Source organism: Pseudopipra pipra, chromosome 1 (genome assembly GCF_036250125.1).
Source record: "Pseudopipra pipra isolate bDixPip1 chromosome 1, bDixPip1.hap1, whole genome shotgun sequence".
NCBI classification, from domain to species: domain Eukaryota; kingdom Metazoa; phylum Chordata; class Aves; order Passeriformes; family Pipridae; genus Pseudopipra; species Pseudopipra pipra.
The window spans coordinates 119,568,846-119,620,367 of record NC_087549.1 but is presented as its reverse complement, the minus strand read 5'-3'; the positions used below and the strand labels follow the sequence as shown (position 1 = coordinate 119,620,367).

General features: G+C 39.8%; 1 protein-coding gene and 2 long non-coding RNA genes across 10 annotated transcripts; 2 read left to right on the top strand and 1 right to left on the bottom strand.

The window, feature by feature from the left end:
* Positions 1 to 2,885: 2,885 nt before the first annotated feature.
* DAZL (deleted in azoospermia like) lies at positions 2,886 to 18,474 on the bottom strand. 8 transcript variants are annotated; one of them, XR_010434808.1, is made up of 15 exons: positions 17,768 to 17,980; positions 16,148 to 16,282; positions 15,737 to 15,828; positions 14,369 to 14,420; positions 13,166 to 13,232; positions 12,702 to 12,841; positions 11,308 to 11,388; positions 10,459 to 10,515; positions 9,290 to 9,391; positions 8,445 to 8,543; positions 7,289 to 7,856; positions 6,606 to 6,789; positions 5,640 to 5,741; positions 4,016 to 4,189; positions 2,886 to 3,301 (listed from the first exon to the last, which is right to left on the bottom strand). XR_010434808.1 is itself a non-coding variant. In XM_064673611.1 (11 exons), exons 1-11 carry the CDS (start codon positions 18,342 to 18,344, stop codon positions 7,803 to 7,805), a joined length of 885 nt encoding a protein of 294 aa, XP_064529681.1. In that variant the 5' UTR covers positions 18,345 to 18,474; the 3' UTR covers positions 7,003 to 7,802. The 8 variants fall into 8 exon arrangements, 4 of the variants coding, with proteins under 4 accessions (XP_064529681.1, XP_064529650.1, XP_064529666.1 ...); XR_010434810.1 differs by having other exon boundaries at positions 4,047 to 4,189; XR_010434805.1 differs by having other exon boundaries at positions 2,886 to 4,189.
* Positions 18,475 to 18,622: 148 nt separating this feature from the next.
* Positions 18,623 to 34,340, top strand: LOC135423418 (uncharacterized). The gene is made up of 4 exons (XR_010434816.1): positions 18,623 to 18,688; positions 28,636 to 28,778; positions 30,398 to 32,335; positions 34,290 to 34,340. It is a non-coding gene; the product is annotated as an uncharacterized LOC135423418 (long non-coding RNA).
* Positions 34,341 to 34,632: 292 nt separating this feature from the next.
* On the top strand, positions 34,633 to 38,614 carry LOC135423424 (uncharacterized). The gene is made up of 2 exons (XR_010434817.1): positions 34,633 to 37,814; positions 38,390 to 38,614. It is a non-coding gene; the product is annotated as an uncharacterized LOC135423424 (long non-coding RNA).
* Positions 38,615 to 51,522: the final 12,908 nt, after the last annotated feature.

Sequence of the window (51,522 nt, the reverse complement as noted above, 5' to 3'; positions counted from 1 at the left end):
AGTGTCAGTTCCAGGATTATCTTTTATTTCAATCTACTGACTCAACAGCTCAAGACTTCTGAACCTCTTCCAGATATTCCTGCACGGAATTAACTGCCTAAAACGCTGTTTTTAAAAGCTGAACAACCAAGTTACATGTAGTAGGAGAAGTAAAAAAATCCCCTTTCAAGCTTTCTTCACCCCAGTAGCCATGTTTGGTACTGCGTCAGTGTAAGAAAGCAAGCTTTGGTGTGAGCTATCACACAGCACAGCAGCTCCCCATCTTCTAGCAGACTGGTGTTCTGAACTTACTGAGTTCCCCAGAAACCACAGCAGAACAAAGCTCATCAGCCCAGACTTCACAGTCTATTAACAGGCAACATAGCACTAAAATATAATTTCTGAAACTCCACCACTATTGATTCTATCTTACTTTGAAAAATCTGCTTTTAAAACCTGTTAACTTTGCGCTTTTAATTAATTAAACTACCCAAGATCACCTAATAAAACAAGTAATTTCAGAGTCTGTCTGTCTTCTAAGTCAGGGGATATCTAGTGCAACAGTGAGATAAGCACAACTGACAATTCAGGTTTTATAAATACTGTAACATTCAAAGAAAAAGACCAGACTTATTTCACTGTCAAAAACAGATGAAGTCTAGCACTTACAAGAAGCATCTTATCAATAAAGATCTGTGTCCTGGTTTGGGCTGAAGTAGTTATTTTCTTTGCAGTGGCTACCATGGGGATATGTTTTGGATTTGTGCTGAACACAATGTTGATAATATAGAGATGTTTTTGTTATTGGTGAGCAGGGCTTACACAGAGCCAAGGCCTTTTATGCTTCTCATACTGCCATGCCAGCAGAGAGACTGAGGGTGCATGTGAGGTTGGAAGGAGACACAGCTGTGACCCCAACTGACCAAGGGCATATTCCATACCATTTGACATCATGCTCAGTATAAAAAGTGGAGAGGGAAGGAGGAGGAAGGGGGGAACATTTGGAGTGATGGTGTTTGTCTGCCCAATAACCATTATGCACTGGAGATGGCTGAACAGCTGCCTGCCCACGGGGAGCAGTGAATTCCTTCCTTGTTCTGTTTTGCCTGTGTGCATGGCTTTTGCTTTTCTTTATCTCAATCCACGAGTTTTCTAGCTGAGACCCTAATTCTCTCCCCAATCCTGCTGGTGGGACAGCAAGTGGCTGCACAGTACTTGATTGTTGGCTGGGGTTAAACCAAAACATCCTATTGCTGCAACCCATTTCCTTAGAAGAAATTCAGTAAACGAGCTGCTTAACTATGTATAAAGATATCTATTCTAGTGCAAGTAGAATCAGGAGTACCAAGCAAGCAATCTCGTTTAGCTGGGTAAAAAAAAATCATCAAGATGGCTGGGCCCAGAAAATGTTGGTGAATGGAGTTACGTCCAGCTGGTCAGCTAGTGGGGCTCCTGAGAGCTCAGTATTGAGGCCAGTCCAGTCTAATATCTTTACCAATGATCTAGATGAGATCAGTGCACCCTCAGTGGGTTGCAAAAGACATGAAGTTGGGCAGAAGCGCTGACCTGCTGGAGGGCAGGAAGGCCCTGCAGACGGATCTGGAAAGGCTGGACTGATGGTCCAGTTTTAGGAGGTTCAACAAGGCCAAGTGCTGGATCCTGCAACTGGGTCACAAGAAACTGCATGAAACACTACAGGCTTAAGGAAGAGTGGATGGAAAGCTGCATGGCAGAAAAAGACCATCTGGGCCACCCATCATGCTGGGCACCTCAGCCCCAAGCTGTCATCAGAGTTCAGAGAGCCCATGGAGCCTATAGCTGCAGGGACACTGGGGCTGCAGAGGACATGCCAACGGGGAAGTTGGTCCTCAGCTAGAATTGAGAGCCTCCTTCAGGACTCAACCCCCTCTGGGCTCACACCCCCACTCCACCCCCCCAAAGGTAAGTGAAAAATCCTAACAACAGTGGTAATTCACCAATGGCCATGACTCCAGAGGGCCAGTCACCCCACACTGCCAAACACTTATTCAACATCTCTTGTCTTTCTTTACAGTGCCAGACTAGAGTCAAGCTCAACAGGCTCCTTTCCCCACTGATTCCAAGCCCTTTCCTTTGGCTGTGGTTTTGCTGGATAGTAGATAGGTACAGTGCATGCATGTCACCAATTAATGATGAAGCACTTGGCTAGGTATCAAACATACTTGTGTGTGCCCCTTTTCCAGGTTAAGGTAGCCCATCCACCCTGGTCAAAATTGGTAAAATCTTGTCCAAAACTGATGGTACGTATTATGTGACACGTCATGATACAACCCCAAACTGACATTATGTGACAATGCCTGCAATTCCCCTAGATAGTACTGACATCATCACAATGGTCACTGGCATGGTTCCCACTGTGCAGCAGGTTATAACTGGCAGTTTGGCATCTATCCAATTCACTATGGAGGGGGCTATGGCCAACCATCACCTGCATCAGGGTCTGGTACTGACATGTCTGACCTGGCTCTACACCCCCTGGGTTGCAACCAGTGTGGAGCCTGATGGCAGCAGCTCACAGAGGTCAACTCTGGCTTGCCTGACCAGCATAAGCCCATCCTGTGGGGGTCGCATCAGTTTTAGCAGCACTATCCTCCAAGCTGTTCACTCAACTCAGCTTTTCCATCCCATGGGTCAGGGCGTGGTGGCTTGTGACATGATCACCATTTGTTTCACCTGAGATATTATCAAGTGGGCAGCAAATGCCAAATGCCCCTGATAGGGAAGGAGCAGCTGTAATTCCCACACAGCAAAGATCAACTCAGTTACCCCTAAGGGCATCCACTGTGACCACAGGAAGATACAACCTCTGTGCCTCAGCCCAGTTAGCAATCATAGTCCCTTCTTAACAGAGTAGTAGATTACTCCTACCCTTTTCCTGTGCTTTATTGAATTTCTTTGCCTTGACACTTAGAGCACTGGGCAGAAATCACATTGCATCAGCACCTGCCCCAGGCCTTTGTGATGCTTTAACAGTTGGATTCCCCTGCTCCGCATCAGTTCTTAGCTGGCTGCTAGGCTGCAGCTGAGGCAGGGCTGAACATGAGCCAGCAGTGTTCCCAGGTGGGAAGAGCATCCTGGTTTCTATCACAAAGATAAGGGAAGCAACTGTGTCCCCGTACTGGGCTCTGGTGAGGCCACATATTGATACTGTGTTGTTTTGGATTCCTCACGACAAGAAAAACAATGAGTCACCACAGCATGTCTAGAGAAGGGCAAGGAAGCAGGTGAGGGTCTCGAGCACAAGTCTGATGAGGAGCAGCTGAGAGAGCTGGAGTTCTTTAGCCTGGAGAAAAGGAGGCTCAGGAAGATCTTATTGCTCTCTACAACCACCTGAAACGAGGCTGGGGGTCAGTCTCTTCTCCAAAGTAACAAGCAACAGGACAAGAAATGGCCTCAGGTTGTGCCAGGGGAGATTTAGTTTTGATATTCGCAAAAATTTCTTCACACACAAGAGTTTTCAAGCATTGGAACAGGAGGCCCAGAAAAGTGATGGAGTCACTCTCCCTGGAGCTATTTAGAAGATATGTAGATATGGCACTTAAGGGATTGTTTATGGTAGATGTGGCAGTGTTAGGTTAATGCTGGTTGAACTCAATGATCTTAAAGGTCTTTTCCAACCAAAATGATTCAAATTTAGGTAATGTCCTCTGACCAATGCATATTTCTATTACCTACCTCACTGTTCCCCTGAAAGAAAAAGACTGAAGTGTGTGCTCATAACACATTTCTAAATGATTACTCCACCATGTGTACTGAGGCTCCCCTTGGCATATGTTAAAAAAGGCATCATTTATCTTATTATGACATACAGAAGCCATTAATCCCATTTTAATAATTTAACTGCTGCCTACATCCAGTTTAAAGTCAGCTGACATGGCAAGAACTGGATGGCTGCAGTTGTGCTACAGGCCAAAACACTGGGTTGTTTGCCCCCTTTCCTCCCAAGGGAAGCAATTCTGCCTCTCTGGTGAGACCCCAACTGGAGTACTGCATTCACCTGGAATACCAACCACAGGAAAGACATAGACCTGCTGGGTCAGGTCCAAAGGAGGGCCATGAGGGCTGGAGCACCTCTCCCATGAAGACAACCTGAGAGCACTGCGATTGTTCAGCCTGGAGAAGACAAGACTCCAGGGAGACCTTACTGTGGCCTTCCAACACTAAAGGGAACCTGTAAGAAAGATTGAGACATTTTAATAGGCCCTGTTTCGATAGGACAAGTAATGGTTTTAAACTAAGAAGGTAGATGTATATTGGACAGAAGGAAGAAATGTTCTTCCATGAGGTCAGCGAGACACCTGAACAAGTTGCCCAGGAGTGGTGGATGCCCCATCCCTAGACACATTTATGGTCAGGTTGGACAGAGTTCTGAACAACCTGATCTAGTAATATATCCGTGCTCATTACAGAGGGGTTCACTAGATGGCCTTTAGAGGTCCCTTCCAACTCAAGCCATTCTATGAAATGAACTATGTATGAATCTGCAGTTTTAAGCACAAATTCTTCCCCAGGGAAAGAAGACGTCTATTGAAATTGGTGGGTTTATCTGTTTTCATTGTTCTAGGAAGACCTTAAAAGAAGCATAAGCATTTGTTGAACGCTCACTCAGTGTAATAAAGGAACAAGCACAAATTAAGGGGGGAAAAGCACTTGGTTAGGTTTGTTCTAGCCAAAAAAAGAAAGCAGACTCCTTAAGACAATCATAGAACAGCTGGGGTTGGAAAAGACCTTTAAAGGTCATCTAGTCCACACACCAAATAGTTCAAATACAATGAAATTTGAACACCTGACCTAAAGAACTACCTACAAGAACAGGTTAAGTTAAAAGCTTAGAGGGCACGATTACATGCACCCCAAACACAGCAGGTTTACTGCAGACACATAGGCACTGTCTTACAAGCAGTACCTCTAATACCCCCACTACATGAGAAATATATTAACTACTATAAAGCATGCATCTAATAACTATAAAGCATGCATCTTTATTTGACTACATATTCAGAAGCTCTGAGATTCCATACGGTAATTGTTTTAGGACTAGCAGCATGAATAGCCTTATTTTCAGCTCTGACACTGTATTTTACAGCAGTATGTTTTTAAATATAAATCCTGCCCTCATTACTGTACTTGCTACAGTCTCCCAACCTTAAGGTAAACGAGCAGAAAACTCCCTTTCATGTTTGTCTTGAGCACCAAGTACATATAAGTTCATATTACTGGAAAAAAACTCCCTTTGAATTTATTCACAGAAGTTAAAGCCAGAAGAATCACTGGGGCAATACAAAGGCCTAGTTTGTATAAACTCAGCTGGGGCCTTCTTTTTTAAAACAAGGTAAAGTATGTGTACTTGTGTCCCCTGGAGAAGCCTGAATTTTAGGAGTAGGAATAAAAAAGTACGAAGCAAATATCCATCTGGTTGTAAAGCTACTTTAGGATTTTCTTGAGATGCCATATTTCATCTGAAGAAGCCTCATTGTCTTGATAGCCTGGATCACTTTTTTAAAAAAATTTTACTTTGTTAGCAACATTGAAAGTGGCAGACACTAAAGCTCTTAAAATATTCATCTATCCTAAAACACTGGTCTACCAAGTCATTCCTGCAAGGAATACAGACTGTATACCTGTTAGAGGACTTTTAGGAAAAACCATTTTCCTTGTAGCAATCGAGGATCAGATCACCTTCATGTTAAGACACGATTCATCTTGGTTTAGCACACAAATACCTAGAAGGAAAAAAATATTTCCATTTTGACAGGGAATTAGTGTCTGTGCCAGATAATCATTCTAATGGAGATCAAAGAATGCCATCTGTCTGGCTGTCTCATTCCAAGAATAATTCTGTCAGGGGGCAAAGCTTGTAAAGAAAGTATGAAAAGGCCAACAAGCAGCAAACTGGGGCACTTCAGCCAAGAACCGTAATACAAACCAAGTGTCATAGCTCTAGAACAGAAAAATACAATGCTTGCATTTACTTGGTATCTTGTCTAAACAACTGCTTCTTTTGACAAAGAGTTATCTTAATATTTAAAGGAGACTCAATGCTTTTGAGTCTCAGAGAACATACATACTGTGCACAAGCCAAGGCAGATCCACCAAGCCTCACTACTGCCTGCTGGCTCACAATTAACGCAGTCCACTTGATTTGAGAATACAAGAGGTACAAATTTGCAAGAAGCCTCAACCATGCACCCATTTTAGAAATGCCTTCAGCCACACACACGTTAAATAGATGTTTCAACTTTCAGAATGCAACACAAAAGAGACTTACCTACTGGTTTTGTGCTATGTTTACAGGGTACTTCAAAAAAACATTATAAATGCATGTTCTCAGTTATAGCTTGTTAGTTTTACTTGGCATATGCTCCAAAAGATACAATTCCAAGATGGGAATTTAAAAAAAAAAAAATTCAGTTCCCTAAGGCTGTGGCTAACAAAACCAGCACAACATGATGTAATGGAAGAGAAAATAAATGGCACTTGTAAGGCCTTGGCTATGCATTTCCCTGTGATAAACCTCAGCATTCCTGTAAGAATAGTTCGTATCTAGCACCACCATTTCACACACACTGAACCATCAACTCACTCACCAGATGGTCCTGGGAGTAAAACTTGGTCAAATAAAAAGAAAATGTGCACTCTGTGTAGGTATCTTGAAGTTTATGTCTTCTTTTGGTGTTGAGATTCTTCAATGAGAGCTACACATACACATTTCTCTGTTTTCTTATAGCTCCAGCATAAAGCTTTAAATACAGCCCAGGGCAACCAAATCAACTAGAACATCAAGTCAAAATGACATCTGCATTTGCAAAGAAACAATTATCTTTACCAGTAAACTGACACTGTCCCCCATCCCTCCTTAATTAAATTTATCCAGAACACTCCTGAGAAGCAGTCCTTGGACATTCATAGTAACTGGAATTCTTGTACAGGGTATTAAGGTTTTAATAGCTTTACCAAATTATTAGTTAGATTTGTCACTAGAAATTTAGGTAGCCAAGGCAAAATAAAAATTTATTTCATTGTTTCAGAATACACAACTAAAATATACATGATTATTAAAATAGTCTTACAAATAGTCTTTGATTAACAGTTTGCATCACACAACAAAAGCATATTTTAAATGCAGTATTTTCTCAGAATTTTAACATACAGATATTTTTAGGATTTTTTAATTAAAAAAATCATACTCTACTGAGTAGCCAATACAGATAATTACATTCTTGCATTTTAAGTTACATACAGAAATGTCAGGATTCTCTTCATTACTTACCCAAAACCAATAGTGATGCTCAAGACTGCAGGTACATGAAGTGTCAGTAATGAACATAATCACATTGATTATGTTGTCTAAAGGCAACTAGGACTTAAGAAGGGCTTCAGCTCAGTTACATCTTCTTTTGCCCTGATTTAAGAACTCAGTTTTAAAATACAATCTCTTGGGTAAATAACTATTTCCATTTTTAAACTGCAAAAATTAACTGGTCAGGGTGAGTCAAATTGTGGTTAAAGCAAACCTGTGTAATATGCAAAGTGTACGTTAAAACTCAGAAGAAAATCCACATGCAGCAAACAAACTGGGGAAGCATGCAAACAATGTAACTGAAGTTTGTCAACTCTTACAACTTTAAACTTCAAATTACCCAAGCAGGAACTGTATCAAAACAGGTCGAACATGAACATGAACACAAACTTAACTTGAAGCAACTATGAGAAATATTATGCTGAATGTATTGCTGAACTGTAGTAACATCGACTTAATTTAGATACTCCGAAGTCTTCATTCATCAAACACTTTTGAATCCTGTCCTTCCTTTTCGGAAGTGATAGACTTTGCTCTCCTGGGATCAGATAGAAGACAGGACAAGGGGGGAAAAAAAAATAATCAGATAATCAGAATAAGGTAACTGAAGTTTCATGAAAACTATATTGAGATACTCTGTAGTTTATTCCCCCTCTACAAAACTGATAAATACAGCCTCTGTATTCCCGTTTCAGAAGACCAGCTACCAACCTAAACTACAATTTATTGCTTAAAGCAGAGACAAAGCACAACTAGCCACCATCTACAGTGGGCAGGTAACTAACAAGACTATCAAGGCTTGTAAAGCAACATCCTCTGTCCAAACTACATAGTAACCCACTGCTTTCAGCCATTTGTCACTGAGAAATGACTACCCAGACTTATGCTCTTAATTGTCCATTAGCAATGTTCAGCAATTCATGCCATCTTGATTAAAGCCACTGAATCCAATTTCAGCACTTCTTTCCAGCATTAAGCAACTGAGAGCCAAACATGTACAAGGAAGGAAAAAAATTCAAATGGCATTCCAGATATTAATTAATCCCTTCATCTTTATTGTATCCTGTAGGCGAACAAATCGAAGGGCAGCTGTATTTTAAGATTTCTTTTTGCTTTCACTACATACCTTTATGTTGTCGTCTTGTGACAGAGAGTCATTCCTCAGCTGGTTCTCAGGATTAGACAGACAGGACACTACTGTTTGCATGCCCCTGTCCACAGACTTCTGAAAAACAGTTACAGGTGCATCAGTACTGATTTTCTTAGTTAGGGTACTACTACCTAGCAATGCTGGTGTGTTATAGGGTTCACTTGGCATTCAGGATTGTTCTCAAATGCCTTATGTTCCCTGAAGTATTTGTCATTTTTTCCTCTTCCCTAACTTTTAATACTGGTAACTCATTATCCCCCCTTAGTGTTACATTCTCTCCCCTCAGTGGAATAGGCTGGCTGGCAGCTGGAAAACGAAGTCTGTTTTAGAAAACTGAATTCAGAGCCAACTATTGGCTATCCTGGGGTCAGCTTCCACAAAACAGTGAAAAAGGGAGTAACCACTACCAACAGATGCTTGAAGCTTAAAATAAATCTAAACCAGCAGGTAGTGCTATCTAATATGCTTTTTTAGTACCTGTAATTTTCCCTAAAATTATTACAGATTAAAGTAAAGGTGACAGGTAAAGTTCTGTCACTTAAAAACATTAGTATACTTAATCAAGTAGACCACACATTTTATACAGCCCTCAGCATTGCAGACAAGTACTAACAGTTTAAAGGAAACATAAGACTTCTGAAGTTGTACACATCAATCAGATACCCAGGACTGAGCAACTGGCTAAAAGTGGCAGCTATAACCTAAATTCCTAGGATACCTGTCAGAGGCCCTTGACCCAAGCCACGTAATCTTAATGTGCAAATTTCTGGGAATAGGATTTATGGTAATGAACATCCAAGTTTTGAGACAAAAGACCTTACCTTTTGTGGGCTGTTAGCAGGCAAGTGCATGGGCTCAGGAACAGCACATTCCGTCTGTAGAAATCCCGGATCCTCAGCGTGATGGTTTACCGATGCATAAACCTGTACAGTTTTGTAAGTATTGCAATACTTCAGTAACACTGCATGCACAGTTATATTCTCACTGATCCTCATCTATCTATCTGTATATATCTTCAAACTTTTGCCAGAAGTGTCCTGAGTGGGGAAAATGCTGTATCCTGATCTGTTTTATTAAGGCAGTTACTAATGGTACTTTCAGTTGCTTAACAGAGACAGTTCAAGAAGAGCTGTCGCTCACATAATCAAGCTTAAAACATCTAATAATGAAAGCCCTATGCAGTCCTTCTCTAAAGACTCTTTGACCTGCTACCATTTAATTGTTAAGTGACATACTGTGGCTGTATCATACTCATGAATGTTATTGCACAAAAATTACTTCAAGCCAACAGGGTAGTCAGTATTTCAGTGACTTCTGAAAACTTTCAGAAAAAGAGAGTATCATTCAGAATAAAATTATGTATTACAGTTTTTAAACACTTAATTGAAACTGCACTCAATAACCACAAGATTATACCTAAAGAACATAAAAATGCCCCAAGAAGCAACTTTAAGTTCCAACACTGCTAAAGAAATACACAGTATTTTTCCTCTCTCCATAGATGTCACTTGTATAAAGTCATAGAGCGCAAGTAATTTCTTAGAAGCCAGCAGCACCATCTACAGTTTGTAGCAGCCTGGGAAACTATTTTTTAAAGTTGTTGAAAGGAGCCAAAAATAAATCAGTATTCGCAAAGAACGTTGAAACTTTTTAAATTTAAAAAAAACAGTGTCCATCAGGTCATCACTTATTTTTCCTTTGACTTTTCCTGAAAAGACCAATTCCACTCATGTTAAAATTCCAGAGTTCTGTGACCAGAATGTATAAAGTAATGCCATAAAACAGGTAGGTCTGTTCCGTCTGGTAACTCAAAAGGGCACCACTTCAGTAGAAATCTTAAACAATTACATGCTCTTGTCAGCAAGATTTTTATAGATCTGATTACATACAGATCCAGACAACAAATACTTTGATTTTTTTAAGTATCAAACAGTAAAAACCACGTGCTAATTGAGAAGACGGTTTCAGAAGTTTAACTTTGTAGACTCACCAGACCAGGAGGCATAACATAACTTCTTTGCTCCCCAGCAACCCACTGTGGTTGACCCTTAAACAAATATTGGACAAGAACCAGCTTTAATCCATTAATTTCCAACACAGACAAGTAACTGCTCTGCAAGAGCCACCATTTATACAATTTCATGTTTGGATTTTTCACTAAACAACAGTCTATACCTTTAAGTCCAATAAAATTGCTTATGTTATTCAACTGTCTCCTTCCTCTTCTCATTCCAAATTAAAAAAAAAAAAAAAAAGGATTTCTAAATATTAGGGAAAAATAAGGGAAATCACAGCAGCCACACTGAAAACAATCTCAAACCTCTAGCTGCTTCCAGTTACTAAACTTTAGTGACAGGACTTACGCACACATCTCACTTGAAGTGAGTTCAAAACCCACTATCAGTAAGTGCCTTCTCTGATGTTTTTAGAGTGCCAGAGTGCATCCCCCTTATATACACCCCACATTTGTATAGTCTGCTAAGACTCTTAAGTTACCTAACACGAGCTACCCTTGCTATAGCATGTATAAACACAAAGCTCCTTCCCACAAGAAAAAGTACTACTAATCCATGTACTTTTTTCCTAATTTGGAAATTGTTTTATCACTGTGTATTTAAGGAAACAAAAACTATATTCTATTAAAAAAAACCAAAGCATATACTAAGGTATTCCACAGTTTCCATCTTATTAGAATAAAAATATCACTAGGTTTTAATATCTGCAAAGGAAGAGCTGAAGAAAAACAGAATTCACAGTAAGATCAGACTTCAGTTAACATTTCATTACTGTTCTTTCAGGTATCAAATAGCCTTTCTGCTGCTACTAAAGCTTTACATACCTGATAGTTATAAGCCGGTTGATATCCTATGGGAACTTGCTGCTTTAGCAGTACAGTTGGTGATGAACTGTATGGATATGGCTGCAAATAAAGCTTTGTTTTTAAAACTGCAAGTTTGAAGCAAGATAAAAGTACTTTTATTTGTAGAGGTATTAGCTAGAAGCACGTTTTCAGAAGTATGTGGCTATACTGTTACTTCAGTTCCTGTTCAGACTAGGCTCATACTTAAAAGAGACCCTTACAGATTTCCCATGGGGCTTGGCTTCAGCACTTCAGGCACTAATAATTTCTAGTCAGTGGGATTCTAAAGTGTCTTATACATCTAAAAATCCCATTATCTCCTTGTAGCTGATCTTTTAAGTCATTTCAGAAGAATAAGTTATGCCATAAACTTTCCGTAGCAGACCTGAAGCAGACTAACTACTATAGAATAACGGATACAGCCTGAAGATCAGTTTCTAGGAGCCAAAGGAAAGCTAAATACTCCAGTTCAGATATTTTGCAGTATTTCTTCCCTGTAACTACTCTGACACAACATTAACCTGGAACCTTTCTTCAGAAAATAGTTAAAGGCACATTCCAGCACTTAAGTGAGTATTTTTCTTCCTACGCTATTCTACTTTCCCAATAAACTTAGGAGGATCAGCAAGAATACTGTTATCAAGCTCTCTGCCTTATTTCTGTGAGTCACTGCAGTCTGCTCTTCTTCACTTGCTTAAAATATAGAAAGCAGAATCAGTTGGTAATTAATACTGCCCTGTTGCATTGCCACAACACGCAGGCTAATGCAGTAAGAGTCTAATCTGGTCTGTTCACAGTACAGGACTCACTCTACCTACACCTTATCCAAAGTATCAATACAGTGATGCCCTGCAGGCAATACTGTACTGGCCACGGCTACGAGCAGCAGATGCAGTAAAACAGCATCTGCTGTTCTTAAGATACAACAGCAGTTTAAATCCAAGAATCTGCTTGGCCAGGAGGAGACAAGAGTACCAGAGACAACTTCTGGCTCCATACTTGTTTACAAAAATACATTTTGAAGCTTGTAGTTTATTCTGAGGCAGGACAGCAATACATTAAAAATCTGGACAGATTTGATTTGTTAAGTACATCAACAAGAAACAAGATCACTTAAGAACTGTTAAATAATTCAATCTTAGCTCCACCTTCAACAGTTCTCATTCTTAGAAGGTATTTTCCTCTTTATAAAGAGGTCGCAACACAAGCAGTTTTTCAAGGTTGCTGGCATTCTTTTGAAGTGGTTTGAAGTCGTGTGCTTCTTACTCAGGAAGATAATACGAAAACAAGGAGGTAAATCAGATTGCAATCTGATCTGACTGCACCTTCAAAAATATTTAATGATTCAAAATCAGTGACATGAACAGCCTTACCTGAACATACGGTGTTACTGGGCTCATTATAGGTGGAGGCTGAAAATACGTCTCTGTATTCTGACTACCCCATACACTATGGAACTGTGGTGGAGAAGGACCAAGGACAAACGGTCTGGGATGTATGGAAGAAGCTTGTTCTGAAGCAAAGAAAAGATAGTATTAAGGCCTTTTCACATGTATTTCATTAGGAATCTGAAATTAAGCTGAAAAAAATCTTGACTTTTGACTTTTAAATTTAACTCAATATTAACTGTATTATATTGTGCTACCAACCCAAGTTTTATTATCACAGCTGTACATCATTTATACAAGTGAGGTCATAGAAGTTAGAACCAATGTTTAATTGTAACATACATACTGCATCAGATAAAGAGTATCTGCAAGAATATTGATGTATAATTAAGAAAAAAACCTGTTAATACATATTTGTTATATGAACAATTTCATTTAGATATACTTACTCAGGTTTTGTTGCTTCCTAATCGCTGGCCCCAGTTTCAGCTTTTTGCCATGGAAGTTGATTTGCGTCTGAAAGACAGTTAATTCTCTGTAATGAATCAGTGAGGTGACTGGTTTGTGGGATTTTAAGGAGACTGGACTCTGCTTCTACACCACAGTACCATCAACTCACAAATGGGTGCAATTCTCCTCTCCTTAACACTGTATGTCTTTTATCTTTAATTTCCTGCAGTGCCCTCAGCGCTCTCATTTGCCTACTCACTGCCTCCACACTTGTTTCCTATCACTTGCCTTAACAGCAACATGCGCTACTAGTAGCTTGCAACCACATATTAGTGACTGTCAGCCCTGTGGTTTTATACATACAAGTTTTAATTATTCTGGCCTCAGTGAGAATATTAATACAGAGTGACCACAGCCTAGGTTCCCTTGAAACTCTATTTACATTGCCACTTCCCTTCGTTCCCACCAACTTCCTGACAGGCTTCATGTAACATGTTAGAAACTGTCCACCTATACTAAAGGAAATGACTGCTTCAGAGAGGGAAGTATTTCAATACATTTATTTTCACAGTTACTGTACTCAGTTTGGGGAGAAAGAGGGAAAACAAAAAGCTCTGTCCATGGTTTGAGACCTACTGAAGTCCATCAGAACCAAGTAGCTGATTTGGCTGTAAGCACTGAGATTTAAAATTTCTCTGACAATGAACTGTAAGAGCAGAAGGGCTGTAACACTTCTACCCCTCATCTCCTGTGTTAACTACAGGAAAATTCATAACACGTGAACAGCCGCAGCACAGTCCAAGAAGCTTAAAAAATACTTGCACTCCAAGTAGCACCAAAATGCACAAATACTGCAAGAGAAACATACTGCAACTGCTGAGATGTCAAGTAAAAAACTGTCTTCCATGATAATGTTATCTCCAATAATAAAAGGTCTGTGTATCTGACATAAGGACAAAGATTCTATGACAATCATCCACTACAAAAAGCAAGCATCCAAACACACCAAGGCTAACGCTGATTTTGTTTCTTACTTAAGTAAATACATAAAGATACTACCACCAGCAGACAGTTTATCAAGTTTACTTTCTCGGCTGCCCTAGACTTTCCTAGTTCTAACTTACTCTACGTAAGTTGGCTTCCCTTGAACCTGTCTCTAGCCTTCATAAATCAACTTCAAATAATTTAGCAAAAGAGCTTACTTCTACTATTTTTTGAACATCCACATTCTCCAGGAAAGATACAAATCCATATCTAAAAAGGAAAAACAGGCTATTCAGTGATCAGAGTTTGATTTGATTGTCAGAACAAGACCAGTTAACAACATAGATGCCAGGTATGTTATATTGCACATCAAGTAGGACATTAGTTTATGATTCAGCCTGAGAAAGTATTTACTGCTAACTAGCAACATCTGCTACTGGGCCAGGTGAAAGAAACTGAATGACAGATTCTAGATTAATATGAAATAGAAATAAAGATTATTTTTCCATTTCAACTTCTTAAAATGAGTACTGCTGTTGGTATTAATAACTCAGAAAGATAAAAAAATTAAGATCTGAACTATCATCAAATTTTGTATTTACTATAGGGGTCTGGACAAAAGCAGGAATTACAGGAACAGTGACACCACTGGGGGAAGCAATCCTTGAAGAGATTTTTCTCTTTATTTCACTGCCTCCCTAGTTTACTATATTAAAAATTGTGTCCAGTTAATCAAGTCAGTCAATTCATTATCAATATTCAGAACATGCACCGGTTAATTGCACATCACGATTCACTGTAAGGACTAGCAATGGATATGAGCAAATAACTCATTTCCAGCTCACGCATTACTACATATGCCAAAAAAAATGTGACTTCTTTGAATCTATGCATAGAATCTTAGAAAAAATTGGGCTGGAGAAAACCCCAGAGAGTGCAGTCTCCTCCTTGAAGCAGAGATAACCTCAAAACTGCGATAGCTTCCCCAGAATTCAATAGGCTAAGGTCCAACATTTCCTTATTTAAGTGTTTCACCACAATAATCCAGATTTTTTTCTATATACCCAATGGGAATTTCCCTTGTTTGAACTTTGTTCACATACTCAGTTTCACTCTTTACCCAAGTGAGTTTGGGTTGTTTTACTCTAGAACTTATCACCAAGTGTCAGAAGAGTGCAGTCCCATTGCTCTGAATAAACCATCTTGATTCTCTTAACCATCCTGAACTCTCTCTCTCTAGATTTTTAACTACTCTCACCATCAGAAAAGCTCTGCAGAAGAATTGGCTGCATAAGCATGACAAGTTTAAAGCTTTGCTTCCACTGGTTAAGGGACAATAACCCTCTTTTCCTTGAACGGATAGACTGAAGCCACAAAAATCAGGCTGTTCTTTGTAAGATTACACAGACTTAGTCAAGGGCAATACAGATTTACCGGTTTAACAGTGTTAATTCACCAAAACAGAAAACTACAGCTAGCACTACGGCTTAAGCATGTAAAGTGTGTTGCTAAGTATCTGCTCATATAACCTATGACAGAATTATGCATAAGCAGCAATTTAAAACAACCACTCATGTTGTACTCACCCTTTCGAAACACCAGTTCTGTCAGTGATTACTTTCACCTCTTTCACAGCACCGTATTGTTCAAAGACAGTCCGAATTTCTGCCTCTTTCATCTAAAAGAAAATGAAGTCTTGAACTTCTTCAAACACATCCAACTGCTTAGAACTGACTTAAAGCAAACAGTACCATCTTTTTAAGCCCATCTCCTACTAGCTTAAGAACTAAAGGTTTGTTTTGGCACACCTGTTCCAAAATTCTCCCATGGCTTTTCAATACCTTAAGACTGGCAAAATGCACACATGAAAAAAAACCCAAACAAACTCCACCACCACTATGCAAAAAAACCCTCCACAAAACCGGAGTTAAATTTCCATTTTCTTCCCACTGAAGTACATATCTTAAACAATTAAAAGTATATGAATATATAAATACCCTTAAATCAATTCCACCAACGAAGACTGTGTTTGGCATGATTTTTCCTTCCGGTAAAACATAACCTTGACTGACTGCTGATGAATAGGTGTTACTCTCTGAGGCACTTGCACATTGGGTCTCCACATTTACAGACTGAAAAATATCAACAAAAATACTTATTACAGTCAATCTATCAGACTTTAAGATACCAGAATGCCTGCAGCTTCCTGTAGATATCACATAGACATCAACGACAAAAATGTAGCAAAAAGTGAGAAGACCACTTCTTTGGCTGCCTACCCAGCTAAAGGGCATTTGAACTGCAACCTCAAACTGACGTAACTGTTGGCTTCTTTCTAGATCTGTTCCAGCAAACCACGACAGAAGTAGTATTCACTTTGCTGTGCAAATTCTCTGGCAGCCTGGAACGGGAAACAGCTCTCAGCAGAAGTACCCACCCAGCAAGAAGCAGAACCAGCACAAGGAAGCAGGCTGGTGCACAGATACTGCTGGTACACCTGTCATACACACCCTTGGCTGCCGTGGAAGAGGAGCATTCGTGTCTCACTACCGATGCAGAACAGAACCTTCAAGGATAATACACTTATTTAACCCTTTTACACATTAAATAGCTGAAAAAAAGAATGAACAGGCTACTTAGACATTCTGACAATTTGGTAAGCATCAAAAATAAGCTTTAATAGTTGTTAATACAAGTGTTTCTTAGAACTCGAAAGAGATGAAAAATGCACAGGGGTGAGAGCCTCACAGTATGAATACAAGAAACACAATCTTCCTTTAAAGCTAATTTTCAAGACTTCAGTACTCTGATGCAGAACTTTTGCCAATTCAAAAATAAATTTCAGCTTACTGGAATTAACAAATCTTTTTCCTTTTCTCATCACAAGGTAAAATTAGTCACTTTGCTCTCTCCGTTATTCCAGCAAGCATGAAGTTTAAGTTGATGCCTGGAAATTGGACTAACGTCCTCATTACAGTAGTCTTTTGGCAAAAGAAAAGGTGAAAATCGACTATTGTTGGGGCCAGGTGGCTGCTCAAATGGGTTGCAAACATCGCTCAATTTAACGCTCATCTAGGAGCGAAAACCTTTTCTTCTGGCCACAAATGCACAAGCTCCCAGTTTCTCAGGCTTCCCGCCGGCCTCAACACGCTCTTTGTTTAAAGTAAGCATTACACTTCCTGCCCTTTTTTTTTTTTTAACATTTAAACCCTATGATTCCCGTCCCGCTGCGCAGTTTCCATGACAGCGCTCCCACCGCAGCCTTCCCGATGGGCACTAAGTGGAGCCCTCAGCCCAGCACTACAAGCTAACAGCTGATACTAAAGAGGCTTAAAAAAAAAAAAAAAAAAGAACACTTTACTCGTATACAGTTTGAAGCGTCTACGCTTCAGTCGCAAGTCACGGTTTTCAAATTAAAAAAACCCCCAAAACACTAAGAACGAATAGGAAGTGAGCTGTCGGAGCGCGCTCCGACGGCAGCTGCTCCCGCTCCCCTCACGGCGCCCGCAGCGCACTGGGCGAGGGCGGAGTTTGTTTCTGGCGGGTGAGGGAAGCCGAAACGAGGAACCTCGGGCGAGCGGGGCCCGTGGTGCCGCCGCCATTTTACGCCCTCGCACCTCAGATACCCAGCGCCGACGTGGCGCGGGAAAGGAGGTTTCGCACTCCTCAGATCCTCTCTGAGGACAATGGAAGCTGTTCAGAAGCCCCCGACAAGGGTTCCCGCCGACCCTAAGCGCGGCGGGGTACGCCGCCGGGGACAGGCGAAGCGCCGTGCGTAGGGCAGCAGCACCGCGGCAGCGAGCACCTGAGTCCATAAGGCGGCGCTGCCGCCATAAAATGGCCGCTCATGGGTGTGAAGACCTGTCCGTCGCCAAGCCCTCGCCAGACCGTAAGGCCGACCCCCAGCTTCCCTCGCACAACTCCGTGGCTTTTCACTCGCGGCATTCCCTCCATAACCTTAACCCCTCATCTCGTTAGATTTTAAAACCTTCAAGGTGTTTTAAATGCTAGTAGCCCTCAGGGGCTCCTCCCCATCACAGCGCTATAAGGCAACATAACCCCGCCTGATTACTCTCTCTGTAAAAAATTTCTTCCCGGCGGCTCCGCGTTCATGCGCCTCGCATCACCTCCCAGCACCCCAGTCCCCTCTGTCCCGGGACGGCGCCCCTTTCTCTTCCCTCCACCTACCATCATTCACCAAAGCCGAGGCTGCTCCCACACACCAAGAAATGAGGCTTTTAAAACAAAAGCAAAATTATATTTTTTGAGAAAAACTGGGGACAGTTTAGCCAGATCCTCAATGTCACCTGTGAGTGAAACCGAGACCCCACTGCGGTCGCCTTCTTAAGTAGCCCCAAGTGGAAAGGGGCGGGGAAGAGGCTTACACCAACCCGGGTGGCTTTCTCACATTCGTTCTCTCCGCCCCTCTTGGAGCTCCCTCATGTAGCTCCTCATCTCCACCACTCTCCCGCACAAGCTTCAAACAACTGGAGACAAAGGGACGAGGAAAACGTGGTTTTTCTTCGTTGGGAAATGAGGTTAGGCCTGTCATTTGCGGCATTGTTGCGCGGGATGTTGCGGCTGAGTGCGTGTGATGGCAGCAGCTCTTGGCATTTTTGACGAGAACTCGCTCTAAACTTGGTTTGTGGCACTGCTGTGTTGTTGAAGAACCTTTGAGACAAAGCTTTTCAGACAGAAGCTGTAGCTTTCTCGTCGCTGTTTTCATGAACCAATGTTATATAGCTATTCTAGAGCAATCTGTTTCCATGGTGTGACGGCCTGTACTGAAAAGCAGCTTGCTGTTTCATCACCAGTGGCTGAAGACCTTTCTAGAAGGAAACTCTCTGGTTCTACAAGAAGATGACAGGGTTTGGAAATAAGTTTTAAATAGTTTTTTGTCACTGGTGTCAGCTGTTTAGAACAGATTCTGATTTTTGAAAGTTCCAGAGAGAGGGGAAACTTATGAATGTCTTGACAAAATTAACCCAACGTCTAACCGAGCTAGGTTAGTAAAATGTTTTATTTATGCAGGGTTTTTTAATGGCAAAAGCATAAGAATGATCCTTTTTTAGGATGAAAAATGAAAGTAGAAGGCTAAATTGATAAACTGGAACGTATCTAACATGTAAGCTGTTTTTTTCTGATGAAATTTTGTTTCTTGTTATGCTTAGGGTTTTTTTTTTTAACAGTGCACCAAGTGACATGAGTAATCACAAAAGTAAACTGCTGCACTAGATATACCTGAACCCAGAGTTGGCTTAGGTAATAGCAGTAACAAAGCCCTGATCACAAAAGTTGTATTTATGTTAACTGTAGGACAGATTTTGTTAAAGCTGCTGGGATTGCAGTATTATCTAAAGGTTAAGTGTTGGCTTTCCTGCACCTAATGCCTCCTTACTTAAATAAAAGACATATTCTACAATACTTTATAAGATCTATATTTTTATTTGCAATGGCTGAGATTTTGAAAATGGACTCCCAACAATGAGGGGAAAATAATACATAGTATTTACTTTTAAAAAATGGAATAATATTTGACCTTAGGAGTGACAACAAGTTAGTATCACTATTTCTTAAGTGCAAAGAGAGTATTTCTCCTTTTAATAAATCCTGAAACTAAACCTAGTCTTAATTGTCCAAAATAGAGCAGAAGCCAGATTCGGAGTGGATTGAATGTGTACTTTACTTTCTTACTCCTCTTTTATGGCCTTAACTGCAACTATTCGGAAGGATTTCTTGTTTGCTATTAAATGGAAGATAGCTGTCCTGAAAGTGATAATATGAATGCTGGTCCAAGATAAAGAATTCTTTATCTTTGGCTGTGGAAATTATAGTGAATGTTGTCCTCTTTTAGCAAATCTAGTGTAATTCCAACGCAAAAGGAGAACAGTGTAGTTGCTATAGAAAAGCAACCCTTAACAAGGCATTATAGTTTCTAGTTCTGTGAAGCTGTCCTTCTGAGCTTCTGTGGGGTGGGTTTGGGTCAGGTTTGTGTCCTGTTTTTCCTTAACTGGTATTAGCTTCTAAAATTATAGAACATCTGTTGCCTAAAATAAAGGAGAGGGTAATTTATCTTCTGCTGCCAATACACAAATCTCAAAAGGGGTGGGGGGAGCGGAGTAGGAAATTATTGTCTTTGTTTTATCAATATTGCTGTTGAAAGAGTTATTGCTCAATAGATTTTTGATTTTTTTAAATTTAGTTTGTTAAATGCACTGAGTAGCAGAAGAAGAAACAAATTTTATATTTTGCTACACCATATAGCAATTACCACTTTAATACACAGGTTTTCTTTTGCCTTTTTTTTTCATTAACTATTAAATTGGTAAATCAATTAATTTGGTAAATCAGAATAATGCAGGGAGAGCCTCCGTTTTCAGATCTGATAGGCTACAGTGGATGAGGATTCTACAAAAAATGTGATGAAAAATTGCCAATCTGATAGAAATATTAGTGGTTACATCTTGAAATTTAATAGCTACATACCTTAAAGCTCAGGTTAGATTTAGTCTTCCTAGAAGTAGAACTAAAACTGGATAGCAAGAGTATCATACAGCATTTGAATTTTTACAGCATTTCTCATGACTCTACAATTTTGGGACCTTTTCTTGAGAATCATGTTGAGTCTTTCTGTGAAGCTAAAGCAGCTAACTATTCTGAGAGGATATGTGAATGTGAAAAGAAGGATATAAAAAATATATTCAAGCTATGAGGTTAAGAAAAAGAGAAGTTTTAACAAGTGTGCCAGAGAAAAAGATGCTGAGTTACCAAATAGAATTTGAATGTCTGTTTTCTGGGTTTCCTATTTTGTGCTGAAGAGAAAATGCCACATATGTTTCACAGCAGTCAGTTTTAAAGGGTTATTCTATATCTAGTCAAGTTTTGGACATTTCCTTTATGGTTGTTTGCATCGGGATAACTATTTAAGGGGATATATTATAATGTTGTGATGAATATTTGCCTTTAAAAAAAAATTCCATGCTGTTATAATTTGCATTGAAACCCCTAATAGAGTTTCTTTTGGCCTCAGTAAGCAAACCCGAATCCATATTCTTACTGGCATGCTAGAATCCTTTGAAATGTAGTGGATCATTTGCAGACTGATTTTTCTTATATTTTCCCCCCCCCGACTCTAAGAAGTAACGGAACACCAATAACTTATATTAAAAAAAACCAACAATTTGTTTCTGCATTGATAACATTCCAGCAAAATCACTTTTTTCCCCATCGATTCAGATGAAAACCAGACAATTATTTTCAGCATTAATCCATTTACTTAACTTTCAGTAGTGGAATTCTTTTAAGAGCTCATTTTTCTAGAAACCGCATTATTTTAGAACACTTTAATTAGTCTGATAATAAATTTAACTCATACAGGCAATAATTAAGTGAAAACTTAAGACCTAAACCATATATACTTGAGTTATCCATAATCTAAGTCAGGACAATGCTGAAATCATTGTATGAAGTTGTTCTGTGGTCCAGTGTGTATTTAACATTACCAATTAATTAGGATTAGTCTTTAGGCATTTAAATTCTGACAGGTTCTTTAAATATTAACCCGAATAACTTTAATCACTGTAGGAGAGTTGATACACACTTTATTTTGTACCATGGCTTTGAAAATACTCCATGATTTTTTCCTATAAATGTCTCTGGTCACTTCTTGAACTCAGGCCTGCAAAACACAGTTTGGCGCCAGGGACCACTGGCATTCGGCAGGGACCACCAAGGCAAATCGGCATTCCATGGAAAAAGTACTTGATTGCTTAAGCTTTTCTCCCGACAGTTAGAGCCATTTCATTCAGGACTTAACAGACAGTGTTGGTGCTTTTGTCAAATTTTTATGCCATGCACGATTTTACAAACTTTTGTCGTACCTATCTTTCAGCCGCTTTCAGATTACAGCGTTAGCTCAGATTTGCTTAGCTTCCCGCAGGGGTTTGCCTTCCACGTTGGTACAGTTATGAGGCTTTATTTATTCGGTTTATTTATGGATGCCATGAGGCTAACATTGTCCAGACTGAAGTGAGAAGGAAGAGGTACTTATCACCTCATGAGATCGGTAGCAGAATTAAAAATTTACAGTAAATACTACTTTTCTGCTTCGTGTTCTCCTTTCTTGCACAAAGCGTTAAACAGTCAAGAGTGGAATAATAATACTTTTAGCTAGCTGTCGGAGAGTTACAGAGAGTTAACAGCATGTTGAGCTGTTCGCAAGCCATTAAACAACTACCGACGGACCTCTGCCCCCCTTTCCTTGGTGGTCGAGGATTATTTGCATATGACTGTCCACAATTGGCAGGTTTGCTGATAAGGTACTGGTTATGTCATACAAAGTCTAACGACTTAAACACAGTTAACGTCTGCAGGGCAAATAGCTGGAAAGGCCCATTTGCTGAAATAGGTATTATTATGCAAATGTTTTGGTTAGTATAACTGCATTTGTAGTGGAACTCAGCTAAGATGAATATACCGCCAAAAAAAAAAAAAGTTGCATTCAGTCTGTATCACAGGCATATTAAAATTCTTGTTGTGTAAGTAAATCCTACAAAATCTTTTGCAAACTTCATATCTAAGGCTCTTTTCTAAAGCAGTTAGAATCTTGTAGGAAGGACAATAGCTTCCTAAACATTCTTTTGCCAGAGGAAGCCAACAAATGTGTTCAGATAGTTTCTGGTATTATACCATGGTTTTTTCTGTTGCAGTGATTGTACTCATTAAGCCTGAAGTCATTAACTCCCTGCTAAGTGCACTTGATTTGAGAGCAATGTGATTTTACAAATCCTTCTCAAATCGAGTTTTTTATGAAGTGAGAGGACGGAGGCATTTACAAGCCTGAAAACTAAAAGCCATTCTTCAGAAACTTGAAACTTGTGTCTTTTCACAATGATGTATTTTCTTTGATTTTTTGCTATACCTGTTTTAAAAAGTCAAAATATTGCTAATTAATATTTTTATCACATTTTTAATTTAAGGTGCTTTTACAGGGAGATCCCTACAGATAGATCTCTAAATCTAGGAATTAAAGCCTATTGGTTAGGTGTTTTTAATCCTGTTTTGTCACAGGTAATTAAAATAGTCTACAAATTATTTTGATTAATTCTATTTATGGGCAACTCATTCCTGAACAAACCAGTTTGTTTTAACTAAAATGGAATGTGGCACTTCTGTATTAAGAATGGCCTCATATGGACTTAATTAGGAACAGTTCCATGTGCATAAAAGCCTTAATTAACTTTTGAGTGAGTTTCATTTGCAGTGTCTTTGCTGGAATGTGCTGGATCTAGATGTATCCATATGAGTAACTAGAGTCCCAGGTGGGCTTCTGTGACAGGCACTGAAATAAGTTCTCTGGCAGTGTTCCTGGTATATCAGCTTGTTACTTCTTTGACAGTACAGGTCCATTTGCACATTTCACGTGATGTTTGCCCCTTTCATTGTAGTGCTGTGGAGTGGGACTACAAATATAGCATTAGTTTGGGAGAGTTATGTATTCCATATTAAATATTCTAAATGATAGTTGTTATACAGGGAAGCAAGAGAAAGCCAGCTTGTTACCTAATACATTATTTATTTCTGTTTTAAAAAGTAATATGCATTTGTCTGAAAAGACTTGAAGTGGACAGGTCTGGCCTTATCTCAATCTTCCTTCATTTACATTATCACCCATTGTAAGCAATGTGAAGGTGAACTGTGATAAACAGTGCTGACTAAATGTACTGGTATTGTCTTGGAGGCTCAGACACAAGCACAGTTATTCTGAGTGTAGGAGACTTAATACCTCCAGAGCAGTTGTGCAAAGTTAAGGATTCCTCCCTACAGCAAACGCTGCACTACAAGTTGTGGAATATATCTGCATAAGGAGAACAGAAGATACAGGAATTTTTTTTGACTGTGTTAAGTGAGCTAGAGGGCTTCTATGTTTGTCTTTCTTTTTTACTCATCCATAAATGGCTTGAGAATTTTGAATTGAGAGGTGCTTAACTTTTAAGGTGTTTTTTTTGTTTGTTTCTAAAAATATTTTTATCCTTTAAGAAATTAGTGAGTGACCTGTTTCATTTTATAGGATGGTCATGGTACTACACTGCTTCATAAATAACAATTATTTATACTCACTATGGAGTGTATGTTTGTAACCATTGGTGAGTAGTCCATGGAAAAATTAAGTTTCTTCAGGTTTAATTAAATTCTGGTAGTTCTACTTTAATTTACCTTTAGTCCTTTAGACAAGGACTTCTCACTATTTGCAATTTACTGAAACAGAACAAATTTTTATTTCTGTTATCATTTAAACATATTGATCTGACTTTAAAGTACTCAATGTGTTTTACCACTGTTTTTAAATGATTAAGCTGAAGCACCTCATTTTTATAACAGATGTCTACACTGGACGATTCTGTCATAACATCTGTTCCTCTCATTTAGAAAAGCTATTCTTATTACTATATTCCTTCCAGGAATTATGCAGTGGTACAAATCCAGTGTGTCTAAGCTGGGAGTGCTTTGATTTCATTGAGCGATATTCTAATACTGAGGAACCATAGATGGAATAGTTGTTCCAGTTTTAATTAATTTCTTATCTAGAACAGTTCATATTTAACCATTAAGCTGAGTAAATTTGTCCATCTTCATTAAATTAAGAGCGTGTTTTTAACTTATGTGATCTAAGTAGAGGAACAATTATTTTTCAGAACTCCAGTCTACGTGGCTAACAAGTTGAAAACTGATGGGTGGTCTATCAGAAGCAGAAGAATCCTATTTTCTGAAATTATTTAAGAAGAAAAAAATTTAAGGTCAAGGTCTAATTTAAGGTAGCTCCATTTTGGATTTGGAGGCAAGCTCAGGGATTGTTTACACTGTAGTGTTTGCTAAGATCGCAGGAGTGGAATGTGTGTGTGAAAGTATGAGCAGCTCTGTTTACAGCTGCATTTGTACTTTTACTTGCAGAGTAGATTGCTCAAAAATTACAGAAAAACTACAGTTGATAGTCTTCTGACAAGATTTTTGCTGTTCTATTTCTGTACTAGAGCAGAAATCAGGAAGGAGAACAAAAGCAGCCCTGGTGCCCATTCTTAACTGTGCCAAAGAAAGGACAGAGAAGTGTAGGCTCATCTTGCCCTTTGTTTCTTTAACATCTTCAGGGAGAGAAAAATTGCTGTATTGTTGCAGGACCCACACAAGAGCCTTGGGCTGTCCAAAGACATCTCTGATGGAGGTTTTAAAGCCTTTATCCTTCATATAAGGTTACTTCATAGCACAAAATCTGAACTTTAACCTTTTGTTTGGCATCATGATTATTTGCCTGATTTTCTATACTTTAACCGGGTTATTTTTTCCCTTAGTTTAATGGGAGACTTACCTGAGTTAGAAGTTATGCATCTGGATACTGGAGTTACTCCTTTTGTCAGCAAATCAAGCCTTAAAACCTTTAAAATTTCACTGACTTCAGTGAAAGTACATTACTTTGATCAGTACTAATGTGGCTGAAAAAAAGATTGCTATCTGCGTGTTTTCTACCATGTGATACTACAGGAATCAAAACAAAAGAATATTGAATTAAAAAATCCACCTTTTTGTGCTTCTTCAGTTTTTTAACAAAGTACTTGAAGATGAAGGGGTGGAGACAGAAGAATTATGCAGTATAATAATTGAAGCATTTATATTTTTCTAGCTCATATATATATATACTGCATGGGAAAGATTAATAATTTTAATCTGTTGTACCTGTTACTCAATATTTGTGTTCTTTTCAACTGTTACAGTGTTAAGTTTTATTTTCATTTGGAACCAAATTGTGCTTTAGCTAATTTATTTTCCTCATTCTGTCTCATAAAATTCAAATGACTAGAAGTCACTGGATAGTTTTACATGGAACTTTGCCTACATAAGAGAGTTTTATTTATATTGATGTCAATGGCTTTACACTGCAATAACCTTATCCACTCGGGAATGATGAAAAGATTAAAAAGTTCTGATGATGAAATATTTTAATAATAGTATTTTCAGGCTTTGCTAGAGATCAGAGGAGTCCTGAACCGAGTCATTATACTGTGATCTCAGCCAACACCCCAGGACAGGTCAATAGTAAGACTATGAAAGTCTTTTAAAAGAAAAATAACTATCTAATTGTAATGCTGATTCCTTGTTAATTGAGAAGCTGCCCAAATCTTTGTCATAAGCTGTCAATTCTGGTAGATGACGATTTGGAGATCAGTAAGACTTTTGATATGAGAAGTTGTTAAAAGCCAAGAGCTTTTCTCAGGAAAAAAAGGCTACCTGTATTCCAAAGGCTTAACTTTGGAATAGTAGGTTCAGGGATCTATTAGGGCAAGAGGCCTGCTATTCAAGAAAAAATAAGAACCAATGCATTTTGTTCTTCAAGATGCATGGCCTGCATTGAATGGCTAATGCATGGCTGTAGTTATTGTTCTGATTAATACAAAGATGACAAAAGCAATTAGAAGAGTTTCTCTAATTTACTGTTTTCTGCATCATCTTCTCAGTCTTAGGCTAGGCTCACTGGAGCCACAGATTGGCTCCTCTTATTCATGAGAATTACTAATGATAGATTGAGAATGAATACTTTTTGTTTTGTGATATAACTAAATGAATAAGGATTACTTGAAGGCCTATTAAAGGTATTGTTAGTCATACTAATTACAACATCAGGTGCATTTCAGGTCTTTTCAATACAGACCATACATTTCTTGCACTTGGGATAAAATTAAAGATTTTGTTCTTGTTTTCTCTCTTTTTCCAAAATTATAATCAATATTATCGCAGTAGGAAATTAACTTATTTGCAAAGTTGTCGTTTTTGTTTTTTGTCGTTTCTGAGAAACTGCTGGAGGTGGTTTAAGTCACTCGGTTGTTAGGCAACAAATTATCTCTATTGTGTGAACACACTTCTAGCTTTAAGTTATCTAGAAGTGATTAGAAGGACTAAAGAGAGAGATTCTGCTTTCTTTTCTCAACCACTTACGTGTTTGGTTGATCGACGGAGAGATAGACAACAGATTAGCAAAGGCATATAGTGCTTTTGGAAAACTCCACAAAAGAGTATGGCGTAATAAACACTTGAAGAAAAGCACCAAGATCAGTGTTTACAAAGCCATAGTGCTGTCTACTCTCTTATATGGCTCCGAATCATGGGTCATCTGCCGCCACCACCTGCGTCTCTTAGAACGCTTCCATCAACGCTGCCTCCGCACAATCCTAAACATCCACTGGTCAGACTATGTGACCAACACATCTGTTCTAGAGCAAGCAGCTGTCACAAGTATTGAGGCCATGTTGATGAGAACACAGCTGCGTTGGGCAGGGCACGTCTCCAGGATGAAGGACCACCACCTCCCTAAGATCTTGCTTTATGGTGAACTTGCCACCGGCTGCCGCATGAGAGGAGCCCCGAAGAAAAGATACAAGGACTCCCTGAAACAACATCTCAGCCTTGGCCATATTGATCACCACAACTGGTCTACTCTGGCCTCAAATCGGGAGGCCTGGAGACACACCATCTATAACGCAGCTGTCTCCTTCGAGAACACACGCAGGATCACCCTTGAGGAGAAAAGGCAACACAGAAAGAACCGTGCCTTGCAGAATACACCATCTAAGGAGTCTTTCTGCTGTGCCTTTTGCAATCAGATATGTCTGTCACGTATTGGCCTCATAAGCCACCAGCGTGCCTGTAGCAAATGTGGATAGAGCCTTCCCAAATCTTCGTTCACGAAGCCCAGCCATGAACGTGTTTGGTTTCTGCGGTGCAACTTCCCCAGCAGAACTAAGGAGTTAAAGATGTTAAAGATGGAAACGAAACTATGGAAAGCTGTGTACTTGTTTGTTTTAAATACTTATTCCCCAAGAGTAACAGAAAAGGGAAAGAAGACTTTTTTGTTTCTCTTTCTCACTGCAGTAATAGTACAAATACATAGTAAAACTAAGATCTTTTGCCAAAAGAGATCAAAATCTCAGCATTGATTCAGCTATGGCTGTCAAAGTATAAAAATTTTAAAATACAGTATGAAAATATATCTGTAGGCAGCCAGGTTACAGTGTGCAGTAATATCAGACAATATAGCCAAAATGCACCACACCTGAAAATGTAAATAATTCTTGTTAATCTCCTGTAGTACTGAAAATTCATAATGTTAATCATACCATAAATAGATGTTCACTATATCCCAGCTGACCTGTTGCTCTCTTTTGCTTCGGCAGTCGAAGACTGATCTCTGCTTTGCTCAAGGAAATGTAATTTATAGAACTATAACTCTTGGCATAACCAGATAACCTTAAATTCTATCATCATTTTCTGATCCTAATGGGTATGTCCTGAAAGGAACTGAATTGCAATTCTGTACTTCAGCCTAATCTTATAATTACTTGTATGAGTTTTAATTTTGCTCAAGGGAATATTCGAATTTGAAAGTTCTTTCTGCAGTATTTAAGCAGATTGTAACACCTGTCAACCTTTATTTTTGCAGACTAAATCATACTGCACATGTCAGAGAGGGGTTCTGTGTGCTCATCCAAGTAGCTGCAGTCCAAAGAGAATTCATCTCTCCTGAAGAGTACACAGACAGTACACAGCATTTGAGATGAGAATTCAGAATTATTCAATATTCAGGTATCTTTACCAGAAACACGTCTCCTTTGCATTCTCTGTGATACTTACCTTTTTCACAGCTATTGCCCTTCTTGCCTCATAGTTTGAGTGGCTCATAGTGCCCCACAGTGGCTGACAGTTTTCTCTCAGTTTTCTGTGACTCTTATCTTGTATTTCCAGCTCTCAGCTCATTGTGAAGACTCTCCTTGTTGCTCCCCAGCAGCACGACAGAGCATTTACACTACCACACTTCACTCCGTTTTATTATTCTTCTCATTAAGGGCATTCAGATTTTCCTAGTCTATACCCTGGTGTGTCTCTGGGTTCAGTACCCCAGGTATGCAGGAGCAAATTCATAAGGGAAGGAACATTCTTCTTCTCCAGCATCCCACAGGTGTCACTCATACATGCAATTTAGTGCAGCAAATTCGTTCAAGCTCCTCAACTGTATTTACCAGGGTTAGGGGGGCAATCTGGTGTATACAAGCTCTGATAGCAAGGAGACTTATATTTGCTAGTTCTTTAGCTACAGTACACATTTTTACCAATTGCTGTCTTTAATATTTTTAAAGAATGTTTCCACATTGTAGAAATTTTCTCTGCAAACGTAAGGATAGAATTACTGATTCTAAAATTCTGGTTTTATTTTGAAGTCTTTTTTTTAGCTGCTTCTCTGAAGACAAATTGTGCAAAAGAAAATAGATTTAATGTAAATGCTTAAATTCCCATAATTGTGGAAAACACAGGGATCTTCTCTTTTATCCACCAGATAAATCTGTATCTAACTGCATGATTAGGTGGCTGTAATGAAATGAAAAATTGCAGGATCAAAAGAGATACACCCTGTTTTATACCCCATCCAAGTAAATATTCTTCTGGTCTAAAATTACACAGGATATGACAATGAAGTATGGTAAAAATTCAGTGAGGTCAGTGCTTAGTTATGCATTTGTATGGCAGTGCATCTCTTATTGATACAGGCAGTGTGTCTCTTATTACCTTCAAATATATTATGAAATCTTGAATTCCTAAAGCCTGTAAAGTATTTTGCTGTGACCATGTGTCACAGGTTTCCTTGTTCTAAAAAAAAAGGGGGAATTTTTTTCTTTCCCCTGCATCGCTGTAAAAGGAAGATGTTGAACAAGGGAGGGAGAAAGTTTCTTTTGTTTCAATTAAATAAATACATACCTGTGGGGATGGATATGAACTGGGACAGACACTGCCTCCCTAAAACTTTGACAAATACAAGTGAAACAATCTCTTTCTGAAGCAGACATGGCAACAATTTCTAGTCCTGGATTGTTGTAAAGAAAACTTGGAATTTGAGACAATCCACCCAGAAAAAAACAGTAAGCTTCTTACATTTACTCTGCAAGGGTAGCTCTTCAGAGAATTATGCAGTGAATAATGTTCATTGTACTCCTTATAACTGAGGTGCCTGCATCTCTGCTGGAAAAACAGTTCTATCAATCCTACCCATTGTAAATTTTCCTGCTTTCCATGTAATATTTTAATTTTCCTTCACACCTGTTGTCTTCATTAACATATGCAGAACAGTCTTCTATCTATCATGGAGCAGGCTGGATCATGGTATTACTAATCTCACAGAGAAACTTCAATACTGCAATTTTCATTTACAGAATCAAGAAACATCTGTGAAAATTACTGTGGTGCTGCAGTTTGGGTGCTGGACAGAAGAGGGTGCCCTTCAGATAGCCTGAGAGAAAAAAGACCTTGGCTGTGGACACTGAAAACAGCCGGAGGTCGTCAAACTCGCGGTTCAGCGAGGCTGTGGAAGCCCATGCAGCCTGCACTGTGTGGCCTGGAGAAGGGCTTGCTTGCACACTCCGAGCTGCTTGGACACTTTAATAAAGACTGCATGGACAGCAGGAGTAGTGTTTTGATGTAGCTGGAAATCCCCAGTACAGCATGCTGGGAGTGAGCGATGCTGTTATTGTTTCTGCTGCATTCAGAAGGTGGCTATAAGCTGATACATTTAATGTTGGCTATGTGCACCAGAGTCTCTGTGCTGTTCAAATCAATGCTTTAGAAGATGGTCACTTAATCAAGACTGTATCTCATAAACCACCTGAGGAAACAAATCCTGTGCTTGCCTGGCTGCATGGAAATATGATTTTTGACTCATACTGCTGGAGTTCCTGATGCGTATACTCCTACAGGGGGTAAGTTTGTTGGCTGCATTGAACAAGCAAAAATGCTTCCACATTGTAAAACACTCCCATAACATTGATTCAAGTTTAATCGATTACATGAGGTAGTTCAGAGAACAGTTACAGCTGTGCAAAGCATTAGTCATTGTTAGAATTTGACTTGGTGTGATAACCAGGCAATAAACTCAGCTGTCAATCTCTGTAGGAATGAGCCATTGCGAGAACTTAAATATCTGCTCTGAACATTTCTATCAAATAAATCATATCTCCTGAGTGGATACTTCCACTGTTTTGACAAGGAAGAAAGACAATGTTTTCTTTGGTTAGTTCTAGAAAGGCTAAATAGAGTTGTAATGATTGCAAGCCAACTCTGTCTATACACAGGATTAATGCAAGTGTTCAGGGTGCAAAGATGTTTTTAAATCTTGATTTACAGTGTGTTTTTCAAATTAACAGAGCACTCACAGCCCTCAAATGATACTCAATGGGTCATATTTGTTTCTCAAACATATACCATATATTTGAAACTGAATCTAATGCTTTTAAATGAAGTAATGATTAGTGTTTTTAATAAACAGCCTGAAGTCCAGTGTTAGCTGATGAATTGTGAAACAACAAGAACATTTACAGGACATACTACAGTATATCAGCTTAGCAGAATTGAAATTTCACTTTTTCAAATGCTGCTTCAGATAGAATTGTCTTTTCAGGGCAACTTGCGTTCTCCAGTGGAATTGAACCAGGGTGCAGAATAAGCTGCTATAATTATGCAAGCCCCATCACTAAGATAATTACAAGTATTTTAGTCATCCCTAATTCTTATATCACAATAAGAAAACTTCGGTCCAAACTATGTTTCATCCATAAAACTGTTTAAAGCATGAAATCTAAAGTGTGTCCGAACAAATGAAGCACAGCTTCATCTTGAATTGGTGAGAACCATAGTTACAGGTGACCAGAGTTTATAATGTAATGCTACTTTATTTTTGCTGAATGATGTAAAAATACCTGGAGACAGTGTTTTGTAGCCACATTTACACAAATACATGACATCAACTCTGAGAAGACCACTATGGGCTCTTTAAGAACAGTTACAGAAGCCAAGAGAAAAGTACTTCACCCTTGGAGAAGAAATACTGGCATGCACAGGTGTAATAGGAAGAGCGACACCCTGTCTTTTGGCCATAAACTCAGCTTCTGCTGGATCACGTTCCTTTGCCTGTTACTGTACAGTCAACACTGAAAAGACTCAGAGAAGTGTGAAGTAGTGTGATTTTCTTTGTATGTGTCATAGAAAACAAATCAGGAGATGAAAATGTAATGTTTGACTGCTTGTTTTGGTCATTTTTTTCTTTCCTAAATACCCTGAATACTGTCTTCTACTATGGAAGCAGTTGAACAAATTGAGTAAGTTTTTGCTGCTGTTTTAGAAGAATAATATAAAGCTACTTGTTTAGTCTGTGTTGTTGAGCAGAAATTACATGGCATACTGACAGCAAAATAGACTAATAATAATAACAAATATAATTTATCTCTGCTATACTTTGAGCTGGACTGAACTTTCTCTGCAAGACAGGAGAATAACTCATAAATGTATTATTCTGGAGGAATTAGAGACAAAATCAATACACTTTGCTCGTGGTGCACATCAGTGAGTTGTCATAACAGTGATTATAAGTTCTCCATTGGTAGTCAGGGTTGGATGTTCAAGCTGCTCCAAAAGTTTCTCTTGCTTGACAAAACAAGCATGAGTTGGTACAGGCTGATGCCAGACTAGCTTTTTATTTGAAAAGCTGACAGTCAACACTATAGACTTTGTTACTCATTTGCCATTGTTGTTGTATTAATGGATTTCTTCAGTAAATGGCCAGAAGTAGCCTCTATCACAGGTCCATCTGCTTTGGTCATGACTTTCCATTTACTCCTTTCAGCAGAGTAAGAAGCTCAGAAAACTAATGTTCACATTGTCAGCGATTCGGAGGTATGGTGGAGATGGGGAGGTAATGTGGGTTGGGAGTTCAGGCTTTTAGTATAAGTGAGCTCTTGTAGACACAGTGAGAGCAGCCCTGCTGTTTTTTTGAGTGAAGGATGTAAGGGGTGGAGGAGAGTAATTGTAGTGTATGTGAATCCATAATAGACCAGGATTCACTGATTCCACTGCTTGTTGAATGATAAAGTACAAAATTACACAGAAGCGGCTGTAATGATGAGACAGGCATGAGCCCAAGCCGCAAATTCAAATCAGAAAGCAATCACAGGATCAGCAAAGGATATAGCCAGGCACAGCCATATCTGTAAATGCAACTCGGGCAAGGACTGATAGCAGGGACCTGAGCTCAAATGCAACTCCTGAGCCAAGTGCAGAGGCCCCTGATAAGATGTCTTACAGCTCTTTCTCATACTACACTTTTCAAAGCAGTCTGGTTGTATTAAAGCTGACATCAAAGCTGTACCCAGACCCCTGGGTGACAGGCGAAGGGAAAAGAGACTACAGTGTTTTTGTGAATGTGCGGCCTGACAATACACAGTGGAGTAGCTTTAAGGATGGGGTTGTTGATTTGGGTTTTTTTTAATAGTGGACTTCGGTTCATAAATATGTTGTTTCTGTAGAAAAAAATGTACAAAGGACTGAATTCTGTTATTCAAGCAACCAGTGATCCAGCTGTGGTTTCTCATATGCAGATAAAATTGGCTCGTATCATAGTAAGACTTTGAGCTTGTCTAGTAATTACCTGCCATACCTCGCTTTGTGTCTGCAGCTCCTCAGTTGGTGACCTGCTGTTTGTTAGACAAAGACCACCTGGTCATCAGAAAATCTAGCTAAAGCCACAGCAGAAAAAGCAGAATTAGAAGGTGGATGAGTTGCCTTACTCACCAAAGCAAGCTGTTGAGGGACACTTTGAAGGAGTTGTTTGAAGTAAATGTGCTGGCTGAACCCTATGGTACTTGGTGCAGATGCTTGGACAGAAGCAGGGGTGTATGAGTGCCCTTGTGTAGACAAGATGGGAGTTATATATTCATAGAAGTGTTCATCATTGAATGTTACTGGAGAGAAAGGTCATTATGTAGAAAACTGGATTTTAACACAAGTGGGCTTCAAGCATTTTAATTAGACAAAGAACTAGTTTGCTACCTAAATACTTCTTTTCTGATCTTTGTGCTTTGATCCTGCAGTACTGTAGGGAAGGAAGATCTTGGCAATAGGGGACAGCTCGTTGCATTCCATACTTGATAAAAGGCTATTACTGCTCAAGTGAGCACTAGAAGACATACAAGGAGGTCTCACAGGATTTGAATTGTTCTGGAAAAGGATTAAATATTTGAAAGATTTTACAAAATTCTTAATTTTTCTGACCTCTAGTAACCCAGCCTAATTGAAAGCTGTAGTAAAGTGAATAAAAGATGGAGTCTGCTTTGCTGTTGTCTCGAGCATGGAGCTAAAAAGCCTTGATGCCACAGCTAGGCTGCTGCGGGAGCTGAGCTACTTGCAAAAGCTCCAGGAGGCACCTAGCAAGCCATCAGAAGCAGGTAGATGAGCAAAAAAGATAAAAAGTTGTTACAATCAAGAACATGGCAAGGACTTACTCTCCCATATAAGGTAAGCCAGGCAGATCTTGCGTGGAGCCTGGGGAACCGGCCAATGGATACTCAGGGCCCATCTCGGTACCAGGCAAACTTTGCTTGGATACTGGTGAACTGGCCAGCACAGTGAGGGTATTTAAGGCTGTGCTCAGTGACTCCGGGGGGGGGTGCTAGAGGACTGCTGCAGGAGCTGCTGCCACTCTGTTACCCTGCCAGTTCAGCTTGTTTCTTGGAGGCTACAAGGCAACCGTGGTAGAAGCGCAATGGAGATCTACCAGCTTGCAAGCCAGTGGCACTTCGTGGTGGTGGTAACTCCTGTCCTGTGCTTTTAACAGTTACCCTTAGCTTTTCTAACTTTTATATGTCCCTTCTTTCTCTCTGCTCCTTTGTGTTACAAAATAAAGTTGTCATTTTGGGATCCAGCATCTGGGCTCATTTGGGCCTTAATCTCACTTACGGGAATGTTTTAGAACCTGATTCCCCTATGCATCCAAGTGGATTGGAACATTAGCTTGTTTGAAGGTTGGAAAGAAATGTTATTTTTAAAAAATAATAAATATCTGCAACCTTGCATTGGCTCACCAACCACAAACATTTTTATTTATTACTCTGAATGTATTCAGGCTGCTCAAAGAAATGAAGAAAGTGCTGGATAGTTATATTACCGTCAGTAGGAGTCTTCAGTTTCATTGTCATTATGATTTAAACTGTCAGTAAAACAGAGCAGTTATATTGAATGTGAAATGAGGCTTATGAGAATGCATGTCTGTGCCTTGTGTTATACTCACTGGTTCATGTTTCTCTCATTGTATTAGGTTACTCCACCCCCTCACCTCTCGTGGATCAGCAATAACATGATTAGCATGTTGGCAGAGGGGATTTTCAGAGAAAAACAGAATGTCCTTTTTTTGAATGGTGATAGATTAGAATTTCTCTCAAATGTGGAGGCATTCTTAAGTTATTTAGTGTCACATAAAGCTAATAAAATTTTATAGAAGACGGATGCAAACCTATGTAGTTAAATAATTGGTTTTTAAGGCTGCTTCAGTGGCAGGTGTTTACCTTAGTTCTGTCACAAACTGTTATCCTCTGCCCATCACTCCACTGCGTTACTCTTAGAAGGAACTCAATAATATTGAACCAGTTACAGTTACAATGAATATATCATTTCCCATGAGTAATTAATTCTGCCCTTACCGTGTTTCTCTCACTTTGGTTTGAATTTTTCCAGGTTCAGTTTCCATTACATTGCTGTCTTCAAGTTTGTCCCCCCACTACGGATTTGTGGGGGTCTACAATCGGGTGCATCTGCCTTAGATTTCTGCTTCATTCCTGTGTCTGTGCCCAGTCGTGCACACTGCACACATGTTGCTTCAGTCCCAGCTTGTCTTTTGGATCAAAGCAGCTGGTTCTCTGTAGGAGAAAACTTGGATGTGTCTGGAGGCTCTACCTCAGTTGCTGTTCCAGATGGCAGTAGAGACTGCACTCGATTTGGCTCCTTGCTCTCTCTCTCTTCCCAGCCCTCCACTGCTATCCCAACATCATCTCAACCCCTACATGCCCTCATTGTGTACAGCACATGCCCTCAGCATCATGTTACAATAACACTGTCCTTACCTTTTTTTTTTTTTTTTTGGCACTTGGAATGGAAAAAGATGGGGTTAAAAAAAAAAGATGGTTTAGGATGGCAAGGACAACAGGGGAGACCTGAAATCGGGCCTGTGTGCATGAGACACTGCCGTTGTTTGGGCCAAACATTCTGCGCGTGAGCGGCTCTGCACCCCTGGCTGGGAGGCTGCCGGGGACTGCGCGCTTGGAGGAGTGGATGTTGCCTTTGCATCAAATGCCCTTCCATGACAACCAAACATTTCTACTGATATAAATGGGCTGCTTTAAATGCATTTAGAAGTTGATGTGGCCACAACGTAGTCAGTGGAGGAAAGGGTTTTTTGCAGTTATGTTGTCACAGCGAGCTGGAACATGCACAGGGCAATGAGGGCTGTGCAGGTGAGGACAGATCTTGCCCCTACCTTCTGTATGGCTGTTTTTGTATGATGCTGTTTGGATCAGTAAAAATGAAGAGTTTTTCACCCTATATTTCATCTAGATGTGTTTAGCAGTGAATAAAGAATTTTTTTAAAAGAGAAAATTGTGATTTCCTGTCTATCATTTCTTCTCCCTCTTAATGAAAGGTACCCTTGAGTGAACAGAAGTGTGACAAGGACATACCTTGAGTGACAAACATTGAGCTCTGATGGCAGGATGGACTGTCCTATGTTTCTAATTAATGACTTTCCTCTTCTTACAAGTTCTGAAAAGTATGTATTTCCTGAACTGATTTTTTTACAATTGTGTTTAAATTTGTGAACAGTGACTCCATTACTGAAAAATTATAGCTATGCTCATCATCTGTAAGGCTGTTTAACTAGAAAAGCATGCTGCATCAGGTAGAGATGAATGCTGTGATTACTTTTATAAGATAATGGAGCCCTGAGTTTTTTGAGCTGTGTTTGTACATTAACCTGAAATGAACTTTCTTGCTCAGTGGTTTCATTTGTATCATCATTTTCAGTCACTAAACCATAAAAAAACACATACTCCAATTCCCTGATCAGTTTTAAGCACTTCCTGAATTAGAAAAAGATTTCATGACTGCTGCTTAACTGAGTAATATCTGCCTTCATTTAAAGTATTGGCATGTTTTATGTATTAACTATTAAGACCTGAGTCAATCGTGATGCTTTTTGATCTTTTTTTTCTATGACTGTTTTGCTTTTCTCTGTTATCTGCACGGTCACTCTCAGCCCTGGCAAATTGCTGCCCCTCTTAAGTCTTGATCAACACATAGCTATACCAACATGAGAAGAATGGAAGGTGGTAGGGTTACAATTTCTTTTCCAGTAGAGCTACATGGTGCAATTCCTCGCACACACCATTTATGGACAGACTAAAACTGCTACAGCTTATTCTGCTGTGAGGGGATAAACTATTACAAGGTGAGCACCTTTTAAATCATGCACCAGGGATAGCACAAGCTACTCATACTCTTCTGACTTCTGCAGAATAAAATTGTCTAATTTTGGTGTGTAAACACGTTCTCCTAAGCCAAAAGCTTAAAATCTGATCCCTTGGGTCACTGTGTTTCTCTACTGCTTTCCTTCACCCCTATTTCAGGCCACATATACGAAGTATGTAGATCACGGCATGCCGCGTATCGGGTGTCTCTGACAGCTGGCAACACATTTGCAGTACATGCATAGCACCAGTATTTCCAAATGCAAGAGGGAGCACAAAGACTTCAAAGGTTTCATAACGTTTGCTCACAAATTATGCTTTTTCCCCAGGTGGTTTTCTGTGTGTTTTAAAGTTTGAAAAAAATATTCCTTGTTTTCAAACTGAACACAAGATACTGCACTGACCATATACCAGTGCTTTCTGAAGTCCCGAAGGGCACTCTGGGAACAACAACAGTTTTTGTTCCCAACAGCTATACATATATATATATACATGTGTACATATATATATATAGTTTTTATTTTAATATTACATATAATTTGTTGTGCTATTATGCAGATTTAGGTGAGTTTTGTGGGTTTTTTGTTGGTTGGTGGATTGGGGTTTTTTTTGTTTTGTTCAGAAGAGGTAGCTAGAGCCAAAGCAAGTAAACCTGATATGATAAAATCTGGAAACTGTATAGCTAAGGTACTTCCAGTTCCTTTTATCGAAAACAGTGCCTGTGCTTCCTTATATTTCACTATTGTGTAGTAACATATTTCGTCATATTGCAAGTTATTTTTCAATGTTTTCAACTGTTGTTTTGTGTACCTTTTTAAAGGGACATCATTTCAGCTATTTATATGATGTTTTCTCTGATGGCAGTAAATGGAAATCTCAGCTGAGTTTCTGTCTTCAATATGCTAATTTCTACACAGTCTACAAGCAGACTGCACCTCCAGAATAAACTTCAGTGGTGGCAGACACATTGTCTTCAGCATTGGGTAGCAGATCACTGTAATAAACTGCTTTATACATAAACTCATTTATACATATATTGATCTGAAAAGAAAAGAACAACCAAATAAACCTGGCTGGACATAGATGAAATGTGGAGTCTGATTTACTAAATTATTTGTGAAGTGCTAGAGATATTGTCATAGAATGACCAGAAGAGCGTTACCCAGCTCCAACTTGATAATTAAAGGATCAGGTTGCAATTTTATCCACATTTTGAAGGAAAAAGGACAGAGATTCATAAGGTGTTGCATTAAAAGACAGGAAAGTGTATAGTTGAAGCAGAGACAAGCTGGTAGCAGGGAAAATGCTGGGCTCCTAAAGCAAAACAAGCATGGATTTGTTGAGACAGGCTGCAAAAAAAATCCAACTCCATTTGTTGCACACCAGCAGCAGACTGCTGCTGTTTAGCAGACTGTCCAGACAATTAAAGGAAGATTTTCAGTCCACTTGACAGCTGGTTTTTAAAAGGAAGAGGGCAGGGGAATCCCTCGTGATGCTTGATATAGATACTCCTCTGTAAGGATGAGTAGCAGTTCCATCTTGCCACACCGCTTCAAAGGAAAAGCAGGGATGGAGTGACCTACAAGGTTTACTTGTTCTAAAAAAACAGGCAGGGAACTTTTCTTTCCTCTGCATTGCTGTAAAGGGGAGATGTTGAGCAGAGGAGGGTAGTTTTGCCTTGGATGATTGACCCACACAAAAGAACTAACCAGCAGATCCACATTCCAAGCTGATGGCCCTTTGAAGACTGTGGGGAGGGGTGATGAGTTTTGGGGGTTTTTTCTCTCTCTCCTCGGAAATGGGAGTGTAATGGGTTTATTACCCTCTCTGAGAGGGAAACAGAACTAGGATAGATCACCCAGTGTATATTTTACCAGTAAAATATTCCATCAGATGTTACGTCAGCTCAGATATAAAAGACGGGAAGGAAGTAAGGGTTTTCTTCTCTTCCAGGTAACTGCGTGGTGGTGGATGGGCTGCTTCTTCGGGGGAGAAGAGTGTTCATTGTGAGGAAGTAATCTTTGTTGTTAGTTCTTCTCTGTACATATAGTTTTATAAGTTTATTTTTCTCTCTGTGTACATATAAAGCTGTTTTTCTTGGCAGTTACAGTTTTCGTAGTTTTTCCCTTCTTCTCCCGCTTTCCTCCTCCCCTTTCCCTCCCAAGGAAGGTTGGGCGCAGGCCCAGTGAATACCTGGCGTTCAGCCAAGGTAAACATTAACAGGGAGGCACTCCACTTTTGCCCTAATGGAGAAAGGGTGTGTGTTGGAGGGATCCGAGGTTCACTTTGTTTTCGGCCTGGTCATCTGGATGCTTTCTGGCCCCAGGTTTGCCTCTGCTTTCCTTCACCCTGTGCTGCCCCCAGCCCAGACCTGCTCGGACTTCGTCGGAGAGGCTTGATCCACCTGCAGAGGAACCTTTTGGGGAGGAGGTCGCCCTTTCCCTCCTCCACTCCCGTGTTTGGCAGCGGCGTGTGCCCATCAACAAAGATGGGGAAATCCTGGCCACAGCCAGCCGCAGACAGCGTGAGTTTCGTGGGAAGAACCCCCGTTTTTTCCCTCTTTTTCCTTTTCCCCTTCTCGATGGGGAGGAGATCTCCATTTTCAGCTTCTCTCGCATTTTGGGGCCCCACGCGGTGACCACCAGAGCCCAACCTGCTGACCAACACCGAGCAACTGAAGGCTCTGCACCTCCAATGATCCAACAGCACCACCTGCCAATCATGGTTAGAATTGCTCCAAAAGGCAGAAAGTACTGAACTGTTTCCTTTTTGAAGGGGATTTTTGGGTACAGGATTATTGTTTGGTTGGTTTTGTGTTCTTTTGTTGTTCTGCCAATACACATGTACCGTTTAATAAAGGGCTTTTATTTTTTATTTCTCCTTACTTCCTCAGCTGGGGCCTCCAATACGCTGGAGTCCCCATCATCAGGCATATCTCCACTGGGATGCAGGGACAACCTCAATACACAGTGTCAGGATTGTGGTCCAGATAAATGGTCCCTGGCCAGGCACAGGTGTAGCTGGGACACCTCAGGCAGGAACCAAGGGCAAGAGCTTCAGCTTAAAAGCAGCATCCTGTGAAGCAGGATAGCCCTTGCTGACCTCTGTTCTCTTTCTCTCAAGGCCACCAGCAGCCTTTCTCAAATCCGGCCCTGAGCCTGTGAGGCTGAACACTCAGGAGCTCTTGGGTACTCTGCAGACCTTGTTTCATCTGTTTGATCAGGGACATTGGCCATCTGCCACTGCCCCTTATTTTCATTCCCTCCTCCTTTTTGTGGTCTGCAGAGGTCAATAAGCTATCACAATCCCAGGGGAGGCAGAAAACTGGAATCCTTTATTGGGTTCACAACTTCATATTTAAAGGGTTCATTGTGGCTGTTGAAGATGATGAATGGGAAAGATTCAGAAAATGGCGTGAGCTGTATGAAAGTCACTGAGGGAGCACCAAGGACATCAGTGGCCTCGAGTTTTGCTACCTATATCCTCATTGGAAATAGACTTTATTATTACAGACTACAGACTTTGTTAATGCATGTTATATATTACCTTGTACCCCAGACATGTTCAGACTTGTTCGTCCCCTCATGTTCTTGCCCCTTGCTCTGACTGGCCGCAGTTTGCCACCGTGCTCAGAGCCCTGTGATTGGCTAGTGCTGACATCATTTTCCCTCATCGTTGGTTCATTCCCTTGTCTGTCCCATGCTCCACTCATGTTCCAGTGCCTTCCACTCCGAACCCTATAAAAGCCAGTGTAGTCCCTTAATAAAGGCAATAGCTCCAGACCTTCCACCTTGTCTGAACCCCTGTATGCTGTTGTGTTCCTACTTCCACCCCGGGCCGTGGCAGTTCATGGTTTACATGTTCAACAGGGGGCTTGCATATTCATTCTATTACAATTGAGGACTTTCCAGAGGTGAGGTAAGGGAAAAACCAGGTTTGACAAATCTTGGGGTCTTAGGAATTGCCTCATGGGAAAAACCCGCTTTAACTTGGGGGATTTTACAGGGGGGACAGGTAACACAAAAGGAGAGATAAAACACCATGGGTCTTCTGTATAGGTTGATCAAATCAGGGTATGGTCTCTCTGGCTTGGGCAGGGCATGTGATAACATCATGCAAGGAGTCTCTTCCATCCTGCTGGAGGAGGCAGGAAGAATCCACAGCGATGAAGTTACTAAAAAGGGTTTTTCCCCAGCTTCTGTGACTCAGGGTTTTCTGTTTAGCAGTTTCTTTTCTCATATCTAAAATTTGGAATCCAACAGTGGTCTTCAGAACTGCCACGTCTACTCTATGCTATCACTAAATTGGGTTCAAGGCAAGTAACACTTTCTTGGCTACAAGGTCAGCTTTTCCCTAGGCCTTTGCTTGATAGCTTGTGTGGGCAGGTGGTTCTTTGAGCTTCCAGTACTATAAGAATAACAATGCTTTCTGCTGAAAATACAGCATGTATTTACAACGTAGACTGCTGATAAATCTTTGAGGAAATTCTGGCTACAAATTAGGCACATTCTGCTTTGCCACAGGCTACACTTTATTGGACATGAATTTAAGTAGTTTGCAGATGAGTACAGCTGAACTGTACGAATACTGGTTGACTAAAAATCTTACAGTTTGGTGGGATTGTCAAAATAAGAAACAAACTATTAAAGACTTGTGAACTTAAACTCTGAATCATATTTAGGGTTGCCAAATTAGAGAACAGAACAAGTTTTTCAGTAGATACAATTTTCAGTACATACAATTCATTCAACCTTTGGATTCATAAACCCAATATGATAATATAATTGGAAACTGATATCATAAGTGTTGGAGACTCACAGAAAGATGAAGAGACAGGTAGATGGAGCAAAAAACCACTGTGATTATGCTCTTGGATTGTGCCATTTCCTTGTGAAAAATGGCACTCTGCACATGTCTCCTATAGAAAATTATATTTGAAAAAGCAGTCCAACCACAAGAATTAGCCAATGTTACACGATTGCTTTTTCTTTTTACATCAGAAGGATGCAGATTGTGGAGGAAGGCTGCTTTATTTAAATACCAGGAAGGTGGGAGACAAGGGCTTTGATTCAAGTATTTTGTATGAGAAAGTCTCAGGCAACCGGCCCAGGATGGAGCAGCCTTAACAGCAAGACATAACTGTTCCTGAATGCAGCAGCAGTGGAATTATTGCCACCTGACAAAGCTGGTGTTGATGCTTAAAGGCAGCATCTGTAGGCTCAGGCAGCATTTCAAAGCAGCTCAAATACCATCAGCTAATACATCCACCAGCATGTGAAAGTCTGAATTATATTAATGTTGTTGGCTAGCATTTCTGTGTTTGGGAAAGGAATTTATGAGTAACTGTCTCCCCAAGGGGTTTTCCCGTAAACCCTGGGGCTTTGCTATAAACCCCTTTGCTGTAAACCTCTTGGGAACACATTTTATTCAGAATTTCACATGGAGGACTAGAACTTAAACTACGAAAAAACAGATCTCTTTCATTTGCTCTTTCTTTAAAACATCATAACAGATTCTGTACAAAGACAAGTCTAGGCAAGATGGGATTTAGAGTCTTACACTGTCAATGTAATTTAAATGCTTTTGAAAATCCTACTTATTGTGAAATTTATTTATTAAGGGGTATCAGAAAGCTTGATAAAATGAACAAGGCTTTAACTGCTTTAGGGAGTACCGCAGTAACTTTTGTTTTGCACAGTAGCAGGTATTTGTTGAGTCAGAGAGAACAACATTGCCGAGGTGACAGCCTCCACAGCAGGTGGAAGGTCACGTTCCCGTGTCCACCCTCTTCCACCATGGATATACATGAATCTTCAGAGAAGATCAACATCTGTCTACAGGCTGAGAATAGATACTTATTTCCAACTTCTTTTGGTAGTTTTTAATACAGGCTTTCCTCCAGATAAGTAAGCTACTACACTTACTATGATATGTACACATTTTCACCAGTACTATTTGTGAGTGCCATTGGAAATACTGGATTACTTGGAATTTCAGCACTGCACATGACGAGAGATTAGGTGTATAGGTGGTAGATGATGCAGTTCTTTATATCTATTAAAGATGACTTACCCCTCATGTATTTTGCACTATAAAAATACTAATGGGCACAGATAAAAACATGATTAGCAATTACAAATAACATTTTCAAAATCAAATAACCCCCTCATCTATTAAATCAATAAGCAGTCATTTGATTCATTTGATTCTGAGGATTAATTCTGTAAGCCAGCTTACTGTTCTGATCTGATCTGTAGAGAAAAAGGAAACTTGAATGCTATATTAAGATATGTTCCACTCTGAGCAATAAAGTTGAGTGCATCAGAAAATCAAGTTGGACCTGAGGTTGATCTATTAGGTTATACTGATTGCAAAAAATTACTATTTAATTTAGGAAGCAAATTCTACACATTCTAATAATTCTTTAATTGAAATTTAAATGAATACAAAATATCTGAGAAGCAGGAAAATTAACCAAAAGTCTTCTTGGCATATGAGGGGAAACAGCCTTGTTCAGTAAAGATCTTTCCTTTAAATTATGGGATAACATTTGCAATTACTATAAGAGTTTTGGCCAGACATTTGTTTTTAAAAGGGCTATTTGTCCTTAAACTGAGACGTGAGAGCAGCTCTGTTTTTAGAAAATATCCTCTGAATGAATGAGGTGAGTTATTCCAGCAGACAGAGAGCAGATGCACTGCAGATGAAATCATTGCCCTGCAGAAAAACTCGGGAATGTTAAATGGTACATAACGCATTGTCCTGGGAGTTGTACAGTGTGAGTGGGCTCTTGCATTACTCATAACTTCTCAGGATTTGTCCACTCTGGTTGTGGACATTGATGGTGTCCTGCTAGGAAGACTTTAAATGCAAAAAGTTTCAGGTGAGTGAGCATCTAACTTTGGATAAGCATTTATATTACTGAAATCAAACATGTAAATATTAAAAAACTTTTTCCAAAATACATTTGCATTTTTTTTTTGGTTATAGTATTTAGAGGTGAAAATATAATGCAAGTTCTATATTCCTTTCAAGTGCTTAGTGAGTCCTTAGCTGTGAAGTATTGTATTCTAGGAGTGACCTCTGCCCAGTGAAAGCTGTTTCCTGTTGTCTTTCTGGCACTGTGATGGCTCTTCTATGTGCTGCCAAGGCTTTGTGTTCAGTCAAGATATGTGAGTATTGAAAATTGTCTTGGTATTTTTCTATTCAAAAAATAACTGTAGGTAAGTCAATAATAGGTTGATTAGCTTTCTCTGGAGATGTACATTTTTAGTGTCTACTTATTGATTTCTTCTTCTAGCCACATCACAATAAAATAAAATGACAGAAACAATATACCTAATTTGGTGATTCTCACTTAGGCAGCAGGAATTAATTTTTCCTCTCCGTCATGAAAATCAGATGGTACAAGATGGTACAAGAAGGATGTTCAAATTTTAGAATTACTCCTTATGTCTGTCCTGAAGCCTTTCACTTTCATTTGTCTGTGTATTCATTTTATCACTGGGCAACATAGGGGGGAAAAAATCAATCCACTTAGAATCTTTTTTTCATACAGTCCCGTTACTTCAGCTTTATCTTACTGATCGTGCCTGCGCTTGGTTGTTGTGTACAGACTTTCTGTGTTTCTCCCATTATATTGTCATCTCATTAAAAGTGAAAAAAACCCAAAAGTGAAACTCAGACAAGAAGAGGTTCCTTGCATCCCCTCCAAGTCTTCAGTTATTCCACCAAGTAACTTCTTTTCCTGCCACACCTGAAAGACATTTTGACTGCTGTGTGGCTCATGCCACCCTAAGAAATAGCAAAGTAATCCAGAGATGAATTTTTCCTGCAGTCAGTCACTTACACTGACAATCTCAGTTACTGGCTGTAGGGACCACCTATGAGAAATTTTATTTTCCCCATCCTCACTTGGGAAGGTGCTTGTGGGCAAAACAGCTGGCTGACTGGGCACTGGTTTCCTGGGAAGAGGGCATGTGAGGCCTGGGAGCCCTTGCTGGGCTTATCCTCCTTCCAGGTAGTGTCTTTCAGGTCTCTCCAACAGCAGTCAGACCTGTGGGGAGGCTTGCTGGGGAACACCATATGGGAAGTGTGGGGAGGAAAATGGGAAGACTCTAACCCTTCTGAGCTGCACCTTTACTGGCCTACCATCACATTTTCTGTTTTATGTTATTGTGCTAGTTTATTCCTTTTTCCCTTTTCTTCCCAGCTTGATGGACTTTCAAGACGCTATTTTTCCAATAATTTTTCCAATTAATTTTTTTCCAATTTTCCAACTGGTTTTGCTTATATGAAGTCCCTTCTGGTCTCATCCAGGTTCACTTCATAGCAAGGGCATCAGTGTGCTTCCTGAATGCATCTCAAATGCTTCCTGAACAAGTGGCAGCATCTTATTTCTCAGCCCTGCATCATTTCTTAACTTCACTTTTTCTCTCTTTACGATGTAAAATGCATTTGTGGCTTTTCCTTAGTTCCCAGAAATCCCAGAATTTCCTGTCTTTTTCTCCTGATTGATGCAGCTTTTAAACTGGTTTAAGACTTCTGGTCATTCCAAATTTATTCCAGCATAAGCAATATCAAAGTCAAACCTCGCTGCTCACTTGGCTCTATGATTATTATACTTCTGTTCATGATTTTGTCTTCTTCACCTTTTTTTTTTTAAAATGTAATTTATAAGCAACAGTAGATTCAAGTTCTTTGAAGGAAAAAGCATTTCCTTATATGTATTTGTACAATTTCTAGCATAAAGCTAGGCTTAGGGTCTCTGTGTAGTGCCTACAGTATTATGTAATATGCTGCAAAAACAGTAAAAATACAGTAAAAATAAAACATGACTGGTATTGAATACAACTGATACACTAGGGCAGAAAAGTTTTTTTTAATTTATGAACAAGGTTTTGGAGAGTCTTGTTTTGATCTCTGTTTGCTGACCTAGGTAAAGATATATATTCAGCTTTAAAACTGGGTCAGCAGACCTACATTTCTACCTGTCACACCTACCTCATCTCCTCCCTTTTGCAACTGAGCATTTCCGTGTCATATACCCTCTATCTCTGCTCAGCACCTATCTATCTCTCTATCCATCTATTTCTCTATCCATCTATTTCTCTATCCATCTATCTCTCTATCTACCTAAGTGCGGAAAACATTTTTCCTATTTTTTCCCTTCTTCTCTTGGAGCATTTAATGTAAAAGTTTGGCAGAGTCTTGCCCAACTTACCTGAAGGCATACAAAACGAACAATTGAAAAGTGGAGAAATATAAATCATAGTTTCAGTTGTCTTGCTTATTTATACTGACTGAACTGAGTTGAGGGTAATTCTGCAGTAGATCAGGTTGGGAATTTGACAGTAGAGATTGTGACTGCTGTTACACTGCTGAGAGTTTTGCTTGGTCTTTTGGGTTTGATTTGTCCCATGTAGAGTTTCAAAACTTTTCAAAAGTTATTGTTCTCTTCTACCTTCCTCAGTATGAGTTTAGCTTAATTCTTTTTTGTAGCACTAGTCATCCACATTGCTGTTTTATTGTTGTTGTTTGGGTTTTTTTGGTTTTGTTGTTTGGTTTTTTTTAAAGCAAATAAAAAAGTGGGTGTAGACTTTTTCACTAAATAAGTGAAATTGGTGTGGTTTTTTTTTCTCTCGGACAGTTTCTGCCTGTGCTAAATCAGATTTTCATCAAAATCAAACTATTAACCTACTGATATTTTTTCAGAGACTTTTCATTTCTAGGGACAAGGCATCGTGTCACTCCTGGGATGTCAAACAAGCTCTGTCCTTCTATTTGAAAATAATTAAATCTTTTCTTCTTTTGTCTGTGCCTGTGGCTTACAGTGAGCATGGCAGTCTGTGCACAGATCCACTCTGTAAACAGCAACCTTCAAGATAAGTTGTCCATATGCACTTTCATCATTTGCTCTTCTTCCTATCTTTCAGGGCTTCTTTAGTCTCTTGGGGTTGTGCAAGTGAGCAAGCATAATGCATGCTGTATACCTCTGCCCAGTGTGGAAGGAGGGAGAATACAGGTACATCCATCCTGAAGCTATTGCTAACTGAGAAGTGTTTGATCTTGAATGTCTATGGCAGTGTACTTGAGGACAGCACATCTGGAAGAATTGCAGCTATCTTTTTTCTCTTGAATTGCACCACACCAATTTTACTCCTGAAATTTTGCACCAGCCGTATATTTTGAAATGTCAAATTTCAGTTGTATTTTATCTTTTTTAGCAGACTCCCAGATGCAGCACAGTGGAACAAGGGGATTTCAGAAACTCCAAACAACCACAAAACCATAATCTTCCCACTTATGCAGACATTTCTGAGGCATTTAGAACAATTATAGACAAACTTACTGCAAGTATTAACCAAGAGCCATTTAACCCTGGAATGTGCTTCATCTCCAGCTGCTGGAAGAACCAGTGGTATTCCCTCCCTTGTAGTTTCAGATTACCATATTCCTAAAAATAGAGCTATGAAAACCAAACTGTAACCAGAGAACCACCCAAGCTAGTAAAAACACTTTTTAATTGAAAGGGCACTTTGAAATCCCTGTCCTGAAAAGACTGAAATTATTTATGGGTGTCTCGGAGGAGAGAGAAGGAGGAAATGTTTCCAAGAAGAGTGGACTGTTCTTCCAATAATAAAATATAATCAAAACTACTTTTTAGCATTTAGAATTTACAAGCTGGCAGCAGCCTGCTACATGCTGTATAGACAATAATGAAAATAATCAGTCATGCTCTTTGATGCTGTACAACCTCTTTGTGCTATAAAATAACGGCAGTAGCTGCCCCCTGACCAAGTAACTGGTGAGTAAGCAGGGAGGATTGCTTCTTTTGAAGTGTGTGTGTGTGTGTGTGTGTGTGCTGTAGAGACCATCCAGGAACATTCCTACTTCCCTCTCCCTGTGGTTGGTATATCAAAGCAAAGGAAAAGGGCTGAAGGACAGGAATTTTCTGACCAGGTTTATTTGAAGACCTCTCTGGTTTTTGTGACCTACCAGAAGCTTCCTCTTAGATAAAGAGGGCAATCCTGAGCAACAAGTAGCTGCAGCGATCACGAGTATAGATGATGGACAGGTTTAATCTTCAGGTTTCTATCCTAAGTGTAGAATTGGCAGCATTGAAAAATAACATAGGGTTCATCCCTGGATACTGTTACAGATACATTTCTAAGAAGCTGAGATTAATATCTGTCCATAATGACAGCAGTTTGGATAAGATCTCTTCAGCAGTTGTTAGGAGACAATGCAGAATTTACCTTCACTCAGAATTAACAACTTGAACTTTAATATGGTAGATCTGATGTGACTGGACTCTCTAATCACTCTTTTTCTTTTTGATTTTTTTTTTAAATTTTATTTTAGCCTTCTTGCTGATCATGAATCATAACTTTGTTCTAAGAAAAAGGGAAGATTCCACACTCTTTGCTTTTCAGAGACTTTATCAGTGACTTTCAGACTAAGAGCCCTCAGGACTTACTGTATCTCATAAATACAGTCTCACTTTGAAGTCTAGACTAGAGGAGTTAACTGTAAGCCCAAGTGAAATGTTCTTTTTTCCCCCCTTGAATATGAAAGTTTATACTATATCTAGGAATACTGCTACTTTATTAGAGAATTGAAGCAAGCACTGCTTTAATTAATTCTTCAAAAAGGCAGCAAACAGCCAGGCCACATATGACTTCTGTCATCTCAGAAAAATCTAGCAGAGAATTCCCTTCTTGAGTTAAAGGTTAAATATATAAGCTGTAAAGTAGACATTCCTAGAGGAAAAAAAGAGAAGGTTGACCATGGTTTTAGGGACCTGGGACACTGGAATGAAATTATGATCAAAATTATGTACAAGGCTCTAACAGAACTGACCAAAAGAGCAGTTATCACCTAAAAAATGTTTGGTATTTACAACAGGGAGCAAGCATTGACAGACGGTTGAGGAAATGGGGGAAACCCGAGATATTCAGGGAAAATAACTGCTAGTTCTCCAAGGATTTTAACTTGGCCAACATGCTAATGAAAATCTCTTTTGTGATTTAAATGCAAAGCACCACAGAACATGAAACTGTATTGAATGGGATTTTCAGCTGCACCTTTGAGAGGGGGAAATACCATTCCTTATTCTACGATGACACTGGACCTGTAAATAATTTGTGTAGAAAAAACTGTCTACTCTGGGAGGAATTTGGGATAGGTTGGTTATCTATATTTGACATTGGATTAGTTACAAATAAAAGAGGCAGTGACATATGAGGGATAAATGATGCTGTGATATCTGAACTTCTAAATGGCAGAAAGCAAGACAGAAATTCAAGAACTGCTAGGACTGAGAGGGAAGAGGGGTTGAATATAAAGGGCAGAGACATTTGATGGTGAAACAGTATCCAGGAAGTGAGATAGGAAATGGAGATTGTTTCCTTGCCCAGAAATATGAGAACTAAACTGTTTTCTGGCAGCAAAAAGAGCTAGAGTACAGAGGAGAAACTGGATGGGCTTCAAGAGCTTGAATGAATAGCGGGAGGGAAAATAGGAGAAGATTGCAGGGTATGCAGCATGTGCAGAAAGCGTTCTGAGGCACAGGGGACAAGAAGAGGCTCTGAGAAGGAAGCGAGAGATGCAGGCAGACATTTATAGTATTTCGGATATTGTATGGAGGTGGGGAATAATGAACAGTACAGAAGGAATTATTTCATAGATCCTGGATGGGATGTCAAAAGAAAGAATGAAGAAAACGAAAATAGTGCAAAAAAAGGTGGAGAAGATGGAAGTGGGAGGGAGGGGGAGCATGAGGGGCAGGAAATGTGGGAGGTATTTAAAAATAAGGGAAGGAGTGGGAAAGGCAGATAAGGACAGTAAGGAGAGGGGGAAGAAAAAATTTTATGATGATCTGTAAGTATGCATCCACTGAAAAAAAAGTAATTTATTTAAAAATTGAATGCATTATCAATATTCAATACTATATACATTTCATTAGATCTTTTATCAGATACTCCCTAAGCTCTTTGCATGGCTAGAATAAATAGAATTTGAATTCTCTACATAATTTTTTTTAGAGAGGCAGTAAATAAATTAACCCTTTAAACAACATTCCCAGTCTATTAAGTCAAATCCCAGCTTAAGGATTTCGTGAGATTTTTTAGGATTTTGTGGTGTCATAGGTTTACTTGTTCTAAAAAAACAAAGGGGAGTTTTTTTCTTTCCCCTGCATCCTGTGAAAGAAAAGATGTTGAAGGAGGGAGGGAGAAGGTGTTTGCCTAGGGTGATTGACACACACAAAGGAAGCACATTTCAGAGTGATAGCCCTGAGAAGACTCTGGGGGGGGGGGGAGGTGAGAAATTTTTTTTCTTCTCTCCTCGGAAAGGGGAGGCACTTCACTTTTGCCCTGTTGAGGTGTGTTGGAGGGGTCCGAGGTTCACTTTGTTTCCGGCCTGGTCATCTGGATGCTTTCTGGCCCCAGGTTTGTCTCTGTTTTTCCTGCGCCCTGTGCTGCCCCCAGCCCAGACCTGCTCGGACTTCGTGGGAGAGGCTTGACCCACCTGCGGAGGAACCTTTTGGGGAGGAGGTCGCCCTTTCCCTCCTCCACTCCCGTGTTTGGCAGCGGCGTGTGCCCATCAACAAAGACGGGGAAATCCTGGCCACAGCCAGCCACAGACAGCGTGAGTTTCGTGGAAAGAACCCCCTCTTCCCCCTTTTCCCTTTCCCCTTCCCAGTGGGAGGGCGGATCTCCATTTTCGGCTTCTCCCACACACCGGGGCCCAACAGCGCCCCCTGCCGGCCAACACCGAGCAACTGGGGGCTCTGCTCCTCCGGGTCCGACAGCGCCCCCTGCTGGCCGTGGTTAGAATTGCTCCAAAAGGCAGAAAGTACTGAACTGTTCCCTTTTTGAAGGGGATTTTTGGGTACGGGATTATTGTTTGGTTGGTTTTGTGTTCTTTTGTTGTTCTGCCAATACACATGTATCCTTTAATAAAGGGCTGTTATTTTTTCTTTCTCCATACTTCCT

Excerpts from the sequence above, each read along its gene's own strand:
- DAZL (XM_064673580.1), bottom strand. The coding sequence starts at position 17,965 with ATGGACTCAGGTGCTCGCTGCCGCGGTGCTGCTGCCCTACGCACGGCG. Across the intron at positions 15,829-16,147 it reads TTGGTGGAATTGATTTAAGG|ATGAAAGAGGCAGAAATTCG; the intron begins GTATTTATATAT and ends ATTTTCTTTTAG. Across the intron at positions 14,421-15,736 it reads AGAACTGGTGTTTCGAAAGG|ATATGGATTTGTATCTTTCC; the intron begins GTGAGTACAACA and ends TTTCCTTTTTAG.